Below are 72,089 nucleotides of genomic sequence, written 5' to 3' on the forward strand. Positions count from 1 at the left end.
CAATCGGTTCGATGCAACAAAGACAGAGACACTCCTCGTCTCCTTGTCGCGTCGTTACATTATTATTATTTTTTAATGTTCTTCAAGCTTGCACATCACAAAGCCACTTTGCAAGGTGGCCTCTATTGTCTGAGGTTCACAAACTTGTTTTACTTACAACGTGACCTAGATTTTAGCATGGACTGCCAAAGGGAAAGCCTTGCCCAACAGTCTATTGCACCACAGAAACCACCCAACGTAAAATGGATTACTCCTTTGCCACAGGCTGACTTGCTTATGCTGGTCTCCTTTGTATAAGCACATTGATTCCTGCACAAGTTAAATAGGGTACTTTAAGAAAGTCTTGAACTTCAAGAAGTTTTTCCCCTCCCCAGTTCCCAGATAAGTTACTGCATTTCCTTTCCTGATGAAGAAACCGTTGTCCTACCAAAAATGGTTTCATAGAATGGACAGTGGCGAGAGTCTCAAAGGGCAAAACACACCATTAGGTTTTCTGTACACTGTAAGAAGAGTGTGATCAGACCAAAAGCCCATCGAGTCCAACATTCTCTTCTCAGGGGACAGCCAGATGCCCCCACAAAGTCCACAAGCAAGTCCTAAGCACAACAGCACCCTCCCCACCTGTGATTCCCAGGAACTGGCATTTAGAGACATACTCCTTCTGATCCTGGAAGGGAAACATAGCTGCCATGAATAGTAGCTATTAAGAGACTTATCCTCCATAAATTGATCTAATCTGCCTTTAAAGCCCTGCAGGTTGGTAGCAATTACTACATATTGTGAGAGTGAATTCTACAGCTTAACTCTGCAAGCTCCATTGAGTGAGCAAGCACAGCAGGAGTGGGGCTCATGCACAGGAAAGTTTTCCAACGGATTGTGCCCAAAGTTACTATTGATATTTTGGGGGGAGCTTCAATCTGAAAGTTCGAGCCCAAAGCTAAATACCCCTATGAAAGGGGAGCAGGTATCCATGCTTCCATTCATGGACATAGTGTTGGGACTAGAGATGGGAAAGCCTGTGGGTGAAAATGGAAATTTGGAAGAAGAAAAAACCCAGGTTTTTTTCTGTTTTTGTTTTTTTCCAAAGCCTTTTTTTTCCAGGAAAAAAATAGTTTGATATACTTTGAATATTCCACACACTATTTTTTCTTCATTTTTTCATGAAAAAAATGGCTTTGGGGGAAAACGGAAACCAGGCAGGTGCTCTCACTGTACCATAGCTGCCAACTTTTCCCTTTTCTTGCGAGGAATCCTATTCGGAATAATAGAATTTCCCTTTAAAAAAGGGAAACGTTGACAGCTATGCACTGTACTCTTTCTGGCAACTGCTCAAAACATTTTAGTTAGGGCCAGCCCATCTGAACATGTAGAAGCTGCATGTGATTTACTTTCTTTTAACCACTGCTGACTTTAATAACCTTTTGAATACTCTTAAATACCTGCTTTTAACTGTGTTTTATGAATCTGTTTTTTAATGTTCTGTTGTATATTTTTGTAAACTGTTTAGAAAGCTCTCTTACCATCATGCGGTTTATAATATATAATAACAAATTCAATTTTAAACACACACACACACACACTCCTTTTCCTTTCAGACAGAGTTTGAGCCTTAGTGCAACATACTTTTCAGTAACTGGATGTTGGTTCCTTCTAGGCCTCACATGCAAAAAAATTGCCTTATGCTTTGCCCCGGCTGTCCTCAAGTAGAAATGGGAAGGCCTGGGAAAAAAACTGGAAAAATTGGGGACGAAACAGTTTCCCCCCTGTTTTTCCCCAACGCCGCTTTTTTAAAGTGACAAAGAGGAAGAGGAAGAAGAAATGGAAAATAATAGCAGTAGTTCAGAAAATGAGATATAATAAACTGCATGTATATGTTGTGTCTTCTGTTTGTTTTTTGTTTTTTTAAAAAAAGCACTACTCAAAGAGTAGACTTTCTATGGAGCTTAAATATTGAGGTGGATCTTAACTTTATTTCCTATTGGTGCTGAGGCAAATCTGGTTATTTTTTGTATTGATGGTTTCTTGCTTTTTTTGTTGCTTTTTGAGGGAAAGAGGGGTGGTTACCTGTTTTATTGCAAGCACAATACTTTAACATACACTGCGTTTCATGCAATTTGTAAAACTACTCCACACCGAACTTTTTTTTCAATTTTTCCAAAGTTTTCATTTTTTCCCAGAAAAAAACAGGGGGGGGTAACGTTTTTTTCTCATGGCTTCAAAATTTCCAGAAATTTTACATCTCTAGTTGGGACTCTTGGCTCAATTATTTCTGAAGGCTTTGTTCTAAAAATCACTTCGCAGCTTATACACAGATTAGAGACACTGGATTCTCCTGAAGAATGGGGGGTGGGGACGCGACATCACACAACATTGTGAAGAACCAGGTGCCTATGGGGATGTTAGAGCAGGTGCAATGTGCATTGGCCCACAGCCCACACACACTTTGTGCCCCCATACCTACTATTTGAACCCCAAACCAGGCTTCAGAGAATGAATTGAAAATTATTAGCTACAATTAGGGTAGCTCTTTTGTAACAAGCCTGCCTGCACGCCTGCTGTCCAAATTAATCACCCTGCCGTTTCAGCATATGTGTTATCAATTATCATTAGCAGAATTACGTTGATGTTTTTATTATTGCATGTAGTTGCAGCCATGCGCCAGCTTCTTAAGAATGGCCTTTCATCATAGTTTCATTGGGATTTCCCCACAAAGCTTTCCCAGTTTATATTTCGTCTTATTTTCAACTGTTTCAGTAAGTATTACAGTATTTCCAAAAGGGGATGTTTGGTAGCTATGGAGGGGTTTTCTAGAGCGTTTTTAGCAGTTCCTCTTTTTTTCTGCATCATAACAACAAATAATTATCAGCCAGATAATTACTACGTATGCCAGCACATTGTGGCTGCCGTCCAGAACGCTTCCTTTAATATTTATTTAAATGCTTAGGTGCATTGAACAAGCAGCACTCCCTGATGCTGGTTTCTGCTCCTCCCGTACTTTGAGTGATCATCACAGCCCTCACATGTACACCAGAGCTGCTGGACTCTAGGACTTTCCTCCTCACTGTGTGAGCATGCAATCCATGTGCATTTGTGAGTTATATGCTGGGGCAGTGATCTCGATATATTTGCTCAGGCTAATTCTTCTGTTGAGAGGGATATCACATTTTGCCAGCATGAGACCACAATATATTCTTGCAGGGAAACAGGGTCCAGCCAGAAGTTAACATTTGCTGACTCAGCACTTTCTATCATGCCATTGGCGCAGTGTAACGCTGGGATGCCAACGACCCACTCAGAACTGACAAAGAAATATGTGGCTTCACTGGAAACAAGCATCTGGAGGGAATCACTGGTGTACATACAGCAGGGAGGAACAAAGGAAAGAGGCCCAATTCAGTTCAAGTCCAGAAACCCTTCCTTGCAAGTACCCAGGTGAAGGGCTTCACAGGAACTGCTTCAGCAGTCTGGCTTCCCTGAACAAATAGCTACTGTTATTTGGCAAACGGTTCTCCAGGCACCTCCTTCTCATAAACCACTATCCAAAGTGCCTCCCAGCCCCCTGGGCTGAGCCGTCAAGCAGTAGGTACTTAGGGTGAGCTGCAAGAGGATATAGAAGGAGTGAGTAAGGTGTAAAGGGAGGGGTATAAAGGCTAGAGGCATTGATTGGCCAGGTGATGGGAAGGGGGTTGGCAAAGGGTTGACAGGTAGGCAGGATTGGTGAGCTGAGCAAGCAGAGGTGGAAGCCCCTGGTCTTAAAAGAAACCTAACAACAAATGTCTGGTTCTTCCTTCTCTCTGTGTACATATATGGAAATACAGTACTTTTAATCTGTCCGCTCAAAAGTGAGTGTTTGACTTATTCACCACCCACAAACACAGGGGAGGCAGCAGAAGACTTGGAGGAAGCCCAAGGTTTTCAGGAGTAATAATAATAATAATTAATTAATAAAGTACAACCAATCTTAAGGAGGGGGATCCTAATAGCAGGGTCCCCAAAGCATCCCAATGCGGAAAATGGAATGGATCAGCTAGAAAAGGAAGAGAGAGAGAGAAACACAGTGAGTAGACTCAAAGTAGACCCACTGGATTTAATGAATCTCAGTAAATCATGTCCGTTCATTTCAATATTCCCTGCTCTGAGTTAGGATTAGCACCCATAGAAAGAGGGGTGAGATAGAGATGGAATTGTGGAGGGCGGCATTTGAGATTGCAACATTTTTCTGCAGGTCCCGCTTCCAGCCAGCCAGCTGTATCTCTATTTAGCTTCTAAAAACCATACTTGAGCCAAACTCCTTGTTTTAAATCAAGTTTTCAAGCTGCTGGAAATATTCCAGGGAAAGGGCTTACTTTAATGAAAACGTACATCTAACATTTAACATTATATTACCATTGTTGGAAACCTGCTGCGTGAAAGGTGAAAAATCAGGCAGCAGACTCATAACATAAGCCTCAGTGATGCCCTGCATCTTCAGCAACTATTTATATCCATAGGTTTTCTATGCCATAACCTTATTAAAATTGGGTATGCTTGCAACATAGGATTACTGCAACATGCTCTCTATGGGGCTTCTGTTAAGGTTGGTCTGGAAGTTGCAGCTGGAGCAGAAAGCTACAGCTAGGCTGCTGTTGTGAGTGACTAACTGCCACCACTGATAACATATCTGCACTGGCTGCAATTTAGCTATCAGACCAAATTTAAGGTTTTAGTGGTGTTAGGTAAAGACCTGAGCAGCCTAGGACCACCTGACCTGAGAGATGTATTTTTCTCCTTATCACCTATTCTGTCTTGGTCTGACCACCCCTGAAATACTTTGTCCAGTTCTGGGTGCCACAATTTAAGAAGGATATTGATAAACCTGGAAAAGAGGAGACTAAACAGATATTATAGCCATCTTCAAATATCTAAAGGGTTGTCGTGTGGAAGAAGGAGCAAGCTCATTTTCTCAAGCTCTGGAGAGTAGGACTCGAACCAATGGCTTCAATTTACATGAAATGAGATTCCAACTAAACTTCAGGAAGAATATTCTGACAGTAAGAGCTGTTTAACAGTGGAACGGTCTCCCTCAGGAGGTTGTTGACTCTCCTTCCTTGGAGGTTTTTCAACAGAGGTTGGATGGCCATCTGTCATGGATGCTGTAGTTGAGATTCCTGCATTGCAGGGGGTTGGACTAGATGACCCTTCCAACTCTACAATTCTATGATTCTAAGCCTTGAGGTCATCAAGTAAGGGCTTCCTGCAGGAATCACATGCCCTGGAACTCCACTGAATGAACAAACTCCCTCTGGAAATTAGAACAGCCCCTAAAATTTGTTCTTGAGGCATCTCCTTAAGAATTTATTATTCATCCAAGTTTTTTTTCCAGGAAAGTATTCTAGGATACTGTTCATGCTGGTTTTACAGATGGGTTTAATGTATTTCTTGTTATTTTAACTTTGATTTTCCTTTCTATTTATTTTCGCGTGCACAGCCAGGATATTTTTGAATGGTGTGTGGTTTAAAAAATCAGAGAGAGAGAGAGAGAGAGAGAGAAAATTAGCTGATGTTTTGTGTCAAATATAAATATTAGGATTCTTTTAAATTATCCTTCTAACCATTTACGGTCAAATTACTATATTATTAATCAGTTTTCATTTCCCGTATTTTCCTGAGGAAATGTTCTGTGATAATTCCTGATAACTTTTCAAAGCTTTGTATGGAGCAATTGTCTAATTTAAAACTGGCATGCATTTCAGCCGAGTCATTTTCTGAACTTCGATAGAGATGGGGCAGGTATCTGATCCTAACGCTTCAGTTAACAGAGACCACAGTTCCATATATCACCAGCTACTGCTCTTTATCTTCTGTTTAGCACTAGCTAGGGGTCGGAATGGCAGAATACACACTGCACAATGTGCTTCTGCCTCAATGAAAGTGTTGATATGCTTGTGCATTTTCAGTTCACTCTTTACACATATTTTAAAACTGCGTGCTTCTTTTCCCAGTTTTGTAATAATAGCCTCTTCCAAAAGCTGGTTGTGGTAGGTGAGATCTCACACCCATTGGAAAGTTACAGAACCCGTTCTTGGATTCACTGTATTCCTTGAAACAATAACAGAAACCATTTTGCTTTCTAGTTGCAGACTGGTCTTTCTGGTTTTTTTCCCCTTCATTTCATAGGAAAAAAGAATTTGTACACTCAACAAAGCAAAGTTATGCAAGTTGCAAAAATAATAATAATGGTTTTTCCCCCCTTTCCCTCCCCAAACAAAGGAATGAGTTATGCTCCAGTGCTAAGGTCCAAACTTGGAAGTAAGTTTCATCCAAATAAGTGGGACTCATCTTGGGGAAAATGAAACAGTTAAATCGATTCCTGCTTCTTCCCTTTAACTGTGTTACAGATCAAGCCAACATTCTGCTGCAAAATAACACTGATCTCAACTGAAAATTCTGTTTCATAGCTCCAACCATTGGCAGGTGAAGCAGACTCACACTGTGTTGTGAAATATAGCAGACAGCTGAAAAGTCAGAATGTTGTTACACTATTTCTGAACGTAAGAGGGGGGGAATCCTAACAAAAGGCTGTGAAGTTTTATCGTCCAAGAACATTTTTTTTTCCACCTTAAGGAAGGAGGGACTGGCAGGGAAAGCATGGCAGCAATGGAAATGGGATGGAAGCCCCAGTTTGAATTGGGGTCTGCTTGAAGGGGAGCTGTGCCCAACTTAAATTGGAAGTGATCTTTTCCAAGGTGCATGTAAATTGTTCAGTTCTTCCTTCCTATTAATGCAATATTCACCCCATCCCTATTATCCTCAGAACTTATTTCCATAGAGATTCAGAGTTAAGCTCAAGCCAGACATTACCGTAGATGCAGTTTTGCTTCCAGAAATTGCACCCACGAGTCTCATTTCCCCGCCTCTCAGAGTTAAGGAAACCTGTGTAATGTTGCCACGTTATGTGTTTTCCCAGCCCTGATCTGCATTATTGACTGGCTGCCATTGGTGAAGGCAGAAAAACACACTTCAGAATGATGCCATATCACCTGTTTCCTTAATTAGAAGGAGAAGTGAGATGCACGAGTGCATTTTTGGTGACAAACGTGTATTTTAATGAATCGTCCCAGTAGGAGTTCTCACTGGGCTGAGCTTTAAGCCTTTTTATTATAAAACTTTTGGATTGAACTTAATAATGGATAAAATGGATTCCTTGTCCCCTAAGGAACATTGATGGAGATGCCATCTGGACCAATGATTACGTCAAGGAGAAAGGAGAACTTGCAGCAAGTTCACTTCATGTTTCCCTGTTTGGTCTGGCCAAGTTTTCAGGTACTAACAGAACAATGTTTGGGCATTTGCCAGTTGAGGGGGAGCAACATGAAGTTTTTTTAACTCAAGGATCAAAGATCAAACACATGCACACAGATACTGTACATACAGGACCAATATGGTAGCTGTGCAGAAAAATGGTTGGGGGTGATGGGAGCTGTAGCCCCCTGGCAGCTTGAAGAACACTGACTTAGGGATCAAGAGACTCAGACTACTTTGCAACTGAGTCTCAGACAGAGAAGGACAAATAGACTGTGCAGAGAACAAAACATTAAGCATTATATGATTAATAAACCAACTGAATACAAGATGATAATAAAGTTCCAAGATTGCTTACTGGCTGAAGTCTTTACAGCTCTCCTAACAGGGCCTACTGAGGGCCTATTTCACATGCAAGAGAGTTCTACAGACAGCGCCACCAGCAGAAAGATATGTTTCTTTAGGAGGCAGTCTTATCTCTGACAATGGTGGCAACCTCATGAAGGTTAACCTCCAAAAAGAGGACCTCATTAAGAAGTTCAATGTCATCAAGTAAAGGCTAATTTGAGACCAAAGCTTGTTTGTGTGTTTGTTTGTTTTTATAAAAGTATTTATATATTGCCATATAAAACATCAGGGCATTGCACAACAATAAAACATATAATGTCATTAAAAGCAATTTAATGAAACCATTAAAGCTCATCACAAATTCTTTAAACAGTTTCATAGTTTTTAATCGCCCAACACGTGTTAATAAGGAGACCAATGCCAGTATATCTGTGCTATCTATAACTGTTCCTTGCAAATATTTCTGTTCCTCACCACAGGTGCTAATACAATAATCTCAGCAATTATCACCAATCTGCTACTGCAGTGGGTTAAAAGTCTTCCTATTTAACCTACATTTATACTCTAATTATATATCTATGCACTAATTATACAACGATTCCTGTATCTCATTGCCATTCAACTTCCATCTTACAGTTTTCTCCTTTAGATATCTGCCATGTAAGATTTCACTTCATGCACCTGAAGGAGTGGACTCGAGTTCACCAAACCTTATGAAAAAATAGATGTGTGAGTCTTAAGTTTCTACAAGAGTGGCTATTTTTCTCTGAACAGAAGCCGTTCATATGAGGGAAGTCCTGATTATCCAACCATAAGACATGTTCAGCAGCATCTACATAGACAACACCTACTTTATCAAGATCCTTTTTAAAAAGAAAAGAAAACATTCACTGAACTATCCTAATTGTACCTTGGCCCATCACTTCCTCCTCCCATTACTTGTCATCAGTTCCTGAATCTAGGGATCTTAGTAGATCACACACTTAACATGACTCAACAGTGTGATGCAGCAACAAAAAAGGCTAATGCTGTTCTTGGCTGCATCAATGAAAGTACAGTGACCTTATCAAGGGAAGGCCTGGAGTACTGTGTCCAGTTCTGGGCACCACAATTTTAAGAAGGATATTGACAAGCTGAAATGTGTGCAGAGGAGGGTAACCAAAATGATCATGGATCTGGAAAGCAAGCATTATGAGGTAAGGTGGAGGGAGTTAGGTATGTTTAGCCTGGAAAAGAGGAGGCTGAGAGGAGATATGATTTTGTTGTTTAGTCAATTAGTCGTGTCCAACTCTTAATGACCCCATGGATAAGAGCATGCCAGGCATGCCTGTCTTCCACTGCCTCCCGCAGTTTGCTCAAACTCATGTTGGTAGCTTCGAGAACACTGTCCAACCATCTCGTCCTCTGTTGTCCCCTTCTTTCCCAACATCGGGGTCTTTTCCAGGGAGTCTTCTCTTCTCATGAGGTGGCCAAAGTATTGGAGCCTCAGCTTCAGGATCTGTCCTTCCAGTGAGCACTCAGGGCTGATTTCCTTAAGAATGGAGAGGTTTGATCTTTTTGCAGTCCATGGGACTCTCAAGAGTCTCCTCCAGCGCCATAATTCAAAAGCATCAATTCTTCGGCGATCAGCCTTCTTTATGATCCAGCTCTCACTTCCATACATCACTACTGGGAAAACCATGGCTTTAACTATACGGACCTTTGTTGGCAAGGTGATGTCTCTGCTTTTTAAGATACTGTCTAGGTTTGTCATCCCTTTTCTCCCAAGAAGCAGGCGTCTTTTAATTTTGTGACTGCTGTCACCATCTGCAGTGATCATGGAGCCCAAGAAAGTAAAATTTCTCACTGCCTCCATTTCTTCCCCTTCTATTTGCCAGGAGGTGATGGGACCAGTGGCCATGATCCAGTGGAGATATGATAGCCATCTTCAAATATCTAAAGGGGTATCACATGAAAGATGGAACAAGATTGTTTTTTTCCTGCTCCGGAGGGTTGGACCCGAACCAATGGTTTCAATACAAGAAAGATGATTCTAATTAAACTTCAGGAAGAACTTTCTGATGGTAGGAGCTGTTCAACAGTGGAATGGACTCCCTCAGGAGGTTGTTACCTCTCCTTCCTTGGAGGTTTTAAGCAAAGATTGGATGGCCATCTGCCATGGATGCTTTAGTTGCTTTATAGCTAGCAGAACAAATTCTTCACAAAAGTCTACTATTATCCCAGCTAGCTTGGCCTTGGCCTACTTCTCCCATATTCATAACACCAACATAGTTGGTGTTATGAATTTTTAAAGCCCTCTGATACCACTTTAAGCAGTCATGACTTCCCCCAGAGAATTATGGGAGATGTAGTTTGTTAAGAGTGCTAGGAGACCCCAATTCTCCTCATCTGAGAGCTACAGTTTCACAAAGTGGTTTAACAACCAATCCCTCTTCTGAGAATTGTAGCTCTATGAGGGGAATAGGAAGCTTCCTAAGCACTCTCTATGCCAGGCATAGGCAAACTCGGCCCTCCAGATGTTTTGGGACTACAACTCCCATCATCCCAAGCTAACAGGACCAGCGGTCAGGGATGATGGGAATTGTAGTCTCAAAACATTTGAAGGGCCGAGTTTGCCAATGCCTGCTCTATGCCTTTAACAAACTACAGCTCCCAGAATTCTTTGGGAGAAACCATGGCTGTTTAAAGTGCTACTGTAGTGCTTTAAGTGCATGGTGCGAATGTGGCCTGTGCCTGCTTTGCTGGCCAGGTGGTTGCATTGCAGAGACATTAATCAACCACATGTGTGGTTTAAATTCTATGTCTTACTGTTAAGTAGACTTGAAAGAAGCAAGCGAGCAGAAGCTATGTATTCATTTAAAATGAAGGGGCCTCCTTTGCTTGTTAGTATGTCATCTCAAGTCAGTTCAACTGTTGGTCCTAAACACATTGTCGAGCAGCCTTTTCAAAGGAACCAAGCAGTTACCATAATTGCTTGGCAGATCCAAGACAATCTAGCAGCTAATTCTGTAATATAGCCAGTAGCTTTCAGATCTGAGACTTTGCTATTCACACTCTTGAAAAACGACAGTAGCATTGGCTGTGAATTACTCTGATGTGTCAGCTATAATATGTAATATAAGCCAAAAGTTGATTGGGATACCATTTTTTTCCTCTGAAATGAGTATGAGGAAATATTTGACACAGGCTTCATAAGTCAGTGATGGGGTGGGGGGAAAGGGGGCTAACTTAACTTGCCTGTGCTTATTTCCTGCAATGCAAGCCCAGTTTGCCAGTTTTTTCCGAGAGCAATTTCAAATTGCATACCCAAGTTTGCTCCTGAATTGAGAATATTTTATTGGACTGTGGGACAAGTTGTGCCACAGATTCTGAAAATGTACCTTACTCAATGTTGCTTAGTATCAGAGCAGCCCTCCATCCTACCTGCTGCACACCTGAGTCCTGCTATTCAAGGGACAGGCAGGGCAGCCTCCTTTGGTACCCCACTTGCTCACACAGCTCCTGTAGGGATGGACAATTCTGTTCATTTCAGTTTGAGGTTCCACATACCAAATTTCTGCGGCTCCAGAGGGTAGGACCCAAACCAATGGAGTCAGATGACAAGAAACGAGATTCCGACTAAACTTTAGGGAAAAAACTTTCTGACAGTAAGAGCTGTGGAATGGACTGCCTCAGGAGGTGTTAGACACTCCTTCTTTGGAGGTCGGATTGCCATCTGTCAAATATTCTTCAGCTGTTATTCCTGTATTGCAAGGGATTCAACCCTTGGTGTCCCTCCCAACTCTACAGCTCCATGATTTCCATATCACTTTGAGATATCTTTAATATATATATATATATATATATATATATATATATATATATGGGAATTGTAGTCTCAAAACATTTGAAGGGCCGAGTTTGCCAATGCCTGCTCTATGCCTTTAACAAACTACAGCTCCCAGAATTCTTTGGGAGAAACCATGGCTGTTTAAAGTGCTACTGTAACAAACCCTCAGAGAAGTTTGTTAGCATTTTAGTGTGCTTTATACATTTCTTTGTATACACATTTTTGCAAGCCCATAATGCATCACACTTCTGTATAATATTTTCATGAATATATGCATCTAATATGCACACTGTTTCCTAACAGGCACATTTTTGTACACAGTTCTTTGTTGGCGAATGCATCGCAAAATTCAAAGATGTGAAAATTTTGAAGGGTAGCTGCAGTTTGTTGCATATTGTTTCAGGAAACGGTGAAATCATCAATGAAAAGTTGGGCTAGAGATGTGGGACACAATATTGACTTTGCTTTATGGGTGCAATTGTGGAAAATTAATCAAATGTTTACTGCATGCTACACACTGAAGGAAAACTTCATGAAGATGATGCATAGGTGGTATTTAACGCGAAACAGATTAGCAAAGATGTCGAAATCAATAAGGGGTAACTGTTAGAAATGTAAGGAGGCAGAAGGGACATTCTACCACATGTGGTGGTCTTGCAGTATAATTAAGGACTACTGGGAAATGATTTATAATCAACTTTTAAATATGTTCAAAAAACCTTTCCCAAAAACCCAGAATCCTTTCTGTTAGGAATAATCACAACAGAAGTTACCAAAAAAAAAACAAAACCGCCAGATAAATTTGTTCCTGTATGCGACAACTGCCACACGTGTACTATTAGCACAAAAATGGAAAGCTTATAATGTACCAATAAAAGAAGAGTGGCATCTCAAACTGTTAGAATATGGGGAGTTAGCAGGTATGACCACTAGAATAAGAAACAAATGGGATAAAAGATATAAGGAAGACTGGATAATATTTATTGATTATATGAAAAATTATTATAAACAGACAATTAGCCTAGCAGGATGATAATATTTTCAGCAGCTTAAGTTAGAACCAGAGTTCACAGGAGGAGGAGAAAAGGATTGGGGAAACTAAGAAAATGCGAGAGGAAGTGGAAGATAAAAGGAACCATGGAAGGAGAGGAAGGAGAAGAAGGAAAGTCCGTCAATGACTGTATTCTTTTTTCTTTCATTGTAATTTTCATTTTCCACCACCGTTTTGGGGGGGGGTTGTTTTGTTTTTTGCTTGAATTGAAATCTATCAGAAATGCAAATTTTATTTTATTTTTAAGGAAATGTGAATTAGTGAAGGTCACCATTTCTCCTCCATCCTCACTCCCAAGCAAGGCAATATGTGCTTAAGTCAAAAAGCATATTCAGCAGTCAAACTTTTATCTCAATTCAGTGCTGGAATTGTAAATGAAAAACTATTATGTCCACTCTTTCTGGCAGGGGTGAGGAAACACAGGGCTAGGGGCCAAATATGTACCGCAGGCTTCTCTGCCTGGCCCTTGGGACTGTCCCCAGCCACTTCCCTCCTCCTCTGTCACACACCCAGGCCACACGGCTCAGCAGCCCTTCTTCATACCCCCCCCCCTGAGTGTTTTGGACTGGCTGGAATGCGGCCTTGAACTCTGATAATGCTTCTGGGTTGCCTGGATGCAAGATAGTAGGGCGGGTGAGTGCATGTAGAAATTAGCCACCTGTACAAAAATAAAATGCACATTTGTTTCTCTGCTCACCTTTGCCTCTGCCTCTGACCAACATCGTGGGTGGGCAACACAAGTGAAGCTGCATTGCTCTCCTGGCTTCTGAACGCTATGTGTTGCTGCCTCTTACTGGGAGGTGCAAAGCAGTGGTAGTTTGGCATAGTGTGGGCACTGTGGCAAGAGTGTTGGGTTGGCTGTGCCACTGTACCTGCTGAGCTCCACACTACCTTGCCCTCCTCTTGGCAGTGACACATGGTGTTGCAAATCCAATACAGCAACACAGTTGCACCCATGCTGCCCCACTGGCTGCTACTGGTTGCCCAGGTGAAAAGGGTCCTCAACACCATCATATGGCATCTTTGCCTCCCAGGGGATGATGGGTCTGGATCTTTGCAGGGCTAGGTGTTTTTCAGAGAGATGTTTTGGCTGACTTGTCTGTCAAAAAAAGAGTGAGGTGAAACTAGAAGGTGGTAAAGGTAAAGGGACCGCTGACCATTAGGTCCAGCCTTGGCCGACTCTGGGGTTGCAGTGCTCATCTCGCTTTATTGGCCGAGGGAGCCGGTGTACAGCTTCCGAATCATGTGGCCAGCATGACTAAGCCACTTCTGGTGAACCAGAGCAGCACACGGAAACACCGTTTACCTTCCCGCTGGAGCGGTACCTATTTATCTACTTGCACTTTGACGTGTTTTCGAACTGCTAGGTTGGCAGGAGCAGGGACCGAGCAACGGGAGCTCACTCCGTTGTGGGGATTCGAACCACCGACCTTCTGATTGGCAAGTCCTAGGCTCTGTGGTTGAACCCACAGCACTACCTGCGTCCCTATAGAAGGTGGAGCTGAGGTCAAATTCTGAAAGGTAGTCAAGGTAGATGTTGGAAATATAGAGGGAAATGGTTCGAATCATATTTTCAATTATGTCTGGAAACATTTGGATGCCATTTTGAACCAAGATGGCACTGGTTTCAAAACTGCAATGGGGTTTTTTTATGCCAGGTACAAGTTTGCTAGTGCTTTTGTATATAATGGATTCTTGAATTTAGGTTATAATTTCTAGTTATGGTTTGAATTGTTACAAGGTATCAAGATGTTTCTGCTCTTGTTGTACCATTTGACATTTCTGTGGGTTGTAAAATAATGTAGATGGTATACAAATTTAAAATGAAAATGAATTAAAATATAAGGAGCCCTGCTGGAGCAGACTCAAGGCCTATCTATTCCAACAGATGCCTCAGCTCCTTCCTATGACAAATCCTATTGCACTGAAAGATGAACTTTGGTAGAAGGATACTGCATTTCCTCTCCTCACTCGCACTATTCAGGCAAGATCTGCTTCTGAAGCTCAATGGAAACATCTGTACAGATGCTTAAAGCAAATGTGTGCTTTTATTAGGAACATAATCAAATATTCAATGCAGATGATATTCTTCTCTAAAACACTCCAGTCTGGGGAGAAATTAAGTGTTAGCTGTAGTTCTTGACACTCCCTGGGCTTAAAAAAAATAATGGAAAGGCTTTTTTTTAAAGCAAAATAGGGAAGAGTTGTCTTTCTGAAATGTTTGGTGCCTGTAAAGCTCCAAGAGTTCTTCCTGATTTAGTTAACATGACAAAGATAGACACATGGATAGATACACAGATTTTAATCTCCAAGTTGATAAGGTAGGTCTGGGATTGTTCCAGAGAAGAAGCTGAAGAGTAAACAAATGAAGAGATCTATGTTCCAGCATGTTCCAGCCTAGGTCCAGGAGAGGCAGAGAAGGGGGAGATCCCATTGATTTAAATTTGCCAAGAGAGAAGAGAGGAAGAGAGTGGAAACTGAGGAGTGAATGAGAAAAGCACCATTGGGAGAAGCTGGGTTGTAACTCAAGCCTCACTGACCTTTCCAAGTGGATATCCTGCCGTACTTAGCCAGCCATTTAAGGGGAAGACAAATAGCTGGTAAACCCAATCCAATAATCTCAGTTAATTGCCAGTTTGTTACGTGTATTCTCTGGGTGCAGAGTACAGAAGTGAGGTTGAGGGGGGAGAGGGAGCAGGAGGTGTCTTGTTGCAAGACAAGTCAAACTGGTCATATATGAAGCAGCAAAACTCCCCACATCAGGCCTCCAGTTTGTCAGCCTCCTGGAAAAGACATCACATTTCCATCCACATAAGTGACTGATGAGCTACCAGTGATTGTCTGGCATATTAATTTCTTTCTAACCCCATTCTTTAACTTTAGCCTCTCCCTTTCTTCCATACTTCATTCAAAAAGAACCACCTGGGAATGAGGACGTGAAAGCTTCTACCCAATTATGATCTCTCGCTTTCTCACTGCGCTTGGAAGCTGGAAAGGAGCTCAATATGTAGCCGAGGTAGATGGAATATTAGCATCAGGGAAGATTTATGTCCATGACCTTCTGGATGTAAGGTGACAGCACAGCCTCTGCTCTACTCTGGCTCATATGCATATTCATAACTCGTTTATTCATGAAATAAGTGACTGGATTAGCAATAGTTTGAAGGACGGCAAGCCTGGAGTCGAAAGGAATTCAGGTGGCTGCTTAACAGAAATTAGGAGATTGTCGTTGTCTTGAAGAGGAACCCTTTGCATGGTGAGCTTATTATTGGGAAAGCCATGCATTTTATAGGATTGAAATGGTTTGGCAATTCCCGGGCTGTCAATTGTTTTAGTGCAATACTCAGTTTTTCTTGTTGAGAAGTGATGGTTTTTCTCATCTATATTTTTGAAGAAAAGATATCCTGACACCTGCAGAAGATGGATGTGGGAGGGTTGCGAAGCTTTCAATGGCAAATAGCTGGGTGGACAGCTAACTTCTGGGAGTATTTATTTCATTAGTAGTAGTCTCACCCTTCCTCCCGAAGGAGATCATAGGAGCAAACACATTGATAATAAAACATTCTCTTCAGCCATCAAATACATGGGTAAACAGGAATGTTTTAAAATTCCTCTGGAAGGTGAATTATGAGACAGGTGCACCTCACCAGGGAGGGCCTTCCATAAATGAGGAACAAATAGTTTTTATAAAATTTTAATAACAACAAACAAGTTACAGAAAAAAGAAATGAAAGAAAAAACACTTTAAAAAAGGTAAGTTGTCACAATTACCAACAAAGTATAGGATAAGGTAAAGGTAAAGGGACCCCTGACCATTAAGTCCAGTCATGACCGACTCTGGGGTTGTGGCGTTCATCTCACTTTATTGGCCGAGGGAGGCGGCGTACAGCTTCCGGGTCATGTGGCCAGCATGACTAAGCCGCTTCTGGCAAACCAGAGCAGCACACGGAAACACCGCTTACCTTCCCACCGGAGAGGTACCTATTTATCTACTTGCACTTCAATGTGCTTTCGAACTGCTAGGTTGGCAGGAGCAGGGACCAAGCAATGGGAGCTCACCCCGTCGCGGGGATTCGAACCGCTGACTTTCTGATCGGCAAGTCCTAGGCTCTGTGGTTTAACCCACAGAGCCACCCATACAGCTATTATTGTTACTGAAACAATAATAAAACATGGGGGGGGTATTAGGGGAAGGTTGTATCTCTGGTGAGAGAAAAAGAAGAGGAGGAGTTTGGATTTGATATCCCGCTTCATCACTACCCGAAGGAGTCTCAAAGCGGCTAACAATCTCCTTTCCCTTCCTCCCCCACAACAAACACTCTGTGAGGTGAGTTGGGCTGAGAGACTTCAGAGAAGTGTGACTGGCCCAAGGTCACCCAACAGCTGCATGTAGAAGAGCGGAGACACGAACCCGGTTCACCAGATTGCGAGTCTACCACTCTTAACAACTACACCACACTGACACATCATGCTCTTTCTGGGGTAGTTTGTTGATCTTTGGTCCCCCACCCTGCACTGAGCTCTCACCTGTGGCTCCTAGAAGCTGTCAACATGTGACAGTGGCCACACCCCCAGGAATGGCTTTGACTGGCTGGCTAAACCAGGTGATGGGTCTCAAATGCTCAGCGAATTAGGCACATTGTCTGAATGCAAGGACAGGCTCCAGTGGATAGAATGGACAAGACCAATAGTGGGTCCAACGGTCAAGAAGGTGGTTTCCACATGGGCTGTAGAGGAGAGTGAGGAACAGATGGACCTCATTAACCTGAGAAGGTAGTCCATCTAGGAGAAGTAAAACTCTGATCCTAAACCTCTCCTGCCTTGTGGGGTATCTTCGGGAGAAAAAATGACTAAGGAGTAAACTCTACACAAATCCAGTTGAATGGCATCTTGTACGCTTCCTTGCAGCAATTTCCATGGCCAAGCTGGTACCAAACACATTGCTCTGCTTTCCTTTGGACCACATCAGTGAAGCCGAGAGGTGGGTCTTGTTGTCTGGGCAGCTCAGGAGTGCTGCTAACACAGTAGTTGGACTTCATCCCTGGAAGTACACTCCATTGTCTCTCAAGACAGATGGATGCCAACAATAAAATATACCAAGAGGAAAAGGGTGCGTGGTCTATAATTACAAAGGGTTGGGTTTATGACAATATAATTTATGTAATTAATAACATAAATTACACAGCAGACAGTGGGATGAATAATGTATTTTGTGGGGAAGATGGACTGCAGTGGAATGTAAGCAGCGCTGCATGAAATGAATACAGGGTGAAGCAAAACAAAAAAACCAATGCTTTCTTACATCCCTAATCCCCACTTTCTGTCACACAACTCTAATTGTTTGAGGGAAGCTAACAGCTGGGTAGAATTTGACAGAGAACGCCGATGGCAGAGTGAGATTTTTATAGTCTGTGTATATGGAAGGTGAGGGTTAAAATCAGACCAAATGTTTGGCAGTCTATGAAGAAACAAGTGATTCCAGGCCTATAACAAATCATGAAAATGGATGAAGTATAAAGAAAAGCCATCTCCTTTTCTAACTAACAGACCATGCTTTTATTCAGAACAAGGAAGCCTTCTAGCATCTCATTTACCCCAGAAAGTCTAATGTGCTTTGCAAAATAAAAATCTGGAGAAGAAATTCTGGACTCTTGGACAAAACATAATATAAATGCTACAATTTCCTAAATCCCACCTCTGTAATGCTCCGAGTAACGTCAACGGAACTGAGCCAAAGTACAGAGAGTTCAACAGAATCCACATACTTTCTTATAGTGCGTCTCTTATAGTATGACTATTTCTCCAGGCAGCAGCTACGAAGCACAACACAGCTATCTTCAAATGCTTTCTGCTGGTCTAATATAAGAACATAAGAAGAGCCCAAGGCTCTGTCTAGCTCAGTATCCTGTTTTCCTTGGTAGCCAAGTGAGAAGCCTGCATCTGGGCATGCAAACAAAAACCATTGGCTGTTTTTTGCCCACGTGCACAAAATCAGAGGAATGCTGCCTCTAGCATGGAGGTTTCATTCAGCTGCCACTTCTAATACCAGTTGATAGCCGCCTCTTGATAGGTGAAGGTTTTTTAAAAGACTGCCAGGCGTGTGATTTGAACCCACACCTCTCTTGGGAGACTAAAACACTCCTGGGGGTGGGATCAAGGCCATGCTGGGGGTGGGATTCAGGCACATAGGAAGCTGCCTTATACTGAGTCAGACTGTTTGTAGGTAGTTCAACACTGCCTACACTGACCAGCAGTAACTCTCCAGGGTTTCATTCAGGGCATGTTTTCGAGACCTAACTTGAGACACCTGGGATTGAACCTGGAAAACACTGCATGCAAAGAAGGTACTCTACCACTGAACTACACTCCCTTGAAGGCACTTTAGCTCATGCAAAAAATATGTATTTCCATAACCAGGCCTACTCTAATCGTGAATGGAACTTTAGCCAGCAGCCGTGTATGAAAGCCTACCAGAAGCTTGATGGCCTCCTCCTTGTTTTTCCATGCCTAGACAGGCAGATACAATGGAAGGTTTACCAAGTCTGATAAGGAAAAGTTGAAGGAGTTGGGTATGTTTAGCCTAGAGAAGAGGCAATTAAGAGGTAACATGATATCCATCTTTAAATGTTTGATGGGCTGTCGTAGATGATGTGAAACTCATTTGTTCTCTGTTTCTACAGAGGGGAGGACCTGAACAAATAACATCAAATTCCAACAAAGGGGTTTCAAATTAACTTTCTAGTGGTATGAGTTATTCACCACAAGGAGAGTGTACCTTGGAAGTTGGTGGACTTCATTAGGGGGTTTTGAAGCAGAAGTTAGATGACAAATTGGAGACTTGCAGCACTGGATTTTCCAAACTGGCAGGTGATGCAACTAGAAGACCTTAGAGGGACTTCCATTTTCTCTTACTCTAAGTCCATTTTGAACCTCCATCCATTGCTGATAGGCTGCATTGGGCTTCATGGACCACAAGCTGTGCAGACACTGTATGTGAGCCTTCCTTTACCCAAGTACTACAGGAGACAAAAATAATGCTTATTATGCACCAAACCAGGGACGCGGGTGGCGCTGTGGGTTAAACCACAGAGCCTAGGACTTGCTGATCAGAAGGTCGACAGCTTGAATCCCCACGACGGGGTGAGCTCCCGTTGCTCAGTCCAAGCTCCGGCCAACCTAGCAGTTCGAAAGCATGTCAAAGTGCAAGTAAATAAATAGGTACCGCTCTGGTGGGAAGGTAAACGGTGTTTCCAATGCGCTGCTCTGGTTTGCCAGAAGCGGCTTAGTCATGTTGGCCACATGACTCGGAAGCTGTACACCGGCTTCCTCGGCCAATAAAGCGAGATGAGCACCGCAACCCCAGAGTTGGCCACAACTGGACATAATGGTCAGGGGTCCCTTTACCTTTATGCACCAAACCAGTCCACTCATAGGATGGAAGTAGGGCTTCCCATCTCAGGCAGCAAAATATTGGGGTGACAAATGTTGGACAAAATTTGCCTGAAATATGGTGCTTTGTGGTCCTACCTCTCTTTCTTCTCTACTGTGGTGAGATGTATGCATGCTACTCAGATATATACGATCTTGGAATTTCCATTTAGCAAATGAGAAAGAAGTATAGACAAGTCTTCCCCAACCTGGCAACCTCCAGATGTTGTTGGACCACGTCTTGCCAAATGCAAGGTGGTTGTTTTAAAAATGATTCAGAAGCAATACAAAACACAAGTTAGTGAGAAGATTTTACTCCTAAACAACAAGCAATATATACATACCAGACATGCACTTCTATTTGCCACTTGGAAGCTCACACGAAGTGGTGAAGTGACTCCCCCAGGTAGCCTTACTGTGGATTGCACAGCCCTGTGGCTGACCAATCCATACACAAGCTTCTAAATCACAAACCATCTGATATTATAGGTAGCCACCTTCTCCCAAGGCCTCCCTTCCCAATAACAATTTCCAACATTAAAGAGGGTTCCCTGCACTAACCTCCCAGACTGATTAAGGCAGCGGGGGGGGGGGGCCTTCACTTCCTCACAACTGATTAGGACATCAGAGAAAGTTCTCACACCTTCAAAAACTTAACAGCTGCCAGGGAGGGGGAAGGAACAGAGGCAGGAAGGGTAACCATGTTAGAATCACTACCTCCTTGATATACAACTGGTCTTCCGGTTGGTTTTCTCATACAGACTACAACTTCCATGAGCCCCAGCCAATATGGCCAATGATCATGGAAGATGAAAATTGTATTCCAAAACATCTGGAAGCCACCAGGTTGGGGAAGGTTAAACTAGACTCCTTCACTTATTCTGAAATCAAAGCTTTCTATGTGGGAGAACAAAAATATACCCCTCACCTACAATCTGAAGTGGTAAAATCCAGAATTTGACCATCTCCTTCTGAGCCATACACAGAACAAGTGTGATTTTCATGTGTGCTAGCCCATTCCAACAATCAGAGCACAGTTCTTTGTAGCCATTTAGGTTTGAATTGGTCTGGATTCAAACCTCAACATTAAACTGGATGAAATAATATTGGAAAGCAGAATCTCTCTATGCTTGCGCCCTTGAAATTCCACTGCATCGTGTTATGAAAGTTGTAAAAGATAATATTTGTATAAATTAAAGCTATTGGATACTTATGGTATTTCAATTGCTGCTTCATTAAGTTGTCCTCCATCCCTGAACATCCACAGATCTATTCCCTAGCATTTTTCTATTTTAGATTTAATCTACACAGCTACCAAGTGAGAAAGGGGCTGAGAAAAGGGAATTACCACTTTAAATTGAATGTGGGAAGAAAATATAACAATGGTGAAGCTCCTGCTGAACCAAATGCAATCTATTACAGAAGTTTTAGATTTCAAAATGGTTACCAGGACTTTCCTACGCCCATTAACTCCCCAGACAGGTTGGCATGGTATTTTTAAAGCTGTTTTCTACCGGTTTGCAATGTCACTGCTGCCCTTCAGTTTTGAATCAAGGCAGGGGAGGAGCAAGCTTTGACTCCAAGATGGTTTTCAAGGGATCACAGCCAATCAGCTTCAGGCTTTGCAGAAACTGGGAGCCTAATGAGATGGAACCGAAACCATTAGGCCTCTGGCCTATGTTGTGACCATATAGTTCCTGCAAGATGTAAACAGACAACTTGGGACCATTTTACCTGCAAGATTGCCTTACCCCATATATGAGAGATGCTGGTGCTGCCTAGAAGCTATGCCTTCAGATTAGAAGAAAGGGTAACAACAGGAAGATTTAAAGGAACTATTGGAAACACAAGGCAGTAGAGATATAAGATGATCAGAGCCCCACCGAACTTGAAGCATGGCAAGTCCCAATAAAAATTTATAATTTGGCAGAATATTCAGACTATATGATATGTATTTGTATAATTTGGAATATTTAATGTGATTTGATTGGATTGTTAAAATGGAAAAATTAATAAAAAATATTTTTAAAAAAAAAAAAGAAGAAGAAGCTATGCCTTCAGATCACCAAGTTCTTGCCAGAATCAAGTGATTTCATTTCTTATTGCTTTAATCTCTGTATGTCTGCAGGATGGAGGGGATGAAAGAGGGTTATGATTTCTTCAGGTTTCCTTTTTCTTTTCTTTTTTCTTTTTCAAGATTCTTTTATTTCAAGATTCAAAGTTACATTGTATCACTCCACAGTTATAATCCTTATTCTATAATGCTAATGACTTCCCACTCACCCATCCTCGATGTTTATAATCACAATTACATACAATTGTTTTGTTGTTGTTGTTATTTTAGGGACACATTCCAGACAGGCAACAACACTCAAGGGTGATACAAAGTAAAGTGGTCTGGGGAAAGAGAGGGTATAGCTGATGCAGAAATGTAACCAGCAGAGAGTCTGAAGGGCCAGATGTAGAGGACTGGAGGGCCGCATATCTGCCGCCACCCCCCTCTGAGCCTGAACTTCCCCATCCCTGCTTAAAATTGGCTTCCCCAATTTTAGAAAGAAGGCCTTGGCCTGTGAAAAAGTTAGCAAACAAGGGGAAGTGAACTCTTTGCTATTTTAACTGTTCACACAGAGGGCAACTTAGCACTGTAAGAGAACATAAGAAATTCCGGCCTGAGGAACTCAGAGGGAAAAGCAAATACAATATGGAAGAAACAAAACCTTGCAGTACCAGAGCAAGGGAGGGGAAATAAAGCAATTAAAGACATCAGCTGAGACTACAAGGAATCCCATTAATTCAACAGGCCCAGCAGTTAATTAACAGAGAAGCATCATCTTCATCAAGCCATCCCAACACTAAGCATCTCTTTATTTGCAAAGGGTACAGCCATTCCATTAACCACGGTAGCTCAACAAAACCCAGGCTGCTCCTGAAATGAAGCTGTTGAGTTGTTAGTTCAGAAGAGAAACAAACACACCCTTTCCTCGGGGGCTAAAGATTTTTTTGGCTAAAAGGCTCTTTCCGCTCTGCCATGCAGTACGTACAGCATGGGTGGGGCAAAGCAGAGGCAGATAGTGGTTGCAATTTAATTAACCCCATCCTGTTGGTTGGATCGTCTGTCTTCAGTCCTTGACAGATCAGTGCCTCCCGGATGATTTTGAAAGGCTGGCTGGGCATTGCACAACTCCCTGTTAATTTGGCATCTGGACTAGGTGAATGAAGCTGTATCAAACTCGGTGGCACAGCCACTGCTCAGGATGCAAAAAAGGTCTCAGGTTCAAGCCCTGGCATCTCTAGGTAGAGCTGGCCTGGAGAACTGCCTCCAGTCAGTGTATACCAGGGGTCAGCTACCTTTTTCAGCCGTGAGCTGGTCCACTGTCCCTCAGACCATGTGGTGGGCCAGACTATATTTTGGAAAAAAATAATGAACAAATTCCTAGGCCCCACAAATAATCCAGAGATGCATTTTAAATAAAAGGACACATTCTACTCATATAAAAACACATGGATTCCCAGACTGTCCGTGGGCTGGATTGAGAAGGCGATTGGGCCGCATCCGGCCCCCAGGCCTTAGGTTGCCTACCCCTGAGGTATACAATACTGAGGTAGATTGGCCAATGGTCTGACACAGTATAACACAGCTTCTGAGATAAGTGAGAAAAATCGTAATATCGCAGGAAGTAGATATATTTGTCCAAAATTTAAATATGTATGTTTGTGTATGTGTGTAAGTGTGTGTATTTGTCCAAAAGTGAAGACTAAAAGATTGTCTTCACATTATGCTCTGGGCTCAATTTAGGGACTATTATAATTGTTATTGTTGTTGTTATTTATTGAATTTATATACCGCCCTGTACCCAGAGGTCTCAAGCGGTTCACAGAACAACTTAGAGTTGACTACACAGAGTTGCCAACTTCCTTCTGAATAGGGCTTTTGTTGGGGTTTTTAAAACAATTTTACCACATCTCAAAATTGATCAGGGGAAAGTTTTTCCAGGCATACTTAGTTAAAAGTAAACTTCTTTTTTTTAAAAAAAAGTTTGCTTTTTACTATGATTCAACAGCATTTCTACTTGTAAAGGTGAACCATGGCAGCAGAGAACCTGGCCTAGCCATTTTGTTGGAACTCACTGAAGCCTTTCACTGAGCAAGGCAGGGAGGAGGAGGGGACGGAGAGCCTTGCTGAGTGGGTAGCCAGTGGTAGCTGAGTGGGTAGCCAGGGCAAGGAAGTGGGAGGTAAGCAGACAGAGGAGTTGGGGCAATTAGTCACACACACACACACACACACACACACACACACCCTGATTAAAACAATTGCCTCAGCTTGGCTCGTGATATCATAGCCATCTTCAAACAGCCGACACATGAAAGATGGAGCTAGCTTATTTTCTGCTGCTCCGGAGGGTAGGACTTGAACCAATGGCTTCAAGTTACAAGAAAGAAGATTCCGACTAAATATCAGGAAGAACTTTCTGGCAGTTAGAGCTGTTCATGGACTCCCTCCAAAAGTGGCAGACTCTCTTTCATTGGAGGTTCAGAGGTTGGATGGCCATCTGTCTGGGATTCTCTAGCTGTGATTGCAGAGGGTTCAACCCTTGGTGTGTCTTCCAACTCTACAATTCTATGATTCTATAAAAGCTCTGACCCTGTTTGGGGAGAAGAAGAAGAAGAGTTTGGATTTGATATCCTGCTTTATCACTACCCTAAGGAGTCTCAAAGTGGCTAACAATCTCCTTTCCCTTCCTCCCCCACAACACTCTATAAGGTGAGTGGGGCTGAGAGACTTGAGAGAAGTGTGACTAGCCCAAGGTCACCCAGCAACTGCATGTGAAGGAGCGGGGAATCAAACCCTGTTCATCAGATTATGAGACTACAGCTCTTAACCACTACATCACACTGGAGTTGAGAAGACTCAAGATCCCTCAAGCCTGGAGTCTGCCCAGCCATTGTGCCATGCTTCTGGGAATTATGGGTGGGAATTATAGGTTCTAGAACTTTCCCACATGAAGAAAAAAATCTGTCATTGGGAAGCCGTAGATTATTTTTGTATGGAGCCTGGTTCTTCAGCCCTCTGCTAAGCTCAGTGACTGTGGACCTATGACTCTCCCACAGCTTAATCTACTTCACATAGTTGTTTTGCTGATAAAATTTAGGAATGTGCCCACTTGATGGCCCATTGGCCTGATCCAGCAAGCTCTTCTTATAGCTGGAATCCTGAACAATAGCACTCCACTTTCTCTCTTTTTTTGGTAGGTCTCACTCATTGAATGAAAATTTGACACCTGCATTCAGAGAGTGTCAAATTTGTTTCAGCTTTATTAACAATTTCCACAGTATATCTTGTTCCTTCTTCTCAAACCAAAGGAAACAGTCTCTGTCCCAAATAGGCCATTGATGAAGGATCTGAAGTTACATGCGCAGTTCAGTACAGACGAACCATTTTCTTGCTTGCTTTCATTCCTGCCTTTAAGTGGTGATGGAGAATGATGCCCTTGTAGTAACCGTCAAGTTAACAGGTTGCTTGTCTCTTCCACGGACTGGATAAATCTGTGTAAACCTCCAAACAATTTAGTTTAATTACTTGCCAAGCCTTGCAACAAGGCATAAACCTGCATGTCGCATGTAGCATTACCAGTGGAACAAGTACTTGAATACAAGAGCTAGAATAATTTGACAGCTAATATAAAGCTCTGTAATTTATATTTAGTTATATTGAGAGGGGCTTTTTGCCCCTCCTTTCCCTTCTTTGAGCACTTCATATAAATATTTACTCAGATTCTGAGACCTTGTTTAACCCTCCAAGTACCACATTTATCTTTGATTTGATTTGATTTTTTATTTGCAGCAGAGAACCCTTTGCTTACTGTGCAGACGATTAAACAAAAGAGTGTCACCTATCAGCTGTTGCATACATAAACACCAGACACTGGTAATTATGATGTATTTACAGTAAAGTACAACTGGATACAGATTAAAGAAGAGACAAAAGATGCAGAGTTGCAATGATTTATTATAAACAATGTCTTTAAATTCTATTCCAGAGACAAGATGATAAGTCTGCTATGTTTAAGTGTGATCCAAATTGCTTCATAAATTATGGAACTGGGTGACATTACTACACAGCCTTCTTCTGAGTGGAAATTTAACACTTATTCTGGGTTTTATTTTAGTTAAGACTCACCAGGCTTAGTTTCAGAACCTGTTTTCAATGTCAGGACATATACCTGCATCATAGACATTCATAAATAATCAAGATAAGAGCACACTGAAACACATACAAAGTGTCTTCCATTCACCATTACGATCATTAAGCTTTCTAACAATAGAGTTGATTCCCGTCATACAATCTGGCTTCAAGACAGGCTTCAACTCTGGCTCTTTTCATTTTATAAATGACGCACAATTCTTACCTGTGATTCACCTTTATTAGAGATTGTGAATCAGGTATATTTTGGAGTGGATGGAACGGCACATTGTGTCTTTGTGTTTTGTGCTAATAATAGCATTTATATAGTGCTTAGAGAGTTCAAAGCACTACACATTCATCAGCTCAGCAATCCTGCCTAACAACCAAGCATTATCCCCATATTACAGAATTGAGGGGAGACACTGAGTCTGAGAGAAAGTAACTTGCCTAAGGCCTGGTCTGCCCATCTAGCCGAATGAGATGGTGGTGTAATGAGGTGGTAGAATGGAGTGTACCACTTCAAATACAAATGGGGGAATCACAGTTATAAACAATGTTCCCTTGTATTCTTTTTTTTAAAAAAATGAAAGAAACCTCTGGACATACAAAACTAGCCCTGCCAGCAGCAGGCTGGTCTACAATCTTTGTCCCTGATGTACTTTTTTGGTGGGGAGGAGGCAAATATTTGATTATTGGGGTTTTTTTAACATGGGAGAAATTTACAAAAGGTACCCCCATCCAGAGTCTGAAATGAACTTGCCCTTGAAAATAACATTGTACTTTGAGGGGGGGGTGGAGAAACCCAAAAATGGGAGAAGGATCCAAAGTGAGGAAGACACGGCTGATGATTCAGCGGTTTTTCATCGTGCTCTTCAAGTAGGTTTGCAATCCATTTAGCTTCTTCTCCTGGTTCTTGGTCACCATGATGTGCAGGGCACTAATAGAGTCCTAATAGCCACATGCTGTAAAGAGGAAATTAGTGCAATCCCATGGGCCAAGTTCATCCAAAACACTCTCCCCAATGTAGCAATGGTTTCACTGGATGGCCTTCTGCAAGTTTCCCCATCTGCAAAATAAGAACAATAGTAACCTTTCTCATGAGGGTTCTTGTGTGGACAAGACAATGTATAAAGCCATTTTTAAACTGAGCTCTGAATGATAAAGAAGGAAATAAGACAGTCAGTAGGTTAGAAACAAACATCATGAAGGCTTGATTCTGCTTAGTCTGTCCTTGCTTAGACTTGTAGCTTCAGAATAATTTTTATATACCGTATTTATTATACCCTTTATATATATATATATATATATATATATATATATATATATATATATATATATATATATATATATAATATAGTCATAGCAACAATGTATAGAAAGCTGATTTCCCAGACTATGTGTGAATCACTTAGGAGTTTCTTAGTTCTGAAATTTCTACTTCTATATGCATGTGGCAGAATACAATTTAACTGTTGATGTGCCGCAAAATCCCCAAGCAACCTGCCTACCTATATGCATGAAGTTCTGCCTAGGAACACTCCCAGCAAACAAAGCACCCAGGTCAATTAAGGGGTCCCTGGACCCATAACTGGACGCAGGCACTCCAAACCACTGATCAGCACCACTGATATCCAGATCAGCTGACTGGGCAGCAGATACCCAGAACAAATGTGTGGTGTTTGTAAGTCTGCCGTTAAAGGGGTCTTTACTTAGAACTGTCAGACAAAAAGAGCAACAGAAATAAGTCTTTCATTACACCCAGTGCTAAAAGTAGAACAAAATGTTGCCGTGTAACACCCTCCACTAAATAGAGCACTCCTGTTCATGCCAGCCAGCCAGCCATGCTACCCTCTGGGACACAAAGCTGTTGGGAGTTCCAGCAGCCCAACTGCCCTTTCATTTTCCCCACCCCACCCTGCCTTCACTTTTTCTTATCTAGCTGGCATTCATTGGTGCCTGTGTCCACTGAGAATGCTCAATGCTCATTTGGCTCTTAGGATGCATGGGGATGTCTCTTTCTGTTTTATTTGTGGCAGGGTTTGATTAAAAAAAACAAATCTGTAAACATCAGGATGACTTCCTCTTGTTTCTCAGCAGCCCAAACTCAGCTCCATTTCCACCAGTACGTGGGCACTAATTCTGCTATTACGGCGAGTGCAGTGCAGAATGGAAGGCCACCTTTCTGAGCTGGGCATCAGATATTGTTTCCAATCCCCATGGCTCACTGGAAGAAGCAATAAAGATGGAACTATCTCTGGGCATACACAGACTGTGTTTCCTTACCACAGGGTGTTGACAACCAGCCCTTCCATGTGCCTCTTAGATAATAATAATAATAATAATAATAATAATACAGTGGTACCTTGGGTTACATACGCTTCAGGTTACATACTCTTCAGGTTACAGACTCCGCTAACCCAGAAATAGTGCTTCAGGTTAAGAACTTTGCTTCAGGATGAGAACAGAAATCGTGCTCCGGTGGCATGGCAGCAGCAGGAGGCCCCATTAGCTAAAGTGGTGCTTCAGGTTAAGAACAGTTTCAGGTTAAGTACGGACCTCCAGAATGAATTAAGTACTTAACCTGAGGTACCACTGTAATAATAATAATAATAATAATAATAATAATAATAATTTTGTATTTATACCCTGCCCATCACTCTGGGCGGCTTCCAACAAAATATTAAAATACAGCAGTCCGTCATACATTAAAAGCTTCCCTAAACAGGGCTGCCTTCAAATGTCTTCTAAAAGTCTGGTAGTTGTTGTTCTCTTTGACATCTGGTGGGAGAGCATTGATCAGAAAGCTTGGCTTCTAGACAGATTTCTGGATCAGCATCTCTCACATTAGACCAGAGTTGAGGATCCTGGCCTTCAGGACTCTCCCCACATCACATGCACAACCATCCTTAGCCACAACATCTTGCACCAGTCCACAGTCCTTGACTGTTTTCGCCTGGCAGGAATGTGTCCTTGGACTCTGATAACGCCTTTTGTCTGGAGAACAGTGAGGGGTGTGTGGGTGGGTGTAGAAACTAGCCAACTGTTTTGGAGAACATTGCAGGCCTTGCTCCAACTCATTTTGCTCCACTACATGGAAAACCAGGGTTCCAGGCTCACTTTTTCCATGGATCCCCCTGCAGCCAGAAGGAGCCACTATCAGCTTAAATCTACCAGCAAAACGATTAGATTCTTATATTGATTACCTACCCTCATGAGGCTGTTGAGAGTGTGTTGTGAGGTTTTCTTGCACAGTGCTTTACAGCATGGTACTAAGAGAGAAATAAAGATAGCACAGAAAAGCACGTGAAGCTTTTTTTATAAAGATAAATAAATAAAATTCAGACACATTTTTGGACAGCTTGGGTTGGAACCAGATTTAGTTGTGCTTCAGGTAGACCCAGTTAAATGAATAGGACAAATTAGTTATGACTAAGAAGTCGCGTTGATTTTAGTGGGCCCATTCTAAGCATGAGCAAGTCTAGGTCTGGCCCCTTGCATTTCTACATTTCTACAGACATTCATATTTACTGATAAATGGGTCAGAGAGCATATACAATTGTTGATATAGGCTGGGAAACTGAAGATTTCCCAGTAACACTTCAGAAGACCCCTTTCTTCCTTCTCCAACCAATAATAGCAGCTGCCTGCGACATCTCTGAACTGTGCCGAAAGAATATATTTGGCTTACTGACTGCCAGTATTCAGTGACTTTCTCGTGCAAGCAGCCTTACCACAACCGAAACTTCCCCACCACCATACCATCATCTCAGGAATAATTTTCCCCCAAGTTTGAAATACATTGCTTTTCAGAAAGCACTAAACTTGCTAAAAGGACATGGCTTGCCTACCTTGTGCCCTGGCCCCTCATGCCTCAGGATATCATAAATTTTTGATACCAATAAAACAGAATTTTTGATGAGCTGCTATTTTGCATTAAAGCAACTTTACATGCAAAGATTGCATAATAGGAAGCAAAATTGAATTTTGCCTCAGAACAAGTCCTTATTATTAATTTAAGTGTTCTTATACGTCTTCGCAGCAGCTTATCATTCTATACATTTAATTCCTTTCTCGCCGCTTAGCAGCGGTTTCCTTAGCTAAACAAATCTTTTAAGGGAGCACATGTACAGAGCGTGGAAACGTCGCATTTTGCATGGGGGGGAGAGCTTGAGAGAAGTAATGAAACTTTAAAAGGGGGAATAAAATACATTCAAAGGGCAGATCTTTCTCGCTAAAAGCTGCTCCTAACTGCTTGAGCAAAGCGATGAGAGAAAGGAGAGGGGAGTCTGTGTCAGTACCTTTTGCCTTACATATGAGTTCCTCTTCTGTAATTGCAATGCACTTATTCTAATTATGGCCATGCGAAGCAGAAACATCAGGAAATCATTGTCAAGCATGGGTTTGCTGTATATCCTTCTTCTATTCCTTTAACACTTCTGAATTGCCACTGTGCAGAGGAAAGCATGCAGCATAGAAAAGGGTTCCTCCATTCCAAGAGCACAGCTGTGCAGAAGGTTTGCTCCTGCCTTGGTCCAAGAAGCGTATCATTTATTTAAGGTGCCTTTCTAAACAGCGAGAAAAGCAAGCACAGAAACCTTCCCTCCGCCTTATATAAAACAGGCAGCCAGTGTTGCATTCTAGAAGTCCACCTTACAGAATGTATTGGAATGGAGGTGGGGGGGGGGGAGAGAGAGAGAGAGAGAGAGAGAGAGAGAGAGAGAGAGAGAGAGAGACTAATTCATGGAGGTATATAGTCAAAGGGAAAGCAAAAATTGTGCAGTGCAAACTTATGCATGCATGGACCATGCAGGGAGGCCAGGGGGCAACCACACACCCAACAAGGAGCTTATCCCCCAACTTACCCTCCCCTGTTATAAGGAACTCCTGTCATTAATATTTTTCCCCAGACACTATTTGCCCACATGTGTTGCCCTTTCTGTCCCCTCCTGGAGGGGGAGGGGTGTTTCTGCTGCATCCCACTGCATGCTTATCTACTCAGTAGTAAGTTGCACTGAGTTCAGTGACACTTACACACACACAGCCTAAGCCTACCCTTAACCATAAAGGGGGGAGAGAGGAGCAAATGTAGTAAAAATAATACTAAAGGTTAAGTTTCTTCTTTCATTTATTGGAGATGGGCTGCAATTATAAACCCCCTTCTCTGAATGTGCTCCCTTACTGAATGTAGTCAGACATGGTTTTGAGCAGACATCTATATAGGATTGAACCCTTAATATATTTAAGGGAGGGTGTAAATCCGTCCCTTAAATATACAAAATGGACCTGAACTTTTTAAACCTTACCTGCTGTGTTTGAAACATTTACCACTGTTGTTTGAAAGCAGCAGAAACTTTGCAAGCCCCTGGTTCTAAAAGGTGGGAGACAAAATTCCTGAGCTCTACAGCTCGGCTGGGATTTGGTCAACCCGACCAAAGCCTTCTTTTCGCAGTGTCGCAGCTAAGCAGGAAAAAAGCAAGGTCTACGCATAAACTGCGCAGGTAGGGCAGAGTGCCCGTTGTCCTTGCTTTCTGGGTCTGAAGAGGGTTCTTCCGCCATGCCAAAAAGAACAAGGCGAGAAGAAGCAGGGAAAAGGCTGGGGGGGGGCCAGAAAAGAGCTTTCCGGCAGCTTTATCTGTCTGCTCTTGAAACTTGACACCCATCGCCCAGAAGAGCTCGGTGACCTTGCGCTGTCAATCAACCCGCGGAACCAGCTTGCTCGAGCGACATGCGGGCGTTTCGCCAAGTTAAAATATCTTTTTTTAAAAAAAAAATGTTTTTAAAAAAATCACATTAAAACCTAAAACACAGCTGGGAGCGGTTATCTCGCAATCCCAAGCTCATCCTAATAATGTTGCCAGCCTGGCTCCTTCAAGGCTAACCAGTACTGTGCATGATCTACTGGATTGCAAAAGTTGATCAGACGGGCATCTCTGGGGGGGGGGGAGGTTTTCCTGCGGAGTTTTTATGGTGAGCACACACACCGAAAATCGGGGGTAAGATCCGACTGAGTCTTGCTCGGAGTAGACCCTTTGAAATCAATGGTTGCAATCGGTCTGCTCGGGCTATGACTAACGTCAAGTCCTTTGATTTCAGTGGATCCGCTCTGAGTGTCAGTCATGTTGGACTAAGTTTATTTGCACACACGCAAACCCATTCGTGCACCTCTAAAGCCCGTTTGCTCGGAAGTCCCACTGAATTTAATGCGGTTACTGCCAAGTAAGGCTGCGATCTTGCACACACTTCTCAGGGACTAAGTCCCACTGATTGCAACAAGATAGTTCAGTCGGTAAGAACATGAGACTCTTGATTTCAGGGTCGTGGGTTCGAGCTCCACGTTGGGATAAAAAAATTCCAGCATTGCAGGGAGTTAAATTAGATGACCCTCGTGGTCCCTTCCAATCATTCTATGTGAGATTTCCTTGCGTATAAAATAAATATTATGCAGACTGTAAGTGTACAAAACGATTGCAGCCATAAAGCAGGTTTTTGTGCATATGTAGAAGGCAGCCCCACTGGGTTCAATAGAAGTTACTTCCAAGGAGGAACGCATAAACTTGCGGCCCGATCCAATTCTGGCTTGCTTGGATTTAAGTCACACTCAGTCCAGTGGAGCTCATTCACAAGTCTCTCTCTGTGTATATATATTTGCTAATCTCCAATTCCAAAAGTGATCTGACTTTGAGCCAGGCCTGTCTTAAATGATTCCAGTGGGATCCTCTATAGTCCCAGGCGCAAGCATCATCTGCTACACCCCCCTTCCATCGCGATCCCCCGTTGCGTTTCCTGCTCGTCTTGTTTAATTCTGGGGCAAAACCTTGTTAGTCGTTCCCTTCTCTGCCCTGCAGGGAGAGCAAACCCGGAGCAATGCAAATCTCTCTACAACGGTTAGCAATAGCTCCAGCAAAACTGGAAGATCAAACACAATAATCTGATTTGCACTGAAGGGGTCTCGGCAGCAGCGGCTGCACCGCACCTCGAGAATGCAGGAAGAGCAGAATCAGACGCCACATTTGGAAGAGGCTGCAAATCCTGAACGGCCTTCAAACCTCCTGTACTTTTTTTATGCATGCAGCTCTCACTGCAATGACAATATCTTAAAAGAAAAGGTCACAGGCAAATTGGATTAGGGACAATCAAGCTTTGCTGGGGTGAGGGGAGGAATCTCGGACCATGATGCAAATGAATGGAACTAAGTGACAACTATTGGGTGGATTCGAACTCGAGTCAGTGGAAGACACGTGCTCGTTGCAAAACGGTAGTGAAATCAAGCGCCTTAAGAAAGAAGTGGGACATCAGCATGTGCGTAGCTGTATTTCTGCCAGGAACTATATACCCCAACCCCACCTCGGGATGGGGGAAGGTTGCACTGACCCCGGGATCGGGTCCCGTAATGCTTCCTGTGTGCAGCCTGAGCCACATGCATGCTTACTCAAGAGTAACACTCCACTGAGATCTACAGGGCTTGGTTCCTAATGTGGAATAGTTTGGCTATATTTCGTCTCCAAAGGCGACGTGAAAGACGAGGGGTGCTGATCCAGATTCCTAGTTATGTAGCCCGGCCATATGTGCTCTTACTCAGAGATGGTAGCCGCTGATGTCCTCCTAAGAAAAGCGCGCATAGGCTAGCAGCCCTGGGAAATCAGGATAAACGCTTAAAATGAGTAGGACTTACTTCTGGGTAAAAGGATTGGGGCTGTAAGACCGCCATCCTGTGCACCCTTGCTTGGGAGCTGGCTCCATTGAAAACAGCAGGACATACTTCCTGGTAAACAAACACGTTTATTAGGCTTGTCTTCCACTGCATAGTCAATGCCTTTGTAGATGCAATAGGCTGATACAACACAAGCCTTTGCATCGCTCATTGCTCCTCACACCTCGGTCCAGAGGAAAATTTGCTTTCTTTGGCCCCAGTTTCTGATATATAAAAGGAGAACAGTAATAACCATGATTGCTCTTTTCCCTGCGCAAAGAAGGCTTCTATAAAAACAGCAAAATATGGCTTGCCTGTTGCCCATATCAGGGCGGCAGCATTTAATCTCTACACCTAGAAGGGGGGGGTGTGTGTGTGTGTGTCTTTTGTAGATTGAAGTCTGCCTGGAAGTTACATATGCTGCTCGCCGAAACTTGATCCTTACTATTAATCCCCAGAAAGGCTTGGCTACGGTTAGTGGCGGAACTCTGTACATGGGCCAAGGCTCGCTCTCGCTCTTCGTATATGTTATTGTTAAATTGCAGCGTTGGAGCAGGTCTGACACTGCATATAGGAGTAAGAGCTTGGCTGAGGCCTTATCCCCCTTTAATTTATGGGTCCTGAATCATAATTCCAGACCATTATACAATGCGTCTCCTACAGAATGTTTGGGACATTCTATTCCGCGTTCTGTGGACTGGTGACGTTGTCTTCCTGGATCTAGGGAAAGGGCTAAAGGGAACGGCAGTGGCTCAGTGGCAGAGCGTCTGCTTTGCATGCAGAAGGTACCAGGTTCAATCCCCGGCATCTCCAGATAAGACTCTGAGGAGGCCCCTGTCTGAAACCCTGGAGAGCTGCTGCCGGTCAGGGTAGAGACCAGTGGTCTGACATCCTATGTTCCTACATCAGTTCTTCAAAATAAAGATTCTGGCGGGACTCGTAGGTCTCCTCCTCTCAGAGGTCCCCTTTTAGGTTGCAAGAGGCGGAAGAGAGAAACAAAATTCATAGCAAAGTTCCTTGATCTTCCCTTGGGGAAGGTTACTTTAGTGTGCCGCATAAGAATAACCGGGGAGCAAGTGCTCTTGAGATATCACCACTAGGCGTGATCCGAAACAAAGGAGGGGGTGACTGAGCCCTTCTCTTCCCTCCCACCCCCTACCGCATGGCGCCCCTTGCATCTTACTTTCCCTGGCCAACGCTTCCCTGTCTACTCCACTTTCTTCCTCTCTGCACAACACTTCCTATTTTTGCTGTCAATCAATAGCCAAGAGGAAATGAACGCGCGCGTGGGTCAAGCTGCGCAGGGAACAGGGGGCTAAGAAGTCCGCAAGGAGAGATCTGATGCCTCGGACCGAGAGTTCATCGAGATCAGCAGCCCGTCTAAGGTGGAAGCAAGCTGCTTGGCAATATTGGCGGGGGTTTTGTGTGAGAGGCTAACAAGCTAATGGGAATCGTCCCCGAGGCTTATGTTCAGATTGCGTATTCCTGCCGTGCGTTCCCGAGCTTGTGCAAAAAGCGCCTTCCCCTCAGTCCTCAGTTACCATCTCTAGCTTCCATCACATGCGTGGAGTTTCAGCAGTGGGTGTTGAAAGCTTGAGCTTAATCCGGAACGTATCGTAGTTGTTTGGTTTTTAATAATATAAAAGCAAGCACTGGCCCCAAGGGCAGCCCTTTTGTAGGTGGGTGTGCATACATTTTCTCTCTCGCTCTCTCGCTCTCTCTCTCTCTCACACACACACACACGGAGAGAGAATTGCGCTTTCCTCTTTCCAGCTGATGCTTGTGTCAACTGTTCTTCTGAACTGAGAACCTATCGAGACATACTGAAAGAAAATACTGTATACCGGAATGCCCTTAGGCCAGTTTGAGAGAGAAAGAGAAAGAGAAAGGGAGAGAGAGAATAAATTGTGGAGAAAGCGAAGTGGCTGAGTGAAAAGACGGTGGACAACCCAGCTAGAGACTCCAGGCCAGGCAATGAGAGAAAAGGCCGAACTTCTCCTGATGCAGGAAAGCTGTGATTTTTTTTTCTATAGGGGGCGAGAAGAGGCGGCCTGCAGTTTTGCTCTGCTAGTGAATTCATCTGCTTCTCTTCTGTGCAGAGGAAAATCACACACAAGGAAAATCGGGTGCGGTGGGGGGAAGAGAGAAACCTCAGATAGGATAACACCTCCCCGCGTTTTCAAACTACCCTAGTTTTATTCAACTGTATCTTTCCCACCCTAATCGTGTCTGTATTCCGAGTTGTGAGCATGTCTGTCTGTACACAGCGGCGTCTGCCTATCTTGTGTCAGCTACAGTCTGTCTATTTGAGTCTGTATGTCTCTTCCCATGCCATAGCTGCGCCACTAGAAACCTTAGGCTGCCATTTGGCATACATACATCCCGCGCAAACCTCACCATGCCTACTCAGAGAAGCAAGCCCGGTTGAATTCAGTGGTCTTGCTTAATAGCGCGTCAGCTCTATTAGATAAGGTAGGGCTTACTTCTGAGTTAAACATGCTCAGGTTTGGGGCTGCATCTTATCTATTGCATCCGGTCCCTGTGATCAGACATCCATTCTACTAGTGCGCTCTCTTCCCCATCACCACCCCATCTCTCTGCAATTACTTCTGGTGCACTTTCTATCCACAAACAGACACAAGCATTTCACATTCGCTGCGTTGGGTTTCCTTCTTTCCTGCTAAAGCTACCAGGTCGTCTCCAAAAAATGTGAATGTTTAAATTCCTTTTTAAGGGTCACTTCTCCAATTTCCACAAATGTTCATGGTGTGTTTGTATGTGATTTTATAGCAACAAAGCTTGTGAAATTTGTAGAGCAGCTGGGGGGGTGGAATCCTCCTCCGTCCCTTTCAGCATGAAGTTTCACTTCCCCTCTGATCTCAAAACAGCCTTGTTGGGGCGTCTGTTTTGAAACAGCCCCCTAGAGAATGTGCGCATCGCTTCAATTCTAAGCATGCTTACTCCGAAGTTAGCCTTATTCCTGAGCAATGGTGCATAGGGTTGCAGTCGGGGTATGTGTGCGCGCGTGCGTGCACGTTTAGCCTCCTCTACATAAACAGAGGGGGGGGGACGGAGAGAGAGAGAGAGAGAGAGAGAGAGAGGGTCGCTGTTTTGCGTACACCAACGTGTCCTGATAGCATTGTAACCTCAAGGTTTGTAGCCTGAGAAACTCGCCCTCTGTCCCATTTGCAGAGGTCGGAGTTATACTGTAACTGAATCTCTGCAAGATGTGCCTGCTTTCTCCCGGTTCCGTTTGTCAGCAAGTAGACAACTTGCGCCCACTGCCACAGGCCCAAAACTGAGTGCCCCTCAAAAAAAAAAGAAAGAAAGAAGGGGGAAACACCACCAAAAACAAAGCGATCTTAGCAGGACTGTGCCTTAGTGCCACGCACTTTGCATGCGAGAGATCCCAGGTGATCCCAGGATCACTAAACCTGCCTGGCTTGGCATATAATGCGGCTGCCCATGTTCCTAGCCCTCCTACAGTTAGGTAATTCAAAGACTCTTACTTTAACGTCCTTGCGCCAACCTTCCTTCTTAGATGGTATACTGTAATACTGTCTATGACTTCGCGCTACGTTAGGAGGTCCTCCTGCTCGTTCTCCCGAGCGGGACCCTTGACTTCTGCTCGAAAGTCCTACCCCCTCGGCACCACTCATTTTTTAATCCCACAAGCCTAACTAGAGGAGGTTGATACTTTGATTTTTATCAAATTTTTAAAGTCCGCTAAATTAACGTTTATTAAGAGCGCCGAGTGCTGCTGCCAGGACACTTCCTACAGCAGCGGACCTCTGCCCTTGAACCTTCCCACTGACACAGTTATTTGATGGGAATCTGGGCGCCGCAAAAGGAACCTCCTTGTACTTCTCTGAGGCCTGTTTTCCTGGAGGGGGAAAAATTGTTGCTCAATTAGCTGCAGTGATTTATTCCGTGCATGCATGAGAGAACATTAATATGCGATGGCAGTTCCCACGAACAATATTCCGCTCAGGCCTTCCGACAGGCCGAGCGTGCCTCCCTTGGCAAGTGGGGAGGGGGCGAAAAATGAAGCCCTCGCTATCCCCCTCCTCCATACTGCTCTTGCGGGCTGGCAGCGGCTCTTCTCCGCCTTCTCTAGCAGCCAGTGCGGGGTTGGGATTTTTCTTACGAATACTGACAACCCTCGCTGCCTGGTGGGGATGATCGACCCGCAGGCAAAGCTTCGCATTTGTCTTCCGCTTGCAAGTGCGGTCTTTGTGGGAGTCTCCTCCTCACAGATTTAACTGATCCCCGACCCCCTTCTCTCACGCACGCCTTATTATAATGATCCTTCACCCCATCTCGGCCTCCCTTCCAAGAGGACAGTTTCGGGAGGAATAACAGAAATAGGTCTTTCCCAGTTTGAGTTCTGAAAAGGAGTGGAAAGTTGTTTAAAAACCAAACCACACACACACACACAGTTCCCTACCTGCGCAACTTGCCCGTCATTTGAGAGCAGAAGGCCTAGATCCGAAAGCTTTTGCCATCCGGATCCTACGTACGTTCTCTTGGAAGTGTATTTCAAGTTTCCTGGTTCTCTGTCTCACGCTGGTCAAGGGAATTGACTCCCTAGTCAGCCTGCTGAGGCTTGCAAGCCCGACGGCGCGTACCAGGAAGCCAGGCCCAGCTCAACTCAGCGAGGCTTCGCTTCTGAGTTACAGACTGGTTTTTCTTTTTTTATCGTGTTCCCCAGAAACCCACAGAGCTTACCTCCGCGTAAATGTACCTCCCTTTCTTCCTACACTTTCCATGGAAGTAAGGTGGAAGGTTCGGCTCACCTCGAGCGTACCTAAATCGGTTCAAATTAAATTATGTATGGTTGGGTTTTTGTTTTTGAAAAAGTTTACACTCTTGCGCTGATTCTGAGCGTGGGGAGACTCAGCTGTTTGTATCAGGAAGGAGGGGGCATCGACCGCCTCCGCTGGCTTTTCTTCTAGTCACCTCCACCATCAGCCTAAACTTAGTGAATTAACAGAAGAGGAGTGAAAGCATGAATCAGCTGCGGTGGCGAGTGGCGGAGGCGAAGATCACCTCCTGGGAACCGAGGGACGGGTCTGTGGGAGGCAGTTGAAGCTGGCTAGATCAGGAAACGCACAACTCTGACTTTGGCTTGTGGGGAAATGAGGACGCAGCGAAGGACGGTTCAAATCCGGGGGGCGGGGTGCTTCCAAGGGGTAGCCCCCCGGGGCTCTCTGGGTCAGCGTTGCTCCGCTAGGCGCTTTCTGTTTCACGAATGGTTTTGCCTGGGAGGGAGGGGGCGTGCAGGTTGTTGAATAAATAATAATAAATAACAACAACAAAGAGGTTCTCCCCCCCCCATTCCTCCCCAGGGAACCGGAATGGCGCTCTGTATATACACACAGATACACAAGGCCCATCCCGTACGTTTTGTTAATCTCTTGGGCCTGTGTTTCAGCACGATCGCCGCAGGTCCCTTTCGCTCACCTGAGAGAGACTCCCCCCCACACACACCTGATGTGATGAAGCTGCCTTGCTATCAGGCCCGAGCATTTCAGTTCGGACTCGGTTCAGCCTCTCTTAGGTGTGAAACTGGAGATGTGTGGAAGCTAGCTGTGTGTGTTTGTGTGTGTGTGTTGGCGTTTAACCCTTTCGACGTTTTGTGTCATTGGACAGAGTGGGGTAGAGTGTGTGTGTGTGCAGGGGCAGTAAGACAGGCCGAAGGATTTCAGTCCAATTGAAAAAAGCAACTATTTTCAGCCGCATGGAGAGTTTGGGGCTCTTTGGAAACAGCACAGGCAAACAGATCTTTGCAGAGAGTGAAAAGTTCCCGATCCCTGGGTGGTTCGAGACCAGGGTGATGTACGGCTGAGCCCAGGCCAAAGTTCCATCGAGGCCTGTCCATTTTACAGAAGGACGTGGTCTTGGCATCTTTCTCTCCCCCCCTTAATGCTGTGGCCCCTTCATTTAAGGACGCTGAAAGGTTGGACTAAAGCAAGCCAGAAAACTTCCATGTTCTATCCTGAGCCGGAACACTTTTTCCATGGAAGCTCTCATTAAAATCAAAGATGCTCGCTTCCAAGTTAAATGCTTTTAGAATAAGAAATGAGAATTTCAGTTCCAGACAAACTAGAATATTATGAAGACCAAAGCACAACTTAGTGCAACGATATTGCTGAAATCATCATTTGACCTCAACTTGATCTATCATATACAGGTTAAAGCACAGTGATATATATATGCTGCCTCTGAAATTAAGTGTCTGGGACTAAGGCTACCATCTTAGGGCATTTATGTGGAAGAGATCCCCTTTTAACACGTTAAAACTTACTTCCGAGAAAATACATCTTTTCTCAGACTGCAGGATGTTATTGTTAGGTTTTTTTTAAGAAGAATTTTGATAATGGATCGGGCTGAAAGTACAGAGTTCTAGCAGTCCCCTGATTTGGTGAATCTGGACCCAAATAATAATAACAGTCACAAATGTCTTCTTCCCCCAAGTAGTGAGAGAATTCAACCCCCAAGTAGTGAAAGAAGTACCCCCTCCAAAGAAAATACCATTTCAATGATATTAGTAAGCAAAAATATGAAACAATTTAATAAACAAACAAAAACCAGAAACCAGTCTGAATAAAACTACAATAAGACCAAGAGGTGTTTTTTTAATATTTTTCATATCATAAGCAGGATTTTAAATTGATCCCTTCAGAACGTTTACATGAAATAAAAACAATATTTTTTCTCTCTCTGCTGCTGCAATGTTGCGACTTCAACACAGTTGAATCCGTAAAAACCCAAAAAGCTCAGAGGGGTAATTTTTTTTCTGATGCATGACTATTAATATCCACAATATTTAAAACGGCAAGCACCATGCTCTTCATTTTTCACGATTCTTGGTATTACTGTTAATTTATAAACTAATACAAACTTAAAATGCATCCGGCCAGCAGTGCCAGCAAACCCTAAAAGAAAACTAAAAAATAAAGGTTTTCATTTTGGTATTTTTGTCAGTGCAACATAAAATCCTTTTACTGACCTGCAGGAGGAAAAAAAAACACCAGAAGAAAAAAGTAATAAACACACCCATAAGACTCCAGATTATTAACTACAGTATTAGCATTTGCGAAGAAATTTGGCTAAACTCTCACTGGCTGCATGAAGAAGCAGGTTAAACATTGCAAAAAAGAATATACTTGAAAAAGCGAAGTGTCTGCCTCCAAAACATATCTTTTAAAAAAATAAGAGGTGTGGTTTTTGTTTTTTTTAATGCATTCAGAATCTATTCCTACTCTTACACTGATTAACTTAACTCCAATCAGAGCGCGAGCACGTGAGTTGCCCGGGACGCAGCCACTGAAACTGACTCGCATCTCTCAGCGTTAAGAAGTGAAGCGGCCAATTGTTGCTAGGGGCTTGCGAGGGCGGGGAGAAGTAATCGCCAAGTTGTAAAATCTCTTACTTTTCCTGAGTGTCTGATAAATTCAGGTAGCCCATACGGAAGATTACTGGGGACTGCGGTGAAGACCCAGCACGGGATCCAAGCGTTGTCACACATTAATAATATTCTGCCCGGGCTACTTGTTTTCCTTTTGGCTCTCTGAAGGACACACCAAGACACATACTTGGAAGTAAAGTCCAATTTAATTCAGGGGCAACTTGGCCCTTTCTAACCGCACAGATCGGGAGGTCAACTCCGCTGATTTGAGAAGAGTTAACTTCTAAAGTATATTTAAGATCATTGGGGTGGAAGTTAGGCTTGTCATTTTCTCTGCCCCAACAAAAACCAAAATGAAAACTAAAAGCATTTTTTTTAAAGTTACAGCTTTTCAAAGTGCACCAAATATACAAAGTTGCTTTCTGAATGCAAAATGCCCAGAATTTCTCTTTTCTCTCGTGTGTGTGTGTAAATTTATTATTTCCCTAAAGAACGACCAAAACCATCAAAAGCCAGCCTGCTGAAATGTTATTGTGATTTGCCCCCTGCGCCGGTTGATATGGCTGATATATATTTACAAGCTAACAGGGGGCCCAATCCACCAAGAGCAGCCCTGTTCATTCCAAAGGGACATGCCCAGGAGAAGTTCCTGGTGGAATGAGCCCAGATTTATTTATTTTTAAAAGAAATATAGAGAAACAGTTGCATGAGCAGTTAAAAAAGAGGACTTTATATATATACTCGTGACATTTCCTCACTCATTGAAAAGAAAAGGGGGGGAAAAAACGAACAGGAACAGAAAAAGAAGATATGATCGATGATCAACAACATGCGAAAAGTTTAAACAAGAAAAATGGTACAAAATAGAAGTTACCATACATGTCCAGCATGCAGGATTAATATTTTTAATGCAGATTTTTTCCGTATTTTTATCCCCTATATAATCAAGCAGGCAATAAAACCGAGGAGTTTTCATTTTCTTTCCTCTCCCTCCCTTCTCTCTCGCATGGCAACGTCCCATCTGAATTCTGTCACTTTCTCATAGGCAGGCAATATATGAGGAGTCTGCATATATTGTCCTCTCCTCTTTTTCCAGGTAAATTGGGTATTTTCCTCCCTTCTCTCTTGTTTTCTTCCTTCCGTTTATAAAACAACAACCACTCCAAAGCAGGTAATTCTAGATGGCTTGTCCAGTGCCCATCGTTTTGCTTTGCAAAGTCCAGGTTAAAGTTCTACAAGCAAGCAACCGTTTCGTATAAAACATTTGTGTGTGTGTTAGTTTAAAACAGTCCTTTTCTCCTCCTCCCCACCTACTTTTCTCTCCCCATCCCACCCCCTCCGCCCCATCTCTCTCTCTGTCCGTCTCTTTCTCTCTCTTCTACACATCTCTGTCTCTCTCTGGCCAATTAAGATGAAAAAGTTGCGACCCTTCCCCTCCCGCTTGGATCTTCGCAGCTCATCTAGAGGAAGACAAGGATCTGCAAAGATTAGCAGAGTCACGGATTACACAGGCCAACGCGTCACCCCCTTCCCAGGCCCCTCGGTTGCTCTTCTGACTCTCAGCTCAAGAGGGTAGGATGGATGGAGATGTCAGAGGATGGGAGAGGGGGGACGACAACTGGGGAGCAGGTGGGGGGTGGGTAGGGGGAGAAACATATCTCGGTTGGCTGGTGGGGTTTTTTGTTTTTTTTAAGGACTCACATGAAGAACTCGGGAGAAGACGGGTTGTCACTGGTGGATCCGGCCTCTCGGAAGCCATTGCTGGCCAGTTTCTCGCACTTGAGCTTGTAGGCGTCTCTTTCTCTGGCCAGCCGGTTGACCTCTTGCTTGAGCTGTTCCACCTGTTGGATGAGCTGGGTCTTCTCGTTCTCCAGGTGATGCTTCTGCTGGACCCGCTTGTACCTGCAAGACTGGGCATAGCCTCTGTTCTTCAAGGTCCTCCTCTTCTGCTTGAGGCGGATCACCTCGTCCTTGGTGAAGCCCCTCAGGTGCCGGTTGAGCTCCCGCACGGACATCGACACCAGCTGGTCGTCGGAGAACCGGTCTTCCACGCTGCTGGAGGACGAGGAGGACGAAGACGAGGACGATGGGTGAGGCTGGTGAGTGTTCTGGAGCTGCTGGGAGGAGCTGGAGGCGTTGGAAGGGGTGGGCGACGCCTGGTGATGGTGAGGGTGGTGGTGGTGATGATGGTGAGGGTGCCCGTTGCCCGACAGGTCTTCGTGGGGGACCCCGGTGTACTGGTGATGGTGATGCTGGTGGTGATGGTGGTGGTGGTGAGCGGCAGCGGCCCGGAAGCTCTCGAAGCCCTGGAGCTGCTGGGGCACCTGGTGGGACCCGATGAGGGCTTCCACCGCGTCCTCCGGAGTGAGGTTGAGCGTCTCGGGGTTCATCTGCTGGTAGCTGTTGGCCATCCAGTAGAGGTCCTCCAGGTGCGTCTTCTGTTCGGTGGGGCTGAAGCTGGGCGACGACGGCACCGAGCTGCAGGGGGTACTGATCGGGGTGGACGACACCGAGCCGGCGGGCTGCAGGCGCGTGCAGTGGCGGCCCGAGCGGTCGGCTCGGCCCAGGGGCTCCTTCTTCACGTCGAATTTCATCAGGTCGAAGTCATTGACGTACTCCATGGCCAGGGGGCTGGTGGGCAGCTCGGGGCCGATGCTCAGCTCGCCAGCCATCGCGCTGGGCTCCGCGGGGGGAAGAGCCTCCTCTCCCGCCGGAGAGAGGAGAGGGGACCACGACGGCGACGACGGCGACGACGAGGAGGAGGACGGATCTCACCGCCTCGTCGGCTCACTCCACGCTCCAACCCTCCTCGCTGCCAGCCAGCCCGGAAGAAACTTTCTCCGCCGCTTCGCCGCAGCCAAGCCAAGTCCCGGAGACAGCCAGAGCCGGAGAGAGACACACTCACTCACTCTCTCTCCCTCGAGGGGCCGCGGCTCTTCGTTCTCCTTCGCCCTAACGGTGCCGGCGATGCAATGCAAGGAGAGAGAGAGAGCTGTCAGTTTCTCCTGCTTGCCAGAAACCCGCTGGCAAAAAAAGAGCAGATTTTTTTTTAAAAGGAAGAATGCAGGGGGGAGGAAAATCCTTCGGAGCTGTTCGTACGTGCGCGCGCTGCTTCCCCTCGCAGGGAGAGACCGGGGAACGAGCGATCTGCAAGGATTCAGATTCAGTCTCTGGTTTGTAAGTCCGGCTTCCCTTCGCGACCTGGAGCAACTTTTCGCTCGCTTTGCTGCTCAGCAGAGAAGGGCGGCTGGTTGCAGTTGCTGCTTTTTGTGTGCAGAGTTGCGATCGCGCTGGGAAATGGGAGGGAGGCCGGGAAGGAGAGAGCGCAGCAGCAGCAGGAGGAGGAGGAGGAAGAGGAGGGGAAAGGGGAAAAAAGAACAGCACCCTCTCTCTCTCTCTCACTCTCTCTCTCACACGCGCGCAGCCCACTCCTCGGCAAGCTGCGCTCGGCTCGCGGCCGCTGCCTCCAGCGCCGATTGAACAGCTGTGGTTCGGCGCGCCTTAGCTCTCCTCTACTTATATGCGCGAGGGGCGGGGCCGGCGGGGGCGCGCCGACCAACCGCGGCCCGGGCGCGGAGTTCCTGGGGTAGCCGGGGGGCGGGGCCCGCGCTCCCAAGCCCGGCTGACAGCTCGCAGCCAGTCAGCTGACTCGCAGCTGGAGAAGCAGCTCGCGCAGCCCAGCTCCCGGCCGGGCTTGTGGGGCGGGGGGCGTTTCATGTTTTCATCTCGCCACCAGGTTCTTCTTCCCGCGCCTGTCTATGGCTTTGCGAGTCACCCTCCCCCGCCCACACCTTTATTAATTACCCTTAATTAATAAATCCCCCACCAGCCCGTCACACACACCGTCCCCATTATAGGAAAGGGAGCAAAAAAGAATTGCTTCGCGGGGGAGGGGGAATAAGAGAAAGTGCCAATAAAGGGCTGTAACTCCTCCACCCCCCGTGTTTATGGTGCCTGGGAAGGAGATGGGGTTTATCGCACAAGAAAGTTAGGGCAAAACGCGGGTGAGGTGTGTGCGCGTGCATGCATATTGCAGGATGGGAAGGAAGCGGGTTGTAGACATGTTTTGCACTGCCTTTTTTACATGGAGCGGGGGAGCGAGGTCCCTAGTTAGAGATCATTTTTAAAAAGAGCATCCTAGCAGTGGTGGATGAGTTCAACAGGACGGGTGGGCAGGGAGGAACCAGACCTCTCCATTTCACACCTGGGGCAGGCCTGTCATTTCCTCTTCTCCGCGAGTAAATGCATGCAAATATCACATTTTGCAAGATTTCTTCTTTCTTTCTTTTTTTGGACCACTGTTTTTGTTTGAACATTTTGTAACGATTAAGGGAGATTAAGGTGCTCGCTCGCTCGCTCTTATTTCTCTTTTCAGCAGCTCTGCCCCAAACAGGCATAAAGCGCGACCCCAAGTGGTCACATGGAGTATAGCATCCATCTGTAAAGGAGAGGGGGAAATGATCAGAGCAGGAGGCGAAATTGACGGAAGCATCTATGGATGAGGAATAGAAACGGCAGGGGCAACCGAAGCGAAATGTGTATCGGGAGGACCTCGACTTCCTACACGGGCACGGCGTTTTAAATCCAAGTGATCCTTTCCCACCAGGGACTGTTGGGTTATTTCTTCACCCACTTGCCGTCTTCTCACAGAAAGGGTATTTCACACCCACCCACCCCTCTGATTGATAAAATGTTTTATGACCTCTGATCTTTTTCATTCAGAAAGGGAAGAGGATATATGCTAGTTACTGATGCACACAGGTTTTACCCTCTCCTCGCCCCCCCCCAATTTCTTTTAAAGATGCGATCAAAACTTTGAATACAATAGTAGCTCAGTGCAGTTTCCAGAAATCTCCAGGTGTCGTGATGCGATGCCCAGGCACTACAAGAACGCGAGGGTAACCGTCGCTGGCTATATATTATCTCCGCCTTCCGCGCAGGCCTCTTCCCAAAGGAATTTCAGGGCATGCCAACGGACCTCATTGCCTTGAACGTGCTCGCTTGGAACTGGGGTTCTTCGACTGCAATCAGCTGGGATTTGAGGGGAGAGTCTGTTGCAAGAACCTCCTGAGGCTGAGAGATGAGGGCACGGGGGAAGAAAGCCCCCTCGAAAGCTAGGACAGAGGCTTCCGTGGGGCCAGGTGACCACCAGACCCTGCTAGAAGGATACTGTGTCCACCTATATAAACTCTACCTGTTTCTCCAGGAAGGAAGAGGGGCGTGTGTCAGATAGAGAGAGAGATGCAGGAGGACGAAGAGTTAAATAGAGACAGCGTAAAGTTAGAAGCTTTCGGCGTGCTATGATAGCCCAAATCAAACAGCAGCAGCTGAATTGTGGTGGGTTTTTGTTGTTGTTTGTTTGTTTTGCAGGATTTAGGGATTCTCCTCTCCTTGCTATCTGAAGTGTGTGGAGGGAAAATTAGACCAACGAGGGTCTTTTCTTCCACGGACATCGGCAGAACATGCAATTCTCCCTAAAAGATACACACCCAGGCAAAATCAATACTGCTTTGCATCTTTCCACGTGCCTGGCCCAGGAGCCCTTGGTAAACATCCTCTGCCTCGTTACTCGTAACTGGCAAAACAGAATTCATCCGGACTTAGTCGCCCAGGCAATTAGACGGCTGCAGTTTTGAACCGCGGCTCCCCTTCCCTGTTTTTGAAATTCTCTGAGATTTGCTTTCCTGTTCCGTTTAATCGTATCCAGGAAGAGAGAGAGAGAGAGAGAGAGAGAGAGAGAGAGAGAGAGAGAGAGAAATCTCTCCACGCCGCCCCCTCCCCCCCGCAATCAACAAGGACGTGCACATTAACCAGAAGAGAGCGCAAGCACCGAGGGAAATCGCTCATGCTGCTTTCTGATGAATGGACTATTCTCGGTTTAAAAGCACCGGGAGGTCCTGAGTTCGGATTCCGCTGGGGCCGGGCGGTTGACCTGAGTCGCCTCAATCCCCGGGTCTACTCAAATCACAGAAGAAGGGTGGGAGAAGCGGGTTGAGGCCACCCCCCTGCCCAAATTCATTTCGTGAAAGTAGAGCGCAATAGAATCAATGCGGGCTGTAACATTATAACCACAATCCAGCACTAAGGCGCGCTTCTGGCTGCAACTATAATTGACAAAGCCCCATTCAACTCAATGGGCTTCTGAGCAGACGTGTAATAGGTTGGCTCTGTAAATTAATTCATAGCGAATGCTTTTGAGTTCGGCGCAACCAGGATAGTCTTTTCCGCCCTCCTCCGATTTTAAGCATATCTAAGTAAAGCACATCTACCTGGAAGTAAAAGCCGCAGAAACCAGGTGGACTTGTTTGTAAAACGGTGTCTTTAGAATCGGGGCCTTTGGTTTAAGATAAACCACTAGCAGGCTCGCTATAGCAGCCTGGCATCGTTCTACTAAGCAAGTTTACTTCAAAGTAAGTCCGATCGCCCTTATTTCAGTGGCGTTGAAGTGTAAACAGGACCGCACCCACGCTTACTGGAGAGTAAATCACAGACGTCATTGACATCATGGTTAGGATCGCGCGCTGGTTTGCTTGGGATCGACCCTTTGAAAATATTGACGTTGTTGAATTTTGTGGCTTAAAAAAAAAGCAAAAATAAAATTTCTGTCTGATCTTTCTTCACTGTTTGGCTTCCACAGCGCGATCCCCAACTCTGCTTACTCAAAAGTAAGTCCCATTGAGACTCTGGGGACTGCTTTCCTTCCTAACCTATGGTGTTTATCTCTGTTTAGGCTTGCCAGGTCAGCCGGGGCCGCTGGATCGGGGCCACTGAGCTGCGGCCTACACCAGTCACACCAGTATTTTGGTGGGTGGGTTTGTACACACACAAACACATACACACACAGCCTTTTTTGGGGGGGGGAGGAATACAAAGAGCCAGGTGTCTACTCCAGTGTAAGCAGTTTGCGGCCTGCCGCCATCCGAAGGTGGGGAGAGCAGAAAGAGGAGACTAAACGAAGGCGCAACTGCATCCTTTAAGCAGCTCCTCACCCCGAAGAAGAAGTCAACTGATCCCTTCTCCTTACCTGAAGGAAGCTGCTGCCCCCTCCCCACGCGGCCCTTTCGCATAGGACCTCCCCCCTCCGCCGCATCCCTTGCAGATTGCTGAGTTATTTTATCCACACTTTCTATGGAGATGATTATGATTATGATGATGGAGAGAGAGTGGTTCTCTCTCTCTCTCTCTCTCCTGCATCCGGTTTAAGCATTTATAATTCAACGCACCTCGCCGCACGTTTCTGGAGAAGGAAGGGCGGGTTGCAATCCCCACCGAAGCCCCTTTCGTTGGCAAGCCATCGCGGATGCTCTGCCGTTTTCGCTCACGCGGCACTTTATATGGAATGCGCATTATGTGGAATACAGTGCAAGGCGCGCGCGCTCTCCATTGCCTTGCATAGGGGGGCAGAAGAGCCTGCGACCTCAGAAACAGGGTTGTGGGGTTTTTTGGATGTGGGGTAACCTCCCTCAGCAAGGATCCTGTTGACCCAAGGGTCCATGGGAGGAAAGCCTCTTCCCCCGACACCCCTTTTCCCTCATCCAACCTCTTTTCTATCCCTGTGCAAGCTAATCTCAGAGCGCGATCCTTGCATTCACTTGCTCTTCTTTAACAATAAAAATATGTTCCTTAATCCTTTTGCGAGGTGGAGACTCTGAAAGGAAAGGAAAGGCTGAGCGGATGTTTCCCTACGAGAAAATTTTACTGCTTTGCTTCGTCTTTGATTCCTGCCCCCAATCCATCCACCCACCCCCAGCGATCCCTTTCTTCCCTGTCTTTTCTTTCTACCCCCGAACGAACGCGCCTCCGTGGGCATTTCTCTGAGCCCTTCTCGGTCCTCATAAACTATCCAGGCAGCTATAAAGGAGTCTTTCCTTTACCACCACCACCCCGCCCCGGTTTCCCCCCTTTAATAGCCATTTTTATCTCTCCCCATTAACAGTTTAAGAGACATCCTACAAAACGTGCTATCATCTGCGACAAAATCAAAGCAAAAAGAGCGGGTTTGTTAAAAACCGGAGCTCGGGCGCTCCGTCGATTTTTCGTATTTAAAGGCTGGTTTAGTTTAGTGGGCGAGTTTATTTATTTATTTAAGGTCGCCAAAGTTTTCATCAGTAGCAGGATTATGTAGTATACGTAACGAGCAGGAAGGGCTATTCTCTGGTTAGAAATAGAGACGGACAGGGCATGCAGAGTCGCCATAAACCACTTAAGCAGAAGTGCCCGAATTTAAGGGAACCTTGGAATCCTAAATACGTCGCGCGCAATCCAGCCGGTCAAAATTAAGCACTTTGAATGGGGTGTCAATGGGAGAGTCAGGCGCGAGCTTAAGATCCATGGCGATGCAATCGCTTCGAAGCGATCCGCTGGTGCTCACTCTGGGCGATCCAGAACTATTTACAATGAGAGAGAGAGCGAGCGCGCGAGAGAGAGAAGGAGGGGGAGTTTGGCCGCAGAATTTAATGTAGTGGGGATTTCACCCCGATTGTGAACGTGGACTCTTGGGATTTCTACACACGGCAAACTTGAGATTTACTTCCAAGTGGAATAAGTTTAGGATCTGAACTCCAGATGGGAAAGAGTTCCCTGGGCTTTATTCGAAGTTAAGCATGGTAAAACGCATCCTATAATAAACATACAGAGTACTTAAGACATCTAGTCCTCTCCCTCTTCCCCGCTGCTCGATTCACCCCCATGGAAGCTGCAGGAAAGCAGGAGCAAATCCATTGTAAAGGTGCCTGCGCAGGAGAATTTCTCAGCAAGTATTGCCCTTACTTGGAAAGAGCACACAGATGGAAAATAATAGATCTGGTGGAAGCAAACCCCACTGATTTCACTGAGATAAGAAAGATTTGCTTCCCTGTGCTCTGTATAAAATTGGGGAGCTGCCGTGAAAAGCAAGGGTGTGCATGTTTCCTCGGAAGTAAGTCCCACTACCTTGAGAAGTGGATTAAGGATTCAGTAGTGGATTCAGTAAATGGATTAAGGATTTAGTAGTGGATTAAGGATTGCAGTCTAAATCCCTTTTACGAGGTTGGAGCTGTGCATTGGGCGCTACCATAAGCCTTTCGCTTAGCGACCTGATCCACAGCCCTGTTCGACTGAAATGTGAAACCCGTCCGAGTTTCATCGTGAAAGCGCACGAGATGAACCTGGTTTGAATCCGGTTCACTGGCGAAGAGCGAAGCCGGATGCGAGTGAGAACGCGATGTGGGATAGGCAAGGCTCCGATCCTCAGCTTCACTTGCTGGCCAGAAAGTTCCCGCGAAAGAGCTTGCGCCTAAGTAACGCAGCCGGACCATCTGTGGATGCTCTAGCTGCTGACGTGGCTGGGATGCAGGAAAGGTGTGCGTGCGTGGTACTCTGGTCTCCGCACACGTCTCCTTACACTGGGCGACAACAGCTGCGGGAGTAGCAGCCGCTGGTTTCGCAAGACAGTAAAGAGGTTCAATAAACAATTAAGCAGGCGAGACTCCGAAGTAAACGAGCGCCTGGTCTTCGAGAAAGAAACGCAGGCAATTCTAAAAGAGAGCAAAAAAACAGATTAAAGCGCCCCTGGTTCAAATGAAGCCTCAAATGAGTCCCAGTTGATGGTGATTAAATTCCGGACTATATCATCTATCTATCTATCATCTATCTATCTATCTATCTATCTATCTATCTATCTATCTATCATCTATCTATCTATGCTTTAGTTGAGATTCCTGCATGGCAGGGGGTTGGACTAAATGACCATTGGGATCTCTTCCAACTCCACAGTTCTATGATTCTATCTAAATCTTCTGTAGGGCACCGTCCAGGTTAAACCCAGCGAATTTGAGACTATGTCCAAATCTCACATTAGTAAAGGCTGACTTTTATTTTATTTTATTTTAATTTTTGAATTCCTAAGGGAAGTGTACAGCTCTTGAAACCACCACTTTGGTTTCACTCTGGAAAGGTCAAAAAAGGCTAATGGATTTCATCGCTTGGATCCGTGTGCGTGGCTGCGCTTGCGGATGCGCGTAAGGAGAACGAGGCTGTGGGAATGAGCACAGACTGGCAAGTGTTCAGGAGCCCCTCGAACCCTCCCCCTTATTTGAAAAAAAAAGTGTTCAGGTTGAATGCAAAACGTCTCCCTGCTTCTTCAGCTTCCTATTCTGATTCCCCACCCCTTTGAAAATTCGGAGGGACGTGGCAATCGTGTCGCAGTAAGTTGGGGAGGAGACGTGGCTCAGCGGTAGAGCATCTGCTTGGCGTGCAGAACGTCCAGTGTTCAACTCCCGGCATCTCCCCTTGCCCGAAATCCCGGAGAGCCTCTGCCGGTCCGTGTGAACAAGACTGAGCTTGATAATAGGCCAATTGTCTGACTCAGTACGTTCTCCGTTCCTATGCAACCGGTCAGCTCCCAAGGCGCAAAGTCGTCTCCCACATTAGTTCCAGCCGAGACGTACCTGTAGATCTCGGTGCATTGACGGAGCAGCTTACCGTATTTTGCAGAGGTGCTTAACAAGGATAACTGGGAAGCTCATTTCAGTGCCCACGTGCTGAGTCAGGATCGAGGTGAAAGTCTATAAAAATAAAGGAACAACTAAGAACACCCCGAACCTGAAAATCACGTCGAGGGAGGGGGGGGATCTGTTTCCTTCAGCTGAGTGGAACGTGGTTTGAAATGTGTTGATGATGAAGCTCAGTATTTATCGCGCCCTCCTTCCTTGCACAGCTCTGCATTTACTAACCTGTTACCTACTTATACGCATTCCATTTAGAGAACACACACACACACACACACACACAGAGAGAGAGAGAGAGAGAGAGAGAGAGAGAGAGAGAGAGAGAGAGAGAGAGTCTGCAGTGTATCGTGTGTTTTGAGTGGAACAGGAACTTGTTCCCAAAGAGACATTTTTGCGTCGCCCAAGATCTGATAGTGGGAGGTGGGGAAAGGGGAGAAGGAGAAAAAAAAAGTGGGGGGGAGGGGATCTCAGGGCAGGAAGGAAGGTTTCACTTTTTGCTGCCTTTGTACATTTCAAAACCTGTGAAAGCAACCGACGTGTTCTGCCGTGCTTGTATCTCCACCTACCCACACATCCAAGCTTCCCTTGTAAAGCAAAAACAGCTCTGGTTAATAATCAATTGTAGATCAGAGTGTGTGTTGTGCGTACATAAGACGGGGTGGGTGGGAATGTGGAGGTTTGCACGTTTCGGCTGCATGGCCCACGAATTTAGGTATTAAATCTCTCTCTCTCTCTCTCTCTCTCTCTCTCTCTCTCTCTCTCTCTCTCTCTCCTACTCCTCCTTGATTTGGCCTACTGACACCCCCAGCCCGACGCCATCCTTGGAAGTGTTGAGATCCGACAGAACCCTTTCAACCAGCGTAGGATCTGTGATGTCTCGGGGTAAACGAGTCCTCCACGTGCTTTTTAAAAATTTTAATTATTTTTTTTACTGACCCAGTACCAGCTCTCCATCTGCAAGCGCTGCAGGTGGAGCATCTCTATGGGAAGAGAGGGAAGAAGCAAAGGCCTGGTATCCCGAGGTGTTCTCATTGTCCAGAATGAACGGAGAATGAAAGGTATTCCGCTTCTACAGCTCCCCCCTCCCACAAACAGGTATTTAAAGACACAGCAATATCGCTTGTGTGTAACTGATGAATTCATTAGTGTAATGCGCTTAAGCTTAATTAGAAAGTGCACCTTAAATCCCCAGATTTGCTGTTGGTTTTGTTTGTTTGTTTGTTCAGGCATATATGTTCATTTGGGAGTCTGGGTTGCCTCCAGGAGGCTCCTCTGCAAGTGTCAACTGTTTTGGGCTCTCCCTGAGTGAACTAAGTTATGATCAGAAACATCTCCCCACAGTTTTTTCTTCCTCTGTCCTTCTTCCTCCACCCGTACTTAGGCAGAAATATTAGCTTTGCACTCACTCAAGGAGCTGCCACAAGCTAAGGCATGCACAACATTATTTCTGCATTTGCTTAGATTATTGTGACCCACCTTTCTCAAAAGGCTGAAGGTGGATAATGGCACCACAGCCATTTAAGGCACCACACAACACACACCTGTGAATCTTGCAAATGAAATCAGGGAAACGAGGAATATTTTTTATTAAGAGACACCTCTCATTTTCCCATTTTAGCTGCATTAAAAAAACTGGTTCTAGTCCTCATGGTTCCATCTCCTTAACATTTAGGGGAAAATCTTTAACATTTTAAAAAAAATTCAGCTGTAGTAGATCCCCAGTGAGAGAAAAATGCTAGTCAGTGCCTCTGAATATAGATGAATATGGACGCGTAAGCATACACCTTTATATTCTTGTCCTAATCCACAATCCTTTTTAAGTGAAAGGCTTTGGATTTTAGGGCTTCAATTCCCCTTGAAAGCACTGGGGCTGTAGCAGCTTACACCCAAATCCTTTAGTTGGGCAGCGTGGATGGGGATGTCTGCAAACATTTTGCACCTGACATTCTTAAGGCACTTGAATATCAATATGGTTCATATCACTGATGAGAAAAGTTGTGTGACATTGCCACCATTAGGACCAGCAGCTACAACTATAACAACACTTTCTACTTGACTACAGTTTATTGACTTGACTACAAACTCTGTATTTCCATTTGTGCAGAGGAATGATCCACCAAATGAGTTTTTCTTTGTATTCTAGCATTCTAATGCTGTATGTCCAACAGCAGAAAGTCTATGATGGAGAGTTTCTCTCTTTCTCTCTCTCACACCTCTCCAACTCTTCACGCAGTAAGGAAATCTAACTAAGTGAAGATTGCCTCTTCACAAGACTTTCTGATTTATGGTGTGTGGAAAGTCTGTAACAAGGACAGCTATATTTGTCTGAAGCTGCATGCTGATTCCAGTTAGCCAATGTTGGAGAACGACATTTGAAGCAACACAACAGAAGCTGAACTTTTCATGTAGACACATTTTCATGGTAGGTGTCCATGAAAAGCTGGCCACCCATGAGGAAATATTTTTTATTTCTGCAGAAGATTCCAGGGTGACATTACAGCTTGCAACTTTAAACTAGAATTGGCCCAATAATAGACATCTCAAGAACCTTTACTAAATTCCTTGTGGTGAGTTCTCTTGGTAACCAGGCTGGTGCTTTCTCAGTGTTGGTGCTAGAGCTATGGAACTGCTTCTCCAGTGAAGCCCTCCAGGCCACCGGAATTATTCCATTTGAAATATAGTTTACCTAGGCTGTGAATGTACTGCACATTTAAGTCACATTCCTCCCTTCAAAGACTTTTGGGAACTGTAGTTTATGAAGGACACTAGGCACTTCAGGGGATAAATTACAACTCCCAGGATTATTTTGAAGCTTTAATTGCATGTTAAATGTTAATAAAGACTTTTTGCTTTCTCAGGTGCTTGTCTGACATGTGCTCTGCTTATAAAATGATTTTTTTAAGTGATATTTTGAATTCTGAGCATTTTCAAGTTTCACTTCAGAGACTTTCCTTTTTGGAATACTCCATTTAAAAAAACACTTCAATCTTTTAAATCTTAGTCAATTTTAAGAATACTGGTAAAAAGGTAAAAAAGGTAAAGGACCCCTGGACAATTAAGTCCAGTCAAAGGCGACTATGGAGTGCAATGCTCTTCTCGCTTCAGGCCGAGGGAGCCACCATTTGTCCACAGACAGCTTTCCAGGTCACGTGGCCAGCATGACTAACCTGCTTCTGGCACAAACACGGTCCTCTTACACATAGAATCATAGATTGTAGAGTTGAAAGGGACCCTGAGGATCATCTAGTCCAACTCCCTGCAATGCAGGAATATGCAACTGTCTCATATGGGGATCGAACCTGCAACCTTGGCATTATAAGCACCACACTCTAACTAACTGAGCTAACCAGGCCAACATGCCTTTTAAAAAACAATCATATATATTGCACAATTTAAAACTGGTAATGCTGAGAACATTAAGCTTTGGAGAATATGTCTGATTTTTATTTTTATTTTACTCTGATTTTTGAGCAGACACAAATGGAGGTGTTTTGCTGGAGAATTCCAACTTGCTCCATGCAAATTCATTTCAGCTGCAGTCCTGAGCTAATTCTTGCCAGCCTTGTGGGCTGGGGAGGGGGATCTGTGAGGCAGACAAAGATGGCCTGAGAATGGTACCACCTTTTGTTTGCCCAGCATCTGACCACCAGAACCATGGAGCTCAACTCTGATCAAGGGAGTTTCTGTCTCAGCTGTTATGACTAGCAAAAACCATTGCTAGATCTGTGCTCCATTAATTTGTTCAGCATCCAGGGCTGTCTTTAGCAGATGCAGCACCGGGGTGCAAATATCCGCCCAGTGCCCCCAAATTACCACGGATAGTGTTGGGGTGGCTATAGCTGCACACTGCCAGCCATCGGGGGGGGCACGCAACTCTCCCCCATGCCGCTGCAGGAGAGAGATCCTCGCAGAGCCAAGTCTCCATGGGTGGAGAGACAGCTTCCCTCCCAAGCCTCCTCAGGACCAATCCCCGCAGAAGCTTGGGAGGGAAGCTGCACGCCCGCCAGTCATATGGTTGGCGAGGCGCAGCTGGCAGGTGTGCAGGGAAAGGAGAGGCCATCAGCAAAGCCGTGCAGCTCCCCCACTTGCTGGGGAGCCCCTGAGAGGCCGGTGCCCTGGCGCAAACACTACTAAACCCTATGGGAAAGACGGCCCTTCTGTGCTGATTCCCCATTTTGTCTTGTGTTAGAAGCAAAAGAGAACTTCATTAGATGCTTTGCTGGATCATTCCAAGTCTTTGACCATAGGTTGCCAAGAAACCTTCTGGAAGAAGTTGGCAAGCTTTCTATAGGATCTCAAACAAGCTTTTCTATATCATTTCACAGTACATAGAAATCAAAGCAGAGGGCAACTCAGAGATCCTGCAGGCTGCTCATAGAACAAATGGCAAGTCCATATCATATTATATAGTGTCCTCTGGAAATTGCCTTTGCACTCAGCCTGATTAACAATTCCCTTTCATTGGTTGCAAAAATTGCTTAGACAGAGAGAATTTTGGAATCCCCTTATATGCTGCCTAAAGATTTAAATATAATCATAAACCTATGCTGCATACTCTTCTTATTTTGCTCTTTTCACCCCAAGTCCCCATTAGGGATTTTGTTTGGTTTCTGTTTTGACAGCTTCTGTGTCTTTGTGTATGTGGTGGTTGTTCCTCTGTGCTATTTCCAGATTTAATGTCAGTGCAGTCACAGGATAAGGATGCACAGTTAGCATCCCACCCCCTCCCACAAAGTATTTTTCAAACTCCTGTTTGATGTACTGGTCAGGTTTGCAATTTTCACGTTGCTGTTGATCAGAGAACGTTGGATCAGATTTATTGTCCCCAATGGGGAAAAAGAGGGAGGGGGTGCCCACCTTATACTCCCACATAGCTCCCTTTTCACCTAATGAAGCACAATTCTCCTGACTCTGCTTCATTCCCTCCCAGTATATATTTAGAAAGGAGCCTAAACAAGAAGGAAAAGTGGGTCAGATTTTTTTATTTTATTTTTTGCAAAAGGGTACCTTGAATTTGTTGGGCACATAAATTATGGGCATTGTTAAATGATATCTAGGAGGAGGAGACTGCGGCTGCACTGGAAGTACAGCACTGATTCAGGATGTGTTCAGACAAGACAACCAAATGTGTCGATTTGGCCCTCATTTCTTAGGTATTTGTAGTACTCATTAGGGGCTCACAGACCACTTTTTCCCAAGCATTTAGTGGCATAGCATGGGTTGATAGCGCCCAGGGCTGTGTGGAGGGGGAGAGGGGGGAATGGAGTTTGCATGCACATTCAACTGCCAAACAATATCCATGTCACTCAGGACATTGTAGAGATAAGAAGAGTTGTCCCATTGTCCAGAAAGATCACTTCCTGGTTCAGATAGAGAAGCTATTTTCAACAGAGCTCAGCGAATGAAGCACATAGCTCTATTGAGGCAGCACCAGGTATTGAAATTTTGCATCCCTAAGAATTTTGTGCCCAGGGTAATGGCCCCTGTGCTCCCCCATGCTTAGCCACTGGTAGACACTGGTGCCGCTAGGTCAGGATTTGGGGGCAGATGTCCAGAGCCCCCATGCAGTAGAATGAGCTTCAGGGCCCCCAAATGCACCTATTTAAGGAAGTGTAGCAGGGCCAGCCTACTTGAGGCCAAGAGAGGTGACCACCTCAGGCATCAGAATCTACAGGGGCAGCAGATCCTGATGTAAATCTTTCTTTCCGCCTTGTACCTGATGTGAGGAAGGCGCCAGTTTTTGGTTTGCCTCAGGTGCCAAAATGTATTGGGCCGGCCCTGAAGTGTAGCAATACATATTATCATCTAAAGTCCAGAATCTACCATTACCTACCTGCACCAGTGGTTGTAGACATACCCTCAGACATACAGCTGTGCTTGCAATAACCTATCATGGAAATATGATGTCCAAAAGGGGAAAACCCTTTGAGATGCCTTTATGAAACTGAGAAATAGTCAAGGCTGTGTAAGAATAAACAGATGAGGTTTTATTATGGATGGGTGGATATGCAGAAAACCAGTGTAATTTATGTTCTGTGGTGGTGTTATTTTTAAGGGGTGGGGGAGATTAAAGAAAAGGCTATGATGGAACAATGACCCAATGGAGGGTTGAAACTTTCTCTTCTGTGTGGTAGTCCTCATACCCTCTTCTTAAACCTGCTATTGCCCCAAGAGAGAAGCTGCCATGGATGTTCCAAAGGAAAGTGGGCACATTTACCTTCCCAGTCTACACTCTATGATCAAGGGGAACCATTTGGAGTCTGAGAGATCAAGATGGCTGAACTCTGTTTTTCAGGCTGCCTGTGTTTATTCTCATGCGCACCTACATCTGGCTCTTTGGTTCTACACCCTGAGTTAAGTTTGGGCCTCTAGAGGATTGGTTCAAACACTGGGAGAGCTTCTATCTGTGCCCAGCCCAGTAATTCATATGAACACAGTCAAGGATTCTTCTGGGCCCACTACAAAATGTACCATTGTCCTCTCTCCATTCCCTTCTCTTTCTCCTTTTGGTTTCTCTCTGTTGCTCATATTTTCCAGTCTTAAACCTCATCTCTCATATTTCTATTTTAGTTTCAGCTGAAATTTTTTTTTAAGCATGAAAACTTGTCAGTACTTTAGTGTCAATATCTCCTAATGTACACATTTTTAATGCAATTTTGCCTGATATGCACAATTCGGCAATGATTTTTCACCAATATGATGCAATTTTTTTGCACTCCTTTGCATAATTTATTTGCACACATTATTCAATTGAAGAATGGCATAACAAAATTCAGAGAAGGGCAAACTTTAAAGGGCAGTTTTGGTTTGGTTTGCATATTGTTTCAGATATGTTCAGAGCAGATTAGGTAGATTTGCATGAATTTCTCCCCTGGTCCTAATCCACAGTGGCTGAACAACAGAATACGGTGGCTGTGGTGGGTCAGAAGAGAAAGGGCCTTTTTAGGAGTTGCCCTTTTTGGGTTATGGAACACTCTCGCCAAAGAAAGACCCACCTGGCGCCTACTCTAATGTCATTTTTGGACTTTCCCCCTTTCCTAGGATTTTTCAATGAGATTTTTCCATGACAAAGCCCTCTTCCTCTGTGTCAGGGGACTGCCATCGGAACAGGGAAGGGAGGCAGAGGGGTCATTGGGATACAGGGAACCTCCAAAAATCTTGCAAAGCAGTTCCTCTTCCTGCAGTGGGGAAAGCCACACTTCCAGTGGGGAAGAGGGGAAGGGACCAGAGGGTGCTGCTGGGAGCCCCAGCGCCACACCTACTCAGTCTGAGGGTGGGGAAAGCCACACCTCCAGGGTAAAGGAGGGGAAAGGGCTAGAGGATGCTGCTGGGAGCCTCAGCACCGCTCCTTGCCAAGCCGGCCAGGAGGGAAACATGTCTCTTCTGTTGCCCACCTTGCGCAGAGGGGTAAAACGCAAAGAAGGAAGGAAATGGCTGGGGGTGACTAAGTTCTTATGTTGGGGGAGGACCCAGAAGGGACCACTCCCGGATTCTGCTAGCAATTGAGGCAGACATGAACTTGTGGTTCTGTACCGTAAATAGTTTTGCACCAAAATAAAATCTGTAAAAGACAGGTCGGAGTCCTGTCTGGTTACCGGCGAGCAACCACCATTGCCAGCTGACACTCTGGTCTGCCACTGAATTACAAATAGAGGATTTCCCAGCAGCTAAGGGAAAATAAAACAAATTTGTGGAGGATAAGACTATATTCTACCTACATGTCAGAGACAGTATGGCCCTGAATACCAGTTGCTGGGGCCATGAAGAGGCTGCTTTTGCAGTCAGGCCCTTCTCGTGGGGTTTCCATAGGCGTCTGGTTGGCTACTGTGAGAACAGGATGCTAGACAAGATTGGCCTTTGGTCTGATCTAGCGGGGCCCTTCTTATATTCTCATGGCTGTGGGTTTGTAGTTTAGGTAGCACCTGAATGGCAACTTAGCATATGGCTAAGGGGACAATGTACACCCGCCCTTTCCACCACCTGTCATGATATGGAGCCTTGCCTGGGAGTGGACATGGAAGCCTCCAAGTCCTACTACAACAACTCCCATCATTCCTGCCTATTGGGCATGCTGACTAGGGCTGATGGGAGTCTATGAACATCTGGAGGGGATCGAGTTGACTATCCCTTGTTTAGTGCATGCTGTTTTTAGTGCTAAACCAGAAGTGTTGTGGGGTTAGGGTTGGTGGTTTCTCGGAGAAAAGGAGGCATAAAATGGGTTTCAGCTGCAGATGGTCCACTAAGCCTGTTCATATCGATCTTTGCAGGCTGCAGTGTACAGCTTGGATTAGCTGCACAGGTTATCACTTGCTTTTGTCTGTCTCATTTAATGCTCCCCAAGCCCCACCTTGCAATCACTCTTTTTGTGGGAATATTGTAGCTTACAGGTGGGTTAAAAAAACAACCTCTCTCTCTATATATAGAGAGGCAGCAATGTTGCCACCTATTCCTCAGACCTCCCAGTAGTGAGATGATATAAAAGTGGAACTAGCAGGGGGAAAGGACATACAGGAACATATGTAAATAATTCCACAAGCACGGGCGGAGGAAGAGGAGTGTGTGGGGAGCGGACCGCCCCTGGCAGCGCAATCCCGGTGGGGTGCCATCATGGCTGCCCCCCTGCCCGCGCTGGGTGCCACACCCCTGCAGGTGGTGTGCCCCGCCCCCAGGACATGTGCCAGCTCCACCCCTATCTGCTCTCCGCCCCCCGGTGCCAGAGCATGAAGCTCTGCCACTGTCCACTAGTGGGACTTACAACATGGAATGCAGGTGTTTCAGAGTCCAGCCAATCTATTCCATGTCCCCTACCCACATTCCCCTTGCTTTCCATTCTCATCCTCCAGCATTTGGGCATCATAAGCAATGGCATTCATAGCCTGAACATCAGAAGCAGAGAAGAAGAGAAGAAGAAGAGTTTGGATTTGATATCCCGCTTTATCACTACCCGAAGGAGTTAGCCAAAGTGGCTAATGATTTCCTTTCCCTTCCTCCCCCACAACAAACACTCTGTGAGGTGAGTGGGGCTGAGAGACTTCAAAGAAGTGTGACTAGCCCAAGGTCGCTCAGCAGCTGCATGTGGAGGAGCGGAGGTGCGAACCCGGTTCACCAGATTACGAGACTACCACTCTTAACCAGTACACCACACTGAGGGTTGATAGTGAAACCTGTAATCAGGAGCAGTGTTCGAAATGGAGATATGAAAGCTAGGAGCTAAATGGCACCTTAAACCTGGTAATGGTAATGGGTGCAACAATGGAATGTCTAGGCACACTTTTTCTTTATAACAAGAATACAAAGCTGAAAATGAGTGAACTGCAGCTAAAATATTATGTTCATTTTTCACATCGTCTAGTCCTTCCCCTGCCCACCTATCCCTAATTTTCTTAAGAGGGTCTCTTCTCCAGAGAGTAGCTGGAAGTGGGGAGGCAGAAAAAGGCCCTCTTTTCCTTCCACTCTGCAGTTGTAATCTGAAATCTTAGGCTCAGTACTGTGTCCAGACTAGGGTTGGATTTAGGTTTGATGAGGCCCTAAACTACTGAAGGTAATGGGACCCTTTATATGTCCAGCTGTCCTTTGTCAACAACAAATTGTCACTGTTTTGTGTGTTGAATACATGCTATGTGGTAATTTATGGACCTAATAGGTCCATACACAACACAAAACACTGTTGCTGTATGTAGGTTTCATTTTATTTGTTTTTTATTTTATATTTTGAAAACGTACCATTCCAGTTTTTCCCCCCTTTAAATTTTTTTGGGGACCTCAAGAGAGAAGGGCCCTAAGCTATAGCTTGTTTAGCTTATACATAAATCCAGCACTGGTCCAGAGCTCAGAAACTGCTCATGCTAATGAAATTCCCTGTCACTAAATGTGCCTAGAACAACTGGAGTTTCAAACACTGATCAGGAGTAAAGCACTGCAGCTGCATTCACAATTCTTCTGCTGAAAGTTTCTTCTGCTGAGTTTTGCTGCTGTTTATTGTTGCTTTTAATGGCTATAGATTCCATTGGATGGGGGAGAAATTTGATTCAGTTTGCATTTCAAGGCAATCTACTTATTTTGCACTTTGTGAAACAATACATGAACTAAAACACAGCCAGCCTTTGATGTCTGCACTTCTCTGACTTTTGCAATGCAGTTCTATAGCTAGGTAATGTGTACAAAAAAATGCATATGCTAGGGCAAAGCATGCATAACAGTAAATATATTAGTGAAAACAGCACACACAAAAGCATTATATGAGGGGATGTTGCTTTGCAAAAAGAATGTGTATATTTAGGCAAAATTGCATACAATGTGTGTGTTTCAGGATCAGTTTTCTCTAATATGCTGATGAACTCTCATGAAGGCTTTTTGAAAAATGCAGACTGATGTGGAAATGTAGAAATCTGAATTTAAGCCTGGGACAACGAGAAATGGAGAGAAACCCCAAAAAGTCAGATTTTCAGGTCCTTATATATTGTATTTGAATACTGTTCTGATGCAAGTCACCAAGGAAGGAGGTGGCAGCTATATAGATTTAATAAATAAGTAAATCTCAAACAGGACATTGTGGTTAAAATGATTGATGCATTTTGAACTATAGCAATGCCTGTTTTCAGTACATTATTATTATTATTATTATTATTATTATTATTATTATTATTCCCTGGGTGAGTGGGCCTATACCTGGCTGACTGTAGTGTTTGAGGTTGGTCTGTTTTTATTGTACAAAACCCAACATTTGGGTCTTCCGTTACCTCTTGGAATCCACAGTGCAATGTAATGTTTCACATCATCCTGATTTCTGTCTTCCCAGTCTCATCAGCTGGTTAAACAGCATCTTGTCCTTGAGCTCAGCCACACAAAATGAAATCCTGTATAGTAGTGTGTATACAACTGGTATCGTGGTAGGGTTGGATGACCCCAATGACTGTGATTGATGATCCTTGAAACAGGGCAGCTAGAATAGAAAAGACCTTTTTTCTGCAACTAAAAAAGAGAATTATTGAGATAATTAGATCATTTTTACTAAGAAATGATCACATTCTTTTCTTTAAAAATGGGATTGTTGAATGCATGCATTCCTCACCCACTGAGCTGCTCTGTCCTAATAAAAGGATTCCCAGTGAAGGGATTGTCTTTATACCTATCCTTTCTTTTCAATTTTGTGCAGCTCCTTTAAGTTAATGAGAGAAACATATGCAGCAAATGAATACAAACCATCCTTGAGTGTCCTGTCAAATGTTCTGAAAATATAAAAATGGAAGAATCCTGTTGGATCAGACCAAAGATCCATCAAGTCCAGTATCCCTGGTCACCCACTACAGGTATGGAATTCTCAGTTGCTTTTGTTATTAAAATGACTATTTGGGTGGAAATGGCAGGGAAGCATCAGGAGAAACTCGCTAATGAAAAGAACTGCTCAACAGGGGAACCACCTGCCTCAAGGGGATGGGCTGGCCTTCACTGGAGATATTTCAATAGAAGCTGGATAGTCACCTCTCAGGAATACCAAAGCTGCTGAAGCAAGCTTGGGTTGGTTGTTGTTTAGTCGTTTAGTCATGTCCAACTCTTCGTGACCCCATGGACCAGAGCACGCCAGGCACTCCTGTCTTCCACTGCCTCCCGCAGTTTGCTCAAACTCATGTTGGTAGCTTCGAGAACACTGTCCAACCATCTCATCCTCTGTCGTCCCCTTCTCCTTGTGCCCTCCATCTTTCCCAACATCAGGGTCTTTTCCAGGGAGTCTTCTCTTCTCATGAGGTGGCCAAAGTCCTGGAGCCTCAGCTTCAGGATCTGTCCTTCCAGTGAGCACTCAGGGCTGATTTCCTTAAGAATGGAGAGGTTTGATCTTCTTGCAGTCCATGGGACTCTCAAGAGTCTCCTCCAGCACCATAATTCAAAAGCATCAATTCTTCGGTGACCAGCCTTCTTTATGGTCCAGCTCTCACTTCCATATATAAGGTTGGGTTAAAGGTTGGGTTAAAGGAATGCTAACTCCATTCCAACTCTCTAATTCTATGATTGTAATTAAAATTACTCACATTCACTGGCCTTTACTCCTTGTCTTCCATTGCTGTTGCATGATTTTGGCATGTGTTTGAATGCCAGTTGCCCAGAACTGCAGGTGGGGAGAATGGTGTTGCTCTGAGATTCTGTTTGTGGTCTCCTTGGAGGAAAAAAGCAAAAATCCTCCTCCCTGGGATAGAAAAGCAAAATAATAATAAAAAAAACATCTAAAGAGGTTTGAGTCGGGGGGAAACTGTGCTAGATTTTGGTTACCAGATTGTTGTGTGTATTGGATTGCAATTTATGGTCTGTATGTTATGTTAGATGGTGTTGAAATCCATAAATTTATTATGCACTGTGTGTAGAAATATTTTCTCTGGCCTATCCTGAATCTGCTGCCAATCAATGCTTTTGAGTGACTCTGAGTTATAGAGCAAACAAGTAGTTTGGCGCTGCATATTTACTTTTTTTCAGTTTGTACACAATATAGAAGGTGGACGAGCAGGAGGATCAGGACTTGAAAAGGTAGCACTTTTTAACCCTTTATGCCTGTGCCATGATCATGACAAAAATTGTCCCCAGTAGGGCTGTTTCTTTCCTAATACAAATAGGGGTTTGGGGAGAGGGGCATCTTTTGTTTTGACTCTGGTATGGAAATAAAGGATCAAAGAAACACTTCCCCCTTACCATAGCCCTAATCTTAATCGTGCCCCTATGCCTCCCTCTTAAAGTGAAAATAAACACACAGAGCTAAACTATACAATTAAGTAATGTGAGGTGTGGGTTCTAGTGTAATGGGAGAGGGAGCAAAACATTTTCTGACCACTTTCTTCAAAACAAGTGTAGTTTTATGCATTGCCAGCATGCTCACCCTTATTGTCTTCTTTTAAAACAAAACATAAAAATATTATTATAATTTTTAATTAAGTTTTTGAAAATTTTCAATACATATAAAACGTAGCGATTTCAAACATTAAAATACAGAGTTCTTTCAAACCCTTAGATCTCCTTCCCTCCCTCCATGGGTTCCATCTTTAAGATTAAATTTACTGCATCTTTTACCCTTATCCAGCTATTATATAACCATAATTACCATTACAACAATTCCACATTATAAATGTCTTTACATCCTTGCCAAATATTTTAACTGTTTACAGTGGTCATTTAAGTAAATTACAAATTCACTCCAGTCTTTAGAAAATACTTGATCTTCCTGGTTTTGGATCTTCCCCATCAGTCTTGCCATTTCTGCAATCTCCATCAGTTTCATCTGCCATTCTTCTTTTGTTGGTATTTCTTCTTCCTTCCATCTCTGGGCTAGTAGCATTCTCGCTGCCATTGTTGCATACATAAAAAGTCTTTTATCTTCTCTTGGAAACTCTTCCCCTATAATACCTAGTAAAAATGCTTCTGGTTTTTTTTAACAAATCTATTTTTAAACATTTTCTTAAGTTCATTATATATCATTTCCCAGAAAGCCTTTACCAATGTACATGTCCACCACATATGGTAAAAAGTGCCCTCTTTCTCTTTACATTGCCAACACAGTTTAGAACAGGCATAGGCAAACTTGGCCCTCCAGATGTTTTGGGACTACAACTCCCATCATCCCTAGCTAACAGGACCAGTGGTCAGGGATGATGGGAGTTGTAGTCCCAAAGCATCTGAAGGGCCGAGTTTGCCCATGCCTGGTTTAGAACTTGTTAACAAAACAAAAAAATATTAAGGCTGCAATCCAAACCTTCTTTGCACTGGACTGGGGGAGGGTTTGAATAGGTGAAGATGCCCATCTTTCCAACCCTACCAACTTCCACCAACTTTGGAATCACTCTGCCTTTCCAACCCTACCAGCTTCCACCAACCAGTATCACTCTGCCAATGTGGAACTCCCCATCCCAGCTGACCCATGGAGGCAAATGAAAGTTCTGCCAGAGGATCAAGAGCTGGTCTTGCCCAGAGCTGGTGAAACAATTTGCCTGCCACTCCCCAGCCAGGGTTTGGAGTGCAGTGCCAAGCATAACAAAACTTGATTGTATTCCATTCACCAAACTGCCCTTCTCTTAGCTGTTGAGGTTTTTTCCTTGACTATTGCTTTAAGCTAAAGGTAAAGGTAATGGTAAAGGGCCCCTGGATGGTTAAGTCCAGTTTAAGGCGACTATGGGATTGCAGCGCTCATCTCGCTTTCAGGCTGAGGGAGCCAGCATTTGTCCACAGACAGCTTTCTGGGTCATGTGGCCAGCATGACTAAACCGATTCTGGTGCAATGGAATACTGTGATGGATGCCGTGAAGGTAAACACATTTACCTTCCTGCCATAGCAGTACTTATTTATCTACTTGCACTGGCATGCTTTTGAACTGCTAGGTTGGCAGGAGCTGGGACACAGCAACGAGAGCTCACCCCATTGCAAGGATTCGAACTGCCAACCTACCAATCGGCAAGCCCAAGAGGCTCAGTGGTTTAGACCACAGTGCCACCTTTAAGCTAAGAAACTGATTCAAATCAGTTAAGAATTCTGTTTTATCTTTTTGAACACACAAGCCATTTCATCTAAGGTGATATATCTGGCAGTTAGAAGCAGGGCCTCCTTGATTGTGGCACCTTAATAATAGATCTTTCTCTGTCTCTCTTCCTCTCTTATCTGGTCATCTGGCAACAAATCTGATCACTTATCAGATTCCAAGTAAAAATAGTTTGATTTCTCAGACATTTAATGGGCTCAGACATGAGGGCTGGTCAGGCAGTTTAGTAGCTTTCAATGCTCTTTGGGATTCCCCACCTGAAGAAAACAATTACTGTTGTTTTGTTGGTTTTATTGTTATTGATTTTAAAATATGTTGTAAGCAGCCTTGGGAATTTTACGCTGAAAAGTAAAATTGATTTGAGCAAATGAACGAACAAACAAGGTTATATTTTCAGCAGTGGTCCTAACAAGCAGACATTAAGCTCTGTATTTTGACACTCGTATGATTTTGTCTGTTATAGGAGTTTGGGGACTACAGTGTGTCCATGCTGGTACGGTGATAAAGAAAACTGACTTTGCATTCTAGGGCAGTGGAGAGTAACTGCATTTACCTGAAATTGGCTAGTAGCAATTTATAAAACTTTGTACCTGTTTTGTAGTCGATAAGCATGATGTTTTGTATTCATTTTCACATTTGTTTGATTTACTGTTCTTTTCTATTTACCCTAAACGTTTAAGAACCTTTTAAAGTTTACTTGGAAGATGCAGAAATTCTGTCCTAAGCTAGGGTTGGACAAATCCATGAAATCTGCTTTCCCTCCATACCTCATTTTCCAGTCCTGAATTCAGTTTTCTCCACTTCCCCTTCAGTTTGTGATTTTTTTTAAAAAAAACACCTGCATAGCAAATTTTTAATAATTTCCCCAGTACATGCATCTATATGTAACTTTGACCAATATATGCATTTTTGCAAACAGCTTTCCCCAATATAATATATTTATGTGTGCATCTTTGCTCAATGTACACATTTATTGTTGCAGAAATGAATTGCAAAATTCAGAGATTTGTGGATTTCAAAGGTGTATAATGTATTGGTTTGGAAACTGCAAACAAGGTCCAGTACAATCACATTAATATTCTTCCTTGTTCCTAAACTCAGCTGCTTTAAGCTTTTTAAATTTTCAAATCTGCACACTATCTAGATAAATTATGTTCTTTAGTAAAGTAGGGCAGAGAAGTTCCCAATCTTCCTGAAAGGATTTTTTGTCCTTATTTTGAAGTCTTTTGGGTCCACTTCTTGTCCCACTGCCACTGCTTGAGGCAGAACAGGGAGTGCCACTTTGCGCTGCCACTGCTGCTGCTACCACCTACCTCAGGGGCCAGCAAACTTTTTCAGCAGGGGGCCAGTCTACTGTCCCTTGGACCTTGTGGGGGCCAGACTATATTTTTTTTTGGGGGGGGGGATGAATTAATTCCTATGCCCCACAAATAACCCAGAGATGCATTTTAAATAAAAGGACACATTCTACTCATGTCAAAACACACAGATTCCCGGACCATCTGCGGGCTGGATTTAGAAGGCAATTGGGCCAGATCCAGCCCCCGGGCCTTAGTTTGCCTACCCATGACCTACCTGCTCTTGCCACCCCCTGCTGTGCCACTGCCATGTGCCCTGCCACACTGACTGATGGAGGAGAAGCACTGCCACCATTGTTGCCAATTTCAGACAAGATTGTGCCAGTTTTGGATGAGATCCTGAAATCAATGCATTTCAATTTGCTCAAAAATTTCCATTAAAAATAAAAAACAGTTGTCCCCCCGCCCATGGCTTCAACATTTCCAGAAATTTTACGTCTTTTTTACTGCCTCATCATGTGGATCAGTCTGTTTTCTCCATATCAGTGCAAACATCTCAGAAAAGGTTGGTAGTGGAGTGAAAAAAGTCACCCAATTTCCATGGTGAACACAAACTGGAAAGAACCAGTGTGGGGTTGGTCATTAGAGCTGTGGGTCAGGGAAACCCCTGATTTAAATCCTTGCTCAGTATTCTTTGGCTGTCTCTCAGACTAGTTCTACCTCACAGGGCTGCTGTGATGAGAAAAGAAAGCTGGGAATAACTACACTCCTTGAGTTCCTTGCAGAATAAGGTGGGATATAAAGGTAATAATTTAATAACACTGTTTGTTATATGGAGCGATTTACAATGGCCCCACCATGATGGCTACAACATGGATATCTGTATTTAAACTGGGTTTCCAAAAAATAAAACTCTATGATGACTCCCTAAACATGGCCATCAAAATACTGAAAGAAGTGAACAGGATAAAAATGTGTGGTTTTCAGTGACAGAGTCAGAATATGATGTTCAGCAGCACAAAGGCCCTCTGTCCATTAACTCAGCCACGGTGGTAAGCCATACGTGCACAAGCACACAAGCACACACTCTTACACAAATCTTAATCTTTGGCTCCAGATGTGGTAGATTGCCACAAACAGTCAGCAGCTAAAACCATTAATCTCTGCTGCTTGCCCAACTGGTACTAGTAAGTAAAGAAGATAATACACAAGCAGAATCAGTGACCCACTACAAATTGGTCCTGAAAGGTCCACAAGTCTAAATAGACTTTTGCTGATCCAACACTTGTTAGGAATCCCAACAAAGAGACTATTGCCTCATCTGATGAGCAGCTCGCTATTGGGCCTCTTGCAATGGTCGGTGATGGATGAGCAGCCTCCCTTTGAGGGGGAAGATGCAGCTCCTGGTATGGGGCCTTTTCTCATCTTAAATTTGTACTCAATAAATCACAGGTGCAGAGGAGACAGCATCAGTTTCATTACACCTACATGCTCCAGTATCAATCATGCCAACACAACGGACTGTGTGCAGTTCATTTCAAGAGACTCTCCGCCCTTCCCACTTACAGTTCGACTCTCCAGTGCCATTTCCATTCTGTTGTACTTAAGGATTCCAAGAGTGTAAAGTGTCTGTCGTGCAACTGTGGAAAGGGGACATGCACACAGGTCCTGTTCATGCAGCCTGCTGACAGGAACAACAAGATTTACCTCCCGGCTTCTAATAGTTTCCTTGACTGCTCTGCACCATTGCTACAGTTGTAGAACCCCCTTCTCTGGAAGTCCTCTTGTTCCCAAGCAATTAGGGACGAAGAGAGCATTAATAGATGCACGGGCATGATTAAAGCACCCACTGATTAATCCGATATTAAAATGTAGATTTTGATCCGATCTTAATTGAAGCGGATGCCTACATTCAGGTTTTAACCATGATATGTGCAACAGGCTCCATGTGTCTCCGGCATATTAGCAAAGTGACCTTCAGCAAAGAACCTCAAATTGCTAATGGCACAGAGATGCTGTAATACTTAGCTTAACTAGCTAATTAATCGAACCGAGAGTTGTTTCAGAAAGAACGGAAGAACTGTAATCAGTTGAGAAGTTCACAGTGCACTTTTATTCAAAACGGGAATAATTGTTCTGCTGCAATTGCTTTGGCGATAGCACATCCCAAACCCACCTCACTCCATTCACACTGTTCATAGGATGCATGTTTGGCGATATTAGAGTGTGCCTTCGATTGTACATGGCACAGTTTTTACAGAAAAGTAATCATAAAAGAGATGAAATGAATTTCTACACTGTTCTGCCATGGCTTGCAACTATCCAGGGCCCTCTAAAAGGAGCGGTGTTCACTGCATTTTGTACTTTATAAAGCCATCACTATAACAACACTTGCATTGCAGTTTTTATTCCAATGCAGACAGTTGAAATACTTTTGAAATAAATGACTCTCTGGAGCTTTTGGGGCGTTATATTTAACACACCTCAGCAAAAGAAATCGAAAGATATATGTGCAAAGTTATAGACAAGAACTGAAGATACACACACACACTTGCGTGTATTAAAAAAAACAGATAGGTGATAATTTCTGAGATTTGCAATGAAATTCTATACATCTCTACTCTGAAGTAAACATCACTGAGTTGAAAGGGGCTTACTCCCTGGTAGGTATGTATAGGTTTGCAGCTGGAAGGGTAGCATGGTGTTCAAGAAGTTGATTCAGTCCCTGACTCAGATGTCAGCTGTGTTATGAATTCAATTAAATGGTCTTAGGCAAGTGTCTTTCTCTCATTTCTACAATATGGAGATAATAATAGTACCTTTGTGTCAAGGATATTGCAAGCAATAGTGCTTTCAACACTATTTTTGGTACCTAATCACACACAAACAGATAGGAACAATTGCGTTCTGTGCAGTGAAGTTGTCCTGGATTCCAGTCATTCTGTTGCATCCTGTTAATCTTTAGCTAAATGAAAAGCCACGTCAGCACAGACAAGATGGGTGTCCAAAGAGAGACTGAAATAGGAACACATTCACAACTGTCAGACAAAACGAGCTTTTCAAAAGGAACACTTCCATTCAGTTTAAACCTACAAGAATATTGGGCGGACACTTTCATTTATTTGCCTCAGGGCTAGGATGAGAGAAAAAGCTTTCGCTCTTATTAAAGCAGTGTTTGGAATTCTGATTCCCCCCCCCCTTTTTTATCTTCGTTACAGATCATAAGATGTGAATATCATTATGGCAGGACTAGAGAGGAGAGGTCCTGTCATATACCGCTGAAAGATGATTTCTTGTGTTTGGTAGCAAACCTGTTGCTTTTCTTCAGTGCTTAGGAGAGATGTGCAATGATATCTGAGACCCAATACGTTTCCGAGCACAATTCAAAGTGTTGGTGCTGACCTTTAAAGCCCTAAACAGCCTTGGTCCAGTATACCTGAAGGAGCGTCTCCACCCCCGTCGTTCTGCCCGGACACTGAGGTCCAGCGCCGAAGGCCTTCTGGCAGTTCCCTCTCTGTGAGAAGCCAAGTTAGAGGGAACCAGGCAGAGGGCCTTCTCGGTAGTGGCACCCGCCCTGTGGAATGCCCTCCCACCAGATGTCAAAGAGAAGAACAACTACCAGACTTTTAGAAGACCTCTGAAGGCAGCCTTGTTTAGGGAAGCTTTTAATGTTTAACAGACTGTTGTATTTTAATATTTTGTTGGAAGCTGCCCACAGTGGCTGGGGAAACCCAGCCAGAAGGGTGTGGTATAAATAATAATAATAATAATAATAATAATAATAATAATAATAATATAAGCATAGCTACCATCATATTCCATCTTTCACTAGGACTGGAACAAGATACTTTGCTTGGAAGGGCATCCCAGGAGGACCCCATACAATGTCACAGAGAATGCTGGGGGTGACTCGATAAGGCTGAATGCAATCTTTGGATCACATGCATTGGCCTCTCTATAAGTATGTTGCTCCAAGAGGCCACATATTACGCAGTCAGGCCAGTTCTGATTCTTATTCCTCCCTGAGAGCCTTCCTTGCCCAGCAAAACCAACTCCTTAGTCCAGTGGTTCCTAAACATTTTTATCCACAGACCACCTGAAAATTGCCGATGATCTTGGCAGATCACTTAATGGTTTTTCTTCCTGCAGCAGCCATTGCAATGCACTGTGCTAGGTGCTGCATGGTTTTTAATTGCATTGATCTTGCTTCTTCTGGCTGTTATGTTGCATTCTGTTGTATTACAGTTTGCACCCCATGACTTTTGCAGAGGCCATTTTAGGGGAGTGCGACCGGTTTGGCTGCACTGCAGGGGGCACCACAACAACACTGTAGAACAGTGTGAGAAGTGAAGGGGTGAATTTTAGTGTTGCACAGGGCGCCACTGAAATTTGAGAGCCCAAAGTCTGCCACTGCTTTCTGCATGGCTGAAATACTGTATAGCCTAGTGTGTATAGATTAGAGCATGGGTAGGCAAACTAAGGCCAGGGGGCCGGATCTGGCCCAATCGCCTTCTAAATCTGGCCCACAGATGGTCCAGGAATCACCGTGTTTTAACATGAGTAGAATGT

The 72,089-nt window shown here is 44.4% G+C and overlaps 1 protein-coding gene across 1 annotated transcript; it reads right to left on the minus strand.

The window, feature by feature from the left end:
- Positions 1–25,927: 25,927 nt before the first annotated feature.
- MAFB (MAF bZIP transcription factor B) lies at positions 25,928–44,720 on the minus strand. The gene is made up of 3 exons (XM_053394061.1): positions 42,924–44,720; positions 29,329–29,390; positions 25,928–27,187 (listed from the first exon to the last, which is right to left on the minus strand). Exons 1-2 carry the CDS (start codon positions 43,892–43,894, stop codon positions 29,378–29,380), a joined length of 984 nt encoding a protein of 327 aa, XP_053250036.1. The 5' UTR covers positions 43,895–44,720; the 3' UTR covers positions 25,928–27,187; positions 29,329–29,377.
- Between the last annotated feature and the right edge of the window lie 27,369 nt (positions 44,721–72,089).

This window comes from Podarcis raffonei, chromosome 6 (genome assembly GCF_027172205.1).
Source record: "Podarcis raffonei isolate rPodRaf1 chromosome 6, rPodRaf1.pri, whole genome shotgun sequence".
Classification (NCBI taxonomy): domain Eukaryota; kingdom Metazoa; phylum Chordata; class Lepidosauria; order Squamata; family Lacertidae; genus Podarcis; species Podarcis raffonei.

Bases quoted from the DNA above. Each gene is read 5' to 3' on its own strand.
- MAFB (XM_053394061.1), bottom strand. From the start codon at position 43,894: ATGGCTGGCGAGCTGAGCATCGGCCCCGAGCTGCCCACCAGCCCCCTG.